Source organism: Dreissena polymorpha, chromosome 3 (genome assembly GCF_020536995.1).
Source record: "Dreissena polymorpha isolate Duluth1 chromosome 3, UMN_Dpol_1.0, whole genome shotgun sequence".
Classification (NCBI taxonomy): Eukaryota; Metazoa; Mollusca; class Bivalvia; order Myida; family Dreissenidae; genus Dreissena; species Dreissena polymorpha.
Window position 1 is genome coordinate 84,578,493 of NC_068357.1, and position 72,089 is coordinate 84,650,581.

At 35.0% G+C, this 72,089-nt stretch overlaps 1 protein-coding gene and 2 non-coding genes across 4 annotated transcripts; 2 read left to right on the top strand and 1 right to left on the bottom strand.

The window, feature by feature from the left end:
- Positions 1-2,998: 2,998 nt before the first annotated feature.
- LOC127875486 (U5 spliceosomal RNA) lies at positions 2,999-3,117 on the top strand. Its single transcript, XR_008047454.1, has one exon. It is a non-coding gene; the product is annotated as a U5 spliceosomal RNA (small nuclear RNA).
- Positions 3,118-11,274: 8,157 nt separating this feature from the next.
- LOC127873167 (carboxylic ester hydrolase LipN-like) lies at positions 11,275-15,228 on the top strand. Of its 2 annotated transcripts, XM_052416829.1 has the most exons (6): positions 11,275-11,297; positions 12,026-12,248; positions 12,653-12,744; positions 12,966-13,102; positions 13,722-13,808; positions 14,755-15,228. In XM_052416829.1, the coding sequence occupies exons 1-6, from the start codon at positions 11,278-11,280 to the stop codon at positions 14,943-14,945; spliced, it is 750 nt and encodes a 249-aa protein (XP_052272789.1). In that variant the 5' UTR covers positions 11,275-11,277; the 3' UTR covers positions 14,946-15,228. The 2 variants fall into 2 exon arrangements, with proteins under 2 accessions (XP_052272789.1, XP_052272788.1); XM_052416828.1 differs by lacking the exon at positions 11,275-11,297 and having other exon boundaries at positions 11,785-12,248.
- Positions 15,229-21,158: 5,930 nt separating this feature from the next.
- On the bottom strand, positions 21,159-21,249 carry Trnaf-aaa (transfer RNA phenylalanine (anticodon AAA)). The gene is given in 2 exon segments: positions 21,159-21,195; positions 21,213-21,249. It is a non-coding gene; the product is annotated as a tRNA-Phe (tRNA).
- Between the last annotated feature and the right edge of the window lie 50,840 nt (positions 21,250-72,089).

The window sequence follows — 72,089 nt, forward strand, 5'->3', positions numbered from 1 at the left end:
AATATTAAAAGCGAATTGATTGGCATTCATATTACCAAACGTTGTTGCGAATACACGGTAGTGCGTTGATAAGAATCATCTCAGTGAATATATAAGAACCATGTTCAAGTTGAATAAAAAAAATGCAGTTTGGTCAGCACGATAATGTACATGTCTGTATATTATAACATTGTGCGGATTATTTTCGTCAGAAACTATAATACTGTATTAATGTCGCCATACCGGACAGGTGCCCTCCCCGATACTCGTGTACCAGACCACAGACAGATTATATGTGTCAATGGTTTCCAAAGTTTGGAATTAAAACATCTCTGACGTACCAATGCCCCCACCCCAAAAAATATATGACTGTTTCAGTAACAGTAAGGATAATTTTTTCGTGCTACGGAACGGGGTTTGAATCCATTTATTTAGTAATTGTTGCGAAAAAAACTAAAATTTCCGTGTTCAAAGTGTCTGTGTTGCAAATAAGTCGAACGATTTTCGAAGAGAAATTTAGCCTTGTTCGCATTTTCACAAATACGGATATGTTGGACGCAAATTCAAAATTTAAAAGTATGTTCATAAGTTTCTACTTATCACGTTGCTGGGAACTTCTTCTTGCTATGTTAAAAATCGAATAAGTGCTAAACGCCACAAGCCAGCTTTGATTACATACGCACTTAGAATAACATGATTAAATTTAGTCAACTGCCGACGTTGGTATATATTATTTACAACAAAATTGTGACTCGTCGTTCCTCAGCGTGGCTTCGATGCTGATTTCAAGTTTTATAGAATAAACAAGAATATGTTTAAAAAAGACTTTCGGTGTATATCCTTACTTGAAATAAAGTTGGAAAATGTACGTTTATAAATATTTGAACTAAAAAGGACGGTTTTTATCACTTGTTTGTCCTATATCCACCGCATAAACGTGTGTTATTAAGTACACCCATATTCAAAAAACGCAATAATAGTGTTCGTAAATAAATATTATACTACAGTAGACCACATCAAATGTGTCATCACATTGCTTATTATGAATTTATTTCTTCGCCACCGAAATATATGGCATTTTAATATTTGATTATCACGCAGTTTTGTTAAGACACATTCAAATCACACTGTCAGAGCCGCTTCATGCGAAAGTGGGTTTTATGGCGTTTCGGTCAGCGTATAAATGACACGAGGCTTCGTGGTCTCATTAGGTATCTCAAGATAAGACTGCAAGATGCGCAGGCTGAGCACTATATATATCCCATGGCCTTTGGCAGGGATAACAAGGGGCATAAGTTATGTAACTTTCATATAGGATGATAAAAAAACACAAGGGGATTTGGTATTTTCCTCTCCTCATTTGTTACCATTAGCACGTGGATTGTGTGAATTTTTGGAATATCTTCTGTGATAAACATAGTTTGAGCGTGTTCTAGAAAAAAACCGGGCTTTATGCATGTACCTTTAGTGACGTCGCAGATTAGCCTTTGAAATTTGCACAGGCTGATCAAGGACGAACTGGCTAAACTGGATAATCGTGTAGAAGAGACTTCCTTTAAAGGAAAATTTCATAAAAACAAGTGTCGTCCCTAATCAGCCTGTGCCGACTCCACAGGCTTACCTGGGAGGACACTGTATGCACATGCATGGAGCCTAGGTTTTCCAGAATGAGTCAATTGTTCTTCCTTTCTGCTGTGTGTTGTGCTAGATCCTGGAAAGTATGCATTGATAGGAGCTGCAGCACAGCTAGGTATGAACTGCAGTGGTGATATGGGCTCAGGGAAATCTGGGCTCAATGCCTAATTGTAATTCAGTTATCGTCACAATTAGCCTGTTCAAATCGCATAGGATAATCAGGGACGCTAGTTTCCGCAGAAACAGGATTTTCTCTAAGAAAAGGCTTGTTTACTTTAAACAATACCATAAAAGCAGGATTTTTGTCTGTAAACTGCACAGGCTTATCTGGTACAACACATTGCACGCACGCATTATGTCCCATTTTCTCAAAAAGCACAGTGGTACATGAACACCCACACCTTCATCTATTGGCTTCCATCTAGAACATTTACATTTTATTTACTGCTATGCGGTAAATGAGTTAGGAGTTATCTGATTATTAAAACACTTCTTAGACAAACAAGGAAGAAAAATATATTAAGCAATCTTTATCTTGCTTTAAAGGGATCTTTTCACGCTTTGGTAAATTGACAAAATTGGAAAAAGTTGTTTCAGATTCGCAAATTTTCGTTTTGGTTATGATATTTGTGAGGAAACAGTAATACTGAACATTTACCATGCTCTAATATAGCCATTATATGCATCTTTTGACGATTTTAAAACCTAAAATTATAAAGCGTTGCAACGCGAAACGATTGAATAATTTGGAGAGTTCTGTTTTTGTCGTTAAATTTTGTGAACTACGAAGATTGCTTTATAAGGTATAAAATACGTTAAGTAGTGTAATCGGCGAATAGCTCAGTAGGCTAAAGCGTTTTTACTTCAGGACTCTGGCAGGACTCCAGGGGTCACTGGTTCGAAACCTGCTCCGGGCAATGTTCTTTTCCTTTTTCTAATTTTATCTTGAATTTTTACTGGAGCTTTTACGTGCCATGTTTACATTTATCAATATAAAGCATTTAATGAATAAGTTAAAAAATGCCAAAATCTGTGAAAAGGCCCCTTTAAAATTAAACCTCATGCTCGTATCTGTCAAGTGTTACAGTGATTTCCCTTGACAGGAAGAAGCAGAGTTGCTGCACATTTATTCTAAAAATAGATACTGACAAATTGATTAAATTTGTCTTTTTACTTATTTTCAAGTGTACATATTACCAATAATAAAAAAAGTAAGTAATTTATTTCTAAAATGATATTGAATTCATTTTTTTCCCTATTTTATGTGCAGTATATTTTCCTGAAGAATGAAATGATGAAAACATACTTCTTCTTTAAATAACCGTAATGTAAACTGTCTACTGAAATAAGAAGGCAATATAAAATCTGAACTACTTTAAAAAGTTAACTCTGGTTTCACTACAGTCACGAATAAATCTTTCGCCTTTTACTAAAGATTTCCGTGCAGTGGAACAATCAATGAGTCTATAGACTTATTTCTCTGCAGTCCCATCTCTATGGGATATTACAACACATATATAGAGCATAATAGGCGAGTGCTTTTTGTTTTTAAGCCTCGCATGATAAACCTGATCTATAATCAACACTAACCTATTATTGTCTATTTATATATTTTGTTTTCGTTGATTAGCATTAGATATGAAAGTTACATAATTTATGCCCATTGTTATCCCCTGCCAAAGGCCGAGAGATATAATATTGGCGTTGTTCGCAAACTACAGTGTGTGTGAATTTGAATAGACTTATAGAGCGCTGTCGCAATCCTTCGATTTTAGGTGGATCATCAGTGAATAAAGTAGCGGGCGTTTTACAACTCATTAACCATCATATAACATTCCTATGCAGACATACAATACAAACTTGTCCAAACGCGACACGTGAATCAAATAACCTGATATATATTATTGTTCATTGTAAACATTGTATTAAATCACTTTATAATATATTTTTTGAAATGATGAGGGTCATGAAACGATGATATGTTTACATAATGTGATGGTACGTGCCGTACCATCGGGGATTCTACATTCTATTAATACTTAAACGAACAAAACGTTCCACGTTAGCTGTTGTGTGTCATGCCTTTGCTAATTAGCACCAGTTTAATGATAAGTGTCAGAATGCACATTCTTAAGTATTAACTACAGAAACTAATTGACTTCGTTCGTTAATATACATCTGTGTGCTGCTAGCAATGCAAATTGTTCACGTATATTTTAATAGAAAACTTTTGTGGATTAAATATATAATTTATTGTACTTTTCTCACGTTTTAAACGTTTCTGATAAAATAAATTATTATGTTGTCATTGTTCGATAATCTTAAACAAATATATTGTTGTATGCATCGGAACCGTTTCGTTCATGTATGAACGTACAATATGATAATAACCAAACCCAATACTGGAGAACTACTAGCCATATATATATATATTAGCAAGTATAATCATACAGTGATTAATAATTATAAATTTAAATATTGTCCAATTTGCTGCTACACAATTAACGAATAAACGCATTTAACGAGTACCAGCAAATAAACTCAGCTGATTGTACATATGGATTTTTCAGAGAACAACAGCTGCCGAAGCGTAAATGAAATCCAGTCAGCCTAATGGAACCAGCTAGAGCGCCGTAACTTTGCATCCTGTAGTGATTTACTATAAGACCGAGCCGGATAAGTTACCACACAAGATGTAGTAATAGTTTCTGACGAAATTGGACATAACGCAAGTACAGTGGTTTCATTTATTGATAACATTGTACCTGAAGTGAAAAAACTGATCCAGCCAGTCAAGAAAATTCACTATTACACTGACAGTCCGACATCTCATGTGCAGGAATAAAACAAATTCAGAGTTGTGGCAAATCATGAAACATATTTGGATGCAAAGCCGTCTGGAATTACTTTGAAGCCGGCCACGGTAAAGGCCCATGCGACGAATTGGGCGGCTCAACAAAGCGTATGGCTGATGAAGCTGCCAATGCAGGAAAAGTTGCCATTCAAGATGCTGAAGACTTTTATAGTTGGACGCAGTCGCAAAAGTGTTCAATGAGAAACGTACAATTCTTATATGTTTCTTCTTCAGTTGAGTGCCAAACAAAAGCCAAAGAATTTAATCGTCAGGAATTAAGGCAGTAAAGGGTACAATGAAAGTTCATGCCGTGATCGGAAAAGGAAACAACACCATTTATGACATCATATGTAAGCTGTTATTGTGACACCTGCATGAAAGGTGAATGTTGTTCGTCAACTCAGTGCATCAAGGTGTCACTTGTAGTTCATGATAAAAAGATCAAGAGAACATGCATGTAGATCCGAATAAGATTCATGTAGATCACACCAATGAAAATGAACATGATGAGATCCTTGAAGGACCCAGCATGACTGAAAATGAAAATGAGATCCCCAAAGATAGACAGACACGTGATGTTTCAATTGGGACATTTGTTACTACAATGTATGAAAGAAAAGTGTATATAGGAAAAGTTGTACAAGTCGATGAAGATGACAACGAAGTTGAGATTACATTCATGAAAAACATGAGAAGTCTTTTTGCAGTGGCCATCGAGTGAGGACAGGATATGGTTGATAGAACAGAATCAAGCCAGTTTGCACAGTTGCAGACATATACCAGCCGGAGAATCCACATCAAAGCTGAGCTTTAAGCTTAGTTCGTCCGATCTCGTCATAATTGAAGGTTATAAAGAGATGCACAAGAAAGTATAATACTGTAGATTGTGTTACATTCGTCTGTAGACTACTACAAGTATACCGATATTGCATTTGTAAATACACTGTATTTTGCCTTGTATATGCGTATCTATGTGAAGTACAATGCGCAAATGATTGTATCGTTATATTGTAACGAACCATACATTGATAAAATCAATTAAGTAAACCTACGCATGATGTTCTTGATGAATTTTAAATCGCCCTACTACATGTTGCGGTTGTTTGTTATTTTGATGAACGTGTTCAATGAGCAATAATGAACAACGTGTGTGTTAAAATATGTTTTGAGTGTTCACGTATGTCTGAAATCGTAATCATAACTTGCATGTAACATTATTTATTGAATTCACTACTTAGTTAAAATTATCAAGTGCGTAGTGTTTTCGAGTTTACTTGATGTTAATAAAAGCATTTGAGAGTTTATTTTGCGTTAAAATTTATCATTATCTATTACACAAACTTGCTGAAATTTAATAAGGTTCGTTATTTAAGAAGCCCCTGTACTCGACAAGCATATGTGTGTAACCTGTGTGCCTGAGTAAGCACTTGAACTTTTTTTAGCTATCAATTCCCTCATGGGTCCAATCAAGGATGAATAAAAAGTAAACAAGAGTCACAGATATAAATGTAAGCGTCATAAATGATGCATAATAAACAAATCCGTTTTATTTTCGAAGTTAAAAACAGCAAAACATTTTGGCCTGGGGCGTAGTCCTAAGGCCATAGCAATGATACACATTTCTGAGACAGTCAGAATTGGCTGGCTGCCAAAACCCACGAATGAATGAATTCCCAAAAGTCCGATTTACCACTTGGCGGTAATTCATGCGCATTAAAGAAGTTTTCGCAGATCTCAATAACCCGCCTTGTAAATACAGAACATCACTATATAACATGACAGTGTCATAAAACGTGTAAAAAATAATATTGAAGCAAAATTGCTAAGGATTGGCTACGACAGTTTTTATTATTGTTTGCATATTCATGCGAGAATAAGTTCCTTATTTGACGCTCTAGGCCGAAAAGATACGAGTGTCTACGGCGACAGTAAGAAGAAGATTTTTTTTTCTGATACTTTTTGAAGACATTACTTATTTGGTATTTATAACATATATTTAAGATATTGTTTTATTTTATTTGGCGTTAACGAGACATTCAAGAAAAAAGAAATGAAAAAAAACCAACAATATTCATGATCATTCTCGAAAATATACGAAGTTACCGGATATGATATTTCACTGCGCAGATCGAGCGCGCAAATCGAGCGCAAAAAGTTCTACGTGAGACAACGTACACAATTTGTACACCGGCCGTTCTTTATCAGGGTAAAGGCCCAGTCACACCATGATACGGGCGGAGCCCCTTTGCGTGATCCTGGATCTACGGGATGAACCGGGGCTCTACCGGGATGAACCAGGGAAAACCGGGCTCCACCGGAAAAGTATTAAAATGTTTAATACCTCAGGGATGAATGGGAGTCCCGGAAGGACCGGCACACACCGGCGCGGCACCGGGACGGCACCTGGAACAACCGCGACGGCACCGTAGCTCCACCGGGGCCCATACAGACCCCGGCAGAGCTACGGCAACGCCCCGGTGAATGCCGTTAGAGTCCCGTATAGCTACGGTTTATAAAAAACAGGCGCTCTGCCGGAACGCCACCGGCATTCATCGGGGCTCCGCCGAGGCATTACCGGCGACGACCGGGGTAAAACCTGGCGTTGCCGTAGCTATGCCGGGGTCTGATGCCGGTATAGACACGGTGAGTGCCGGCGGTGTAACGATATAACGGGGCTCTGCCGTCTTTTACCGGGCTCCCGGGCTATACGGCGACAACCGGGGCTATGCCGGGACGCTGCCGGCTTTCACCTAGGCACTACCGGCGACAACCGGGGCTCTGCCGGGGCTTCACCGGAAAACCGTAGCCAGTCCGGGTTGACCGGGACTGCCGGGCTGTTGACCGGCTTCAACCGGTCAGCACCGGGAAATACTGTGATTGCGTTTAAAAAAATCTACGAATCATTCCGGCCCTCGCCGGTCGACCGGCGTTAGCAAACCGGGATGGCCGGGGATCTACCGGCAAAAGTGAGACTTGGGCTTAAGTGGATTTTCTTTTTGTATACACATTACAAAGGAAGTATGAGTGTTTTTCCTGATCTGTTAATTATGTAACAGAAGCTATTTTTTAGGCATTGAAAGTGATTTATTTGACGCAAACATAACAGTTTTTTTTACGGCCATGTTGTTGTTGTTGTATATCTTCACCGCCTATGTAGACGAACCTCTACCAGATCTGTAGAGTTGAGCAAAAGGTTATCGTTCCCACAACCGTATTTGTTGTCCTCCACCGTCTATGTACACTGTAGTATATACACAACTATTGTCTTGTCTTACAGTCTCTGAGCTTCAGCACTAAACCGCTAGGGTCAATCCGTATAAATTCGGACAAAGGGAGAAATTCGGACAAAACATCGTAATGCATTTTACGTCACACTAAATCTAGCTCCAGGCCTTCAGCGCCTACAGCGCTTTGATTTCAATTGCTACAGTAGCGTTTAAACAAGTGTACGATATTTACAATAACTCAATCATTTATAAAAACATATTTATAAACATCATTGGTGATATTATTTGTCTTATTTGATAATATGTTGGTTCTATTTCAATTTATAGTTTAGCATATCCTTTTTTATTCAATATAAAATGTATACATGTATATGATCATAAAACAAAGTGATACTATGTAGCAGCAATAATATTCAAACATGTAACACAATATATGCTAATATATACTTTTTTCACCTTGTGGTTTCCTTTTGATTAAAAATTATTTTTTTTCTTTAGATGTTTGTGATAGGTTTAAAAAAAAGAAAAACAACGACTCTTCTTATTGAAAATGCGTGTATTACGTGTTAAGATTGTACGTTACTCTAGTGTACGAAACGCCATCATGAAAACAAACAAACACAACACTGTAAAAAAACTTGGGTAAAATAAATTAAATATATAGATTTATTTATCATAAACTGCTTGATTTCTATCACTCCTTATAACTAGTAAAGAGATTTCAATACAACGCAAAGGCAGTTCGATTTGATAATATGAAGGTTTTTTCCTTTGTATGCTAAACTTTATTATTAATTGTCATTCAATGAAACGAAACGAACATTCATTCAATGGAACAAATGAGAAAATTATCACAACATTTAAAATTGTTTATTCCGCTTTTTAGGCTTTGTTTTAATAATTAGAGGGGCCTTTTCACAGATGTTGACATGTATTGAAGTTGCTATTAAAGCTTTATATTGATTAACATGGATCGTAAAATTCCAGTAACTAAACATACAATTAAAAAAAAAACAATACAATTAAAAAAAAGAGAGACAAAGTAAACTTCAACTGGGCTCGACCACTGACCCCTGGATTCCTGGAGTAAAAGTCTACCGCTTAGGCCACTCGGCCATCCGTGCTCATGCAATGAGTGATGTATTTATACTTTATATAAGTGATCCTCGAAGTATCACGAAATATAACGACAACAACAGAACTCTTCAAATTATTCAATCGTTTCGCGTTGCAACGCTTTATAATTTTCAGGTTTTTATATCGTCAAAAGATGCATATAATGATATTTCAGAGCATGATAATGTTCATTATTACTGTAAGCTCACAAATATCATAACTGAAACGAAAATTTGCGAATCTGAACAACTTTTTAAATGTGTTTCAATTTACCAAAACGTAGAAAAGGCCCCTTTAAAGGGACCGTCAACCGCAATTGACGAAAAAAGAAAAGTTTTAAAATACCGTATTTTTTACAATTATTAGTTTATATTGATTAAAATATCAGACTAGTATAACTACATACTTGAAAAAAGTTGTTAAGTTTTAATATTTTTCAGTATATCGTAGTAAATTTTACTTGGCACAGCTAGGTACCAGGTAACTACCAGTTTAACTATAAAAAAACGCAAGTAGATTGATCATCACCGTCACGGTGGTAAACACAGGAATGCAAATTGTGCATGCGTAGTTAATTGTATATATATTATATGGATAATGATCAATCTTCTTGCATTATTTATAGTGTGCATATCGTTATAGTCACCTATTTTCGCGAGCATTTTCGATTTCCATCGCGAAATTTTATTTCCGAATATACTGAAAATATGAGTTTTTTCAAGTAATGTAATATACCAGTCGTGATATTTAAATTAATATAAACTAATAATTGTAAAAAAAAATACGGTAGGATTTTAGAACTTTTCTTTTTCGTCAATCGCGGTTGACGTCCCTTTAATGCACCTCTTACAACTTTTCGATCGCTGACGAACAATAACCAATATCCACACCGCTTATAAATATAATCAAATTTATGTTTGTTTATTAATATCTGAAATATCATTTATAAAAATCTTATATCAGAAAAAACTACGGCTAATCTATTGTTTTGTTTTTGTGGGATTGTCAGTTTTTAGTCTTCCGACCACGTTTACTCTGTTGCTAATTCGTATAATTATAAAGATGAAATATATTAATTTATATACATGTATTTGTACAAAATATATTTCGGATTTTTTTTTAAATCGTTTTATTGACTGAACAAAAGACATAATTAATGCATGTTTTACGTCATTCTATACATAGATGGTGACGTCACTACGTTATTGTCAGTAAGACCGATGTGTTCACGAATGCTGTAACCAGTGTTTTGCAAACAGGTAAGGTGCGCATGCGCGGAAAATCCGAATGTAAACAATAAACATTAAACTGGCCATATACCTTTGCAAGGTACATGCTTATCTAGGGACAAGCGAAATTGTGTTATGAATTAGCACATAATATATCTAGTACTGCTATGTATGGCACACGACGTAGCCAATGTTAGTGTTCAAACTTAAAATAACACTTTCAAACAACAGCCTAAAAGCATTTAACAATCGAACTACGATGTCCGTTTACGTGGAGGAAGTTATTAACGTTATACAAACCTCACAAGGAAACTGTGGATTATTTGCGAGCTAAATACACGGGCGACTTTAAGCGTTCGGACGGAATGACGTTGAAGCAGCCAGGAACAAGCCGCTGTGGACACGGCTACGAAGTCATGGCAGGGGACGGCCAGTCTTGATGGGGAAGGGACGGAACTATTGTACCACACCCTCGGAACATGTGTCCGGGTATGCTTTGCACACATACGTCCATATGATGTTTTTTACATTAAATTTGTTGTTTGAAAAGTGTGTTGCGTTGAATTATTTTCTTTGTTAAATTGTCGATTTTGTAAATGGAAGAATTCTGGTTGATAATATTCTTTCAACTTCGATACTATTTTATATTCATTTTGCTATTTTGTAACAAGTTGCGCATCCGTAAAATACTGAAATACCATACTGTTTTCTATTTCTATTCTGCTATATGTATTAAATTTTCGTCCGTAAGTTATTGATTGCTTCGCTCCAATCTCGATAACCGCATGATGTAGTGAGCCGATAATTTACTTGTGATGTAGTACTTGTTGTATGCTGAGCAAAGCATTACACCAAACCCCTTTACCACTAAGATACGTATACTCACGCATTTGTACTCCCTTATAAAGTTATATTTAACATTTAATTTAATACCTTTCTTACTATATTCAAGTTTTTAAGGCCTTATTTCCAACCCCTTAGATACTCATGAACAGCAAACAGCATAAAACCTGAACAGCTTGCGAGTTACTCGCAGGCTGTTCTGGTTTTAAGCTGTTGCACATAGCAATTTTCACTGAGTGGAAAATGTTTAATACCGGTATCACAATTTTCAGATGGCATTCCAGTGACAGTATATACACCGGAAGTGTGTCGACAGCAAGGGGCGCCTCCTACAATCTTGGTTTACTTTCATGGAGGTGGGAACGTGACGAAAGACCGTAAAAAACAAGCAACCATGGCAATCCGACTGGCAACGTATCTTGCTCTTCAATTTGTTTCATTCACTAAGTTGTATTTTAATATATTTTATATAAATCAGTTCTCGTACTAGAACGCCTCGAAAATGTGGATAGAAACCGTTGACGCTTTTATTGATATTGAAGTACTGTTTAATTTATGTCCCGTGTCTGTTTGTCGTTGTTATTGTGTGTTTGTGTGTATGAATGCGTCTCACGAGGTTGTTGCAATGAGGGTTTCGGCTGTATGCAGTAATACATGTACATATGAGCGGTCCTCTGTGAAAAGGGGGTTTCGTGCATGTGCGTAAAGTGTCGTCCCTGATTAGCCTGCAGTCCACACAGGGACGACACTTTGCGCTTTTATGATATTCTTCGTTTCAAGAAAGTCTCTTCCTTGCTAAAAAATCCAGTTTAGGCGGAAAGTGTCGTCCCTGATTAGCCTGTTATGTGGGACGACACTTAACGCACATGCATTTAACCCCATTTTCACAGAGCGCGGCTCCTTGGTATATAACCATCGCTTTTTGTATTGTTTTATTGTTTCATTATTTATCTACATATTTAACATACAGCCGATGGTTGTTTTATCTTCTTTTTTCCTAATACATGCATGTTTGTATTTAACGAACGCTAGTTGCATTATCTTATTTTTTCCTAACATATGACCGCCATGAATATACATGTATATGCGAAAAACCCAAACGCGTTACCAACAGACACCGAATATATGTTCGTATATTCCAGAATGGTTCCATGTATACTTGTTGACGTGGAATACCGAAGGTCTCCGGAGCACAAATTTCCGGCCAGTAATGAAGATGCAAAGAGCGTAGTGGCGTGGGTGGCTGCAAATAAAGCATCGCTAGGTGGCGCTTCTTCCAGTAAAATCGGCGTTTCCGGCGATAGTAACGGCGGAAGGCTAGCTGCTGTCATGTGCTACGATCTTCCAGTAGTCGTTGATTTTGCAGTTAGACGTAAACTTTATTGTTCGATTTTAAAGGAAATTTTATTTTGTCTTAGTAGGTTTGTATTGAAACATGCAATAGCTTTCCCAATTGTACAAATTTATTTTGAGCTCACGACAGACAGACGAGCAGACGGACATACAGTTTTATTCCCACCGTAAAACAGCCAATACATATAGCCATGCAAACATGATGAACAAGATAATGTGATAAAATACAACAGGAGCGTATATTGCACCGTGTTTTCGTTCGCACTAATTCATTGATTACACGTATATTTATGTTATTTAATTAAATTAATTAATGAATATATGACCACATTAACGTTTATTTCTAAACACCGTGATTTCTAAAATTGACAGTCCACCGACGTGAATGATAATATTAATTGTCCGCTCGTTTCCAGGTACTTATCTACCCTAAAGTATCGTACCAAGACTACCCATCTTGCGATGAATTTAAAAACGGGCCTCTTCTGCCTAAAGTTCGCATGGATTGGTACGAGCATAATTGTGTATTTATTTTCTTTTTATATATGGTTTTCTTTTTTTCCTAAGTAATACTAGTACAATCTTGTAAACTATAGACCACAGAAGATTATTATCACGAATGATGACTCGATAACGTTTGGCATGCAAACATATAAAATGGTTTATGGATGTCTAAATTATATTCAAGAAAAAAACAATATATTTTTAAACAAATTAATTGTGTTCTAGGTTTTCCAGACTTACGCTTACTGAAGACGACTACCGAAACCCCCGGGCCTCTGTTGTTTTGCAGCCGGACCACAGCGTCATGCCCCCGACCCTGGTGCTTGTAGCGGAACTGGATCCCCTCAGGGACGGAGCGCTTGGTACACTTATACAAATAAACCTCGCTCTGAGAAAACAGGGCTGAATGCATGTGCGTAAAGTGTCGTTCGTGATAAGCCTGGTCGTCCGCACAGGCTAATCTGGTCGTCCGCACAGGCTAATCAGGTACAACACTTTCCGCCGGTATGGTATTTGCCGTTTAAAGGAAGTATCTTTTTTTCGCGAAAATACTGTTAAGGCGGAAATTGTCGCCCCTGATTAGCCTGTATGGACTGCACAGGCTTATCTGGAAGTACACTTTAAGTAAATGCTTTAAGCTCCATTTTCCAAGAGCGTGGCTCAAATAAATTGACTGACCCGTACTATACTATAATAGGCACATTGCTTTACATCCATAATGTTAAACAATCTGGTTGCTTTTTGAACATTAACTAACCGTCAGAGCTGCATTTTCTTAAAGTTTAAACTTTAGATGTAAGATAAAAATGGACGCATACACATTTATTACCCTTCCCCCCCCCCCCCCCCCCCTAATGCAACTTACTCTTTTGAAAGCCGATGCGTAACGTGCGCAGCGCAAATTATATTGTTTTGTAGATAAAAATTGTTCGAACGAACACGGTAATATTTGCATTATTTATATTTTGCTTATTGACACAGATTACGTGAAGATATTGACAGCCGCTGGTGTTGACGTCGAGATGGAGCTGATTAAAGGGGTACCACACACCTTCTGGACTTTACCAGGTGAGTGAATTCCTGACAGCATTGGGGCATCGTTATTGTTAATGCAATGCATCTTATTCAACCCCACTTTTTTTAACTGCATTTTGCTAATTATACTTCCAAATAGTCCGATTTAGAAGTTCTTGCTGGGTTGTTGTTCCGATTTTGAATGTTCGATCATTTATATATTATATTCACACACATTTACTTATACGTTTTACAGTATTCACTCATATGCGCTAAATTGAATTCAAATTAAGTAAATTATCTGAAGAAATGTTAAAAAGGTATTTTCAATAGGAAAGCATGACATTGCTTATTCTTTTTAAAGATGGAATCGTACTAAAGGTTGCAACAACGTTTAGCCGAGCTACGTACCTTATTGTTTGGCGATGTTTATAGTGGAAACAAACGACATTCTTGGAGTTATGTACATGCTATTGAATATTGACCAAACCACCGAAGCAGATTGAGTCCTTGGTTTATGTAAAATCGGTCTCTAAAGCAATTTTGTCTCACTTCATCTGTCAAATTTTCCTCTAAAATTTATCAATCTTCATACTCTTAACCCATTTATGCCTAGTGGACTCTCCCATCCTTCTATATTGGATCAATTTATTTCCAAAATTAGGGGTGTCTGGTATACTTTTTTCTATATTTAGAATATGTCTTACAGAAATTCCTTTAAGCAAACAGCGCAGACCCAGATGAGACGCCGCATTATGCGGCGTCTCACCTGGGTCTACGCTGTTTGCAATGTCCTTTTTTTCAGGACGCTAGGCATGAATGGGTTAATCTTAAGGGGTGTTGATTTCTTTTTGTTGTTAAAAAGCTTTTGTGCAATGTTTTCACATCTCATTGATCTTCTTGCGTTAGTGATTTTTGGCATACATTGTTTCTGTCAGATTTAAATAAATTATGTGAAAGTTGTAACGTGATGTTCAACAATAATCATTATTTTGTGCAGGAGCCTTCAAAGAGAACTGTCAGCGTTCATACGAGCGTGTAGCGGCATTCATCCGAAAACAATCCTTGTGGACCGGGTGGGACGATTTTTGTGTTGCTTTAACTCACTCTCATTTGTATATTTGTAAAAACATCTTCCTGATATTTGATACTGACTCATTTTTTCATCCTTACATGTACACATGTATTTGAACAAAAGTTACATACAATTTATTGCATAGAAATAATCACGCGACTTGATTAACTTAGATTGTGAAATGTTTTATTAAGATTTAAGAAATATAAGTATACTACGTTTCCAAACTCAAGCCTGCATCGCCTAAGTCAAAGAACGCCGGAAAAGGTGCTTTCAATGCTTGAACCCAAGACCTCTGGCTGAAGAAGCCAGCCATCAGACTTAAGGTGCCCAGAATATATTTTGATGAAAATAATTATTAGATTCGGAGAGAAATTTAATTTTGTTATGGCATTTCAATCGCTAGTTATTCATTAATTACACATTCTGGCAACACATACTGTTATTTCAATACTTGACAAACATACGCATTGAAGATGCCCATTTGAAATCAGTGATAAGTACGGATCTTGCCTTGTTTGTTCCGAGAGTAAGTAACTGCAATTGTTTGTGTCTTTGCATCATTGATCTTGTGTATGCATATTTAAGACAGAAGATCGAATGCAACTATGGTTGTTTCTATATATGAGGTAGAGCTTACCGCGATATGCAAATCCACGCAAACTCGAGAAGATGCTAGAAATTTCGAAAAAACGTATATTCGCCATTGTGTTATGTGTTTTTAACGTTTATCACTTTTCTTGAACAAATAATAAATGAAAAGCGTTGAATAGATATTTATTGTAAAATATGTATATATAACAAGCATCTCAAACACTAAAGATTTTCATTCTGCTTCTTCTATGTCGTCTGGTATTTTACTCCGCAAATATCTGCAGTTCTTCCCAATAGCTACCACCTCCTTCCGATCCGCTATCTTCATCGTGAGCTGCGTGGGTACATATCCGGTTTGGATCTCGTCCGAGATCGCCTTGATCTTCTCCTTCCGTTCAAGCTTTTTCTGAGCGGCGGACCGCGCCGTCTTCTTAGCATTGTGTCGATATGGATCAGTAATGTTCTTGTTGTCGTAATACGACGTCGAATACAGCGGGTTCTTTCGCTTCACCTCCAAACGACGCTCGATGGACTTGATCTGCGAGTCCCTAAGATGCGTTTTCAAGTGTGAAGTTTTCAGTAAATCCAGAAAGATCAGACTCTGGTTTGATTCAAGGTTGGTCTTTGTGTAGCTCATCTGCAGGTATCTCATCCCATACTTAATCGGTGTCAAGGAGGTGTTCGTCCTACTGAAGTTCTTGCCTCCTCCGTGAATAAAGGTCGTTGCTTTTTCCAACGCTGGGTCATAGGTTTCTGACTTCCGGTTCGCGCGCGAGACTCTTCTGCTATATCTGCTACCCGACTGTTCACCAGGGTCGTCACCTTTACATGATCTACCACTGTAAGCGCTTTCCTTGCGAAGTCTACAATCGGTCTCCGTCAAGTTATCCTCGAACACCGGCTTTTTGATTACACCAATTTTCCGCTGAACTTGCAGCCGACCATGTTTGGCGCTTTGATGCTCCGTAGTTGTCACACGTTGACAACTATTTTCAGTACCTCCAGGCTCACGTTTGACCTCAGCATATTTGACCTCACATGTTGTGTCAGCAGAACATGCTCGATCTCTTTCATGGCCACTATTCAATCTCTTATCACGGCTTAATGCGGCTTTTGCTAACTGTGGTTTAGTTCTAGATATTTGTAATTGTCCATCACCAACATCTTCAGTTGAATCCGCTCTATCAATATCTCGAGTATAATTTCCCTCGACAGTTGAACATCTTGCTGGAAATGTATCAAAGGTGTAAATATAGCTATTACTTCTATCTGTGTCATTCACAGCATACTGAAACTCATACTCCAAATCCACTTCACTGCACGTGCTCGCGCTGTCTGTGCACGTGGGCTGGACTCTCCCGTTCAAAACACTCGGATGTCCATTATTCGTGCGCATCCCATTCTTTATTTGAGCCTGTATTATAGCAATATTTCTAGCATTCATCACTGGGCGAACGTCTATTTCTTTTTTAGATGTCATGCTAAAGTTCTGTGTTTTATATTTATTATGGATGAAGAATGCACCAAAATGAAATGCTTCAAATGGTTGCGACCTGGTCGGTATAGGCTTTATTGACAGTCAATGGTTACTAATGGCATATACAGAGGTAAATGAGCTACTGTAAAGGGCTTTAAGAGATATAGCTCTGATTTATGACCCTCTTCTGAACGCTTTGTAAATATATTTATTGTAAAGATGAAGTGCGAAAATGCATTAGTTTCTGGCCAGGTTAAATGTGCTCCTGCCATAGTATACATTACGAATGAAATTCAAAATAGCGGACTCGTTTAACGGTTTGGTCTGTTCTTAATCGGGTTATATCCATTAAAACATTATCACCTAATACAGTAGACCGTTTATACATGTTGCATATAATTGCTATTCTAAAAATCGCTCGTGATTCCTGCACGCTGTTCGACCTGCACACCGTAAATATAGAGGCTTTAAACTTTGATTACGGCAAAGTTATACATTCTTTGTTTGTGATTTGCAACGTTAGTCGTTAAGACGTAACAAGAAGACATTCTTTTCCGTCAAGTAAGTTTATTTTAAGTATTTTAAAGCATGTACACGTCCATGCATGCAGACAAACATACGGTTCTGTCTCGCCGATTAAAAATCTTACCCACAAGCCCAATATGGTGATGTCGCTTTAAAGGGCAACCCATATAAATATACTGATAGTCCTGCATCAAGTGCTTATTCTGTCCACGTTTATGACGACCATAAATTTCGAGCTGATACTTCCAGTATTTACTTTCTCTCTTTTAAGTGATGATTAATAATCTTCGTATAAAATAACTTCAGGTTCAATTTTATAGCGGAGAGAAACCAAAGGAAGCGCTGCAACAAATCAAGATTCAATGTGAATCAATCGAGCTCTAACGCGACCAAACCAACCTTACAGGGCTCAATTAACAATAGTGCTCGGAGAAAAAACACACATGCTGCGTATAATTGAGTCGATCAATTTCTTTTGCCAAAGTTTGCCAGAAAATTGCATCACATATTAATGAATGGTTTGTTAAAATTATGTTTATTATATGTGCTGATATCAATAATGACAACAATGTATATACTCGATGTATATACTCTTTATAATTAAAACACACACTAAGATTAAAAACGTTGTAAAGATTGGTTAAATATTTATGTTTACAGAGCGCTTGTATTTGTTGAGACATTTGTGCTGGTTTGGCGTAATTGGGCTTTATTGGCCATTGCCGGCTCGGGTAGTACTTAAATGTAACCCGGGTACTCTTAAGTATACTTAAATGTACCCCGGGTACGTAAAACATACTAAAATATACACGGGAATTCAAACGCTAAATTGGTCGTTGTCGGCTTTTTCTCCAAATTAATGATGTTCATATTAATACCAAAATTTTGTTAAATAGCCAGTACAGTATCGAAACTTATACTCAAAAAGAATTTTAAGGCAGGATTTGTTCAAGGAGATTTGGTTTCGTATTCCGTATAGCGTTTTAGACGTCGGATTTTGTGCGGTAGTAAAACTCGGGTACAGTCTAAATTGGCCGGATACGTTTTAGTATATGTTCCGTACCAGGGCTACATTTAAGTGCACTTAAGAGTATCCGGGTTACATTCAGAGACGTAGGTGTTATTAACATCTCTGGTACATTTAAGTTATATCGGAGCCGACAATGACCAATCGAGCATTCGAGCCTCGATTGGGCTCAATGTTTCGTGCTGAGCCGACAATGACAAATCGAGCTCCAAGAACTTGCACTCTGTTCTTACCGAGCGTGTACGGGGACATGTTCACACATTTGGATATTATATTTTAAATCAACAGCTGTGTAACTTAAATTAACGAACACATCTAACACATTTGAAATTCTGCAAAATAATGAAAGGCAGAGAAGTTGATTAAATAGAATTGCACATACATGGATTGTTACAAACGCTGTATTTATTTTCTCGATTTCGATTTCTGACTATTCATTAACAACGCGATCTCTAAAAATATCATAAAATTCAAAGCCAGTAGTAGTTATTTGCTAGTTTGAATATAATGTCAAGATTCTTTTTTCATTCCATGATATTTTAACGTAATTTTGCCAATCTGTTAAAAAGTCCATAAATGATGCTTAGTAAATTATACAGGCGCGGTTGTACCGGAGGGCACGAGGGGCACGTCTCTCGCCCCCCCCCATCTAAAACCTTATTTTGTGTGTGTTTTGTGCAACAAACATAGCCAGGTGTTCTGATATCCCCGATTTCCGACAGAGAAAGCGGCCTCTGCTATAAACATTTACAACCTTACGCTCTACTATTCACCTATTTGACGTTAACACTCGATTATCACCGTATCAACTATCTCTCTTGTGCCATGGGCACTTGTATGTTTTGAGACGCTTGTTATGTTAACCAAATTTATAATGAAGCATGTACTTTGTGCTTTTCAATAACCGTATTTGTAGTCTAGATAATAGTGAGGTGATTACGTTTTAGTAAGCACGTTTTAGTATATTTACTGTATCCTGTGTACATTTAAGTAGACTTAAGAGTACCCGGGGTACATTTAAGTAGTACCCGAGCCGACAATGACCAATCGAGCGATAATAACCTGTTTCAAGTTTAAACAGAGTGATAAGTTTGTAAATCACACTTTGAAAATTATGATTTTATTTATATTGTTTACTTGTTGAAATGTCGAATGTCATCACAATCTAAACAAGATAAGTATTGATGCAAAGCATCAAAGGGCGTCGGGAATTTCAGTGTACAAGGCACTCAATGAAGTTACATGGAACGATTTTTTCTACTGTAAATATTAATATATTGGCCGATTATTTTAAACAAAATAGAAAAAGATACTGGTATAACCATTATCTATGATTTTGTGTTATAACCCCCAAATAACCCTTATTAATGATGTTGTGTTATAACCCCTAAATAATCATTATCTATGATTTTGTGTTGTCACTCCAAATATTTCATAGTTCATTTTATTTACATTGGTTTCCTTTTTTTACTGGTATCCGTGTGCAGTTTTCATAAATGGAACAGAACTGTGTAGGTTTTAAAAAAATCTGCTTCATCTTGTAAGCGTAATTTAATATTTTTCTCAACTTCAAGGGGAGATGATTCTGAACTTATTCTTACGTTGCTCATTTACGATAGGGGTTGAGTACTCATTGATATGAAAACACTGTAAAAGTTTGAAAAAAATTGAATGAAAACTGTAAATTGTATAAAGAAGCTGCATTTCACAATACTTTGAAATTCAGTAAAAGATCATAATAGATTTATTGCTCCGATGTTCATCATTTTCAATAGGGTTCGAGTAATACTGATATAAAAACACTTAACAAGTTTGGAAAGATTCAGACGAAAGTTGTGAAATCTTTTAAACAAGTGGAAATTGTTTATTTTGTCAAATTTAATAGAAACAATTCTGGATGTTTTGTCCCGATGTTTCTCATTTTAAATGAGGTAAAAATGCTCATTGATATGAACACACTGTACGTTTGGAAAGAATCTATGAGAAAAATGTTGACATAATCACCTAACCAAGCAGTTTTTCACTTTTATTTTTAAATTCAAAGAGACATAATTCTAGACTTATGGTCCGATATTGTTCATATAGAGTTTTGGTTGGGTTCTCATTGATAAAAAAACCTGTTAAAGTTTGGGAACAATCGGATGAAAATTTTGGACTTCGAACAAGGTTTTCAAAATTTCTCAACTTCTAAGGAAGATAACTATGGACGTAATGGTCGGATAATGCTAAAGGGCCCATACCACCTGGATAATAATACGTGTCGCGCTTCGCGCTCTATATGTGGTTCTTAAAAAAAGAACTCCGAGGAGTGCTTGACTCTAGGGAAACGGGTTGCTGGGACACAGCTCCTCCTTGATAAGCGACTGCTTCCTTTATCGCAACTCATTGTTACAATCAATAATACGTGTCGCGCTTCGCGCTCTATATGTGGTAGGGATAGGCCTATGATAGACGAACATACAAATACATCGATAATAGATGTGTTGTTTGCATTTATTTGTTAATATAAAATCACGTGTATTTTTTATAAGATATTTAAGTGATGTAAGAAATTTTAATTAACGTTGTCACCACGTTGCATCCATTAATTTAAATAAAAATGTCAATTGTAGTAAAATGGATTTTAAAATGTCTACATAAAATAAAGCTTTATTATATTTATTAACCTGACTGAAAAAATTGTCAGCCGCCGATGTGTTCCGTTCGTGCCGGAACCCGGGATTGAACCGGGGGGCCTTTAGATGACTGTTGCGTAAACAAATTTAGTCTAACGCTCTCCCAACTGAGCTATTCCGGCTGACATTCACTTATGTACTGCTATTTGGTGAAGCTGTGTATAGCGATCGTTATTTTATGTCTATTAATAAACAAATACATTGTACGTTTTCGTACCACTACGCCTTCCAATAAACTTGCTTGCGCGATAGGTCGTCAAATATCGTACTACATTGATTCTCCACTAAATAAGCAAATTAGAAAAACACAAAATAAATATATTTTGATTATGTTTTGTTTTTATACAAAATATCATTTGTTTTTATACAAAACCAGAAAGATTCGCGTATTTGCCCAGTCCCTGTGATCTTTCCCCTGTGATCAGCTGTGGATCAGTTATTAATTAAAACAATTAGCTTTGCATATTTGGCAATAAATGTTGTAATAAATGTAATAGGCATAAATGCAGTACTTATTTACATTAATTTAGACAAAAAATCACCACTATGCAAGATATTCTTAAAACAAAAATATATACATTGATCCGTAAAATAACTTTTCCTCCCATAAGCCAAAAAAAAGCATTACATACTAGTCGCCGCCCTTCAGGGCGACGCCAATAAAGACTAAACATATTTAAACGGGCATGTTCACAGATTTGTGGATGTATTAAAGTTTATCAGATAGTGTCTTATTTTACTTATTTATGTTGAAAGCTCCATTATTAAGTATCAACATATTAATATATGATCTTTCATTGAACACTTCTCGCCGCCCCTCCCCCGTTTGTACAGTTGAACAAATATTGTTCCCTCCATGATTTTTTTTTATATTCGTCCCTGTCACGTTATTGTTATATCGATCCGTTAGACTTTTTAGACACTGCAAATACAACTCAAGCTCAAAACATGGTAAATATAGGCCTATCTACTACTTTAGGTATAAATTTAGCCTTTAAAATAATGTAAGAGAAACATAAACAATGGTTTCGTTTTTCCAATAAAAATCTATTAATTGTGAAATAACATGCGCATATTAACAAACTTTATCAACCAATCAGAAGGGCCGATACTATGAGAAACGATGTACATCATACTGATTACTATATGGGGCTTACTGAATACTCACCCAGTATTTTGGAAAAACATTACCGATTTGTATGCAGTTTTTGTTGTTATGTTCAAGAATACACATTAAAATATAGATTTAAGTATTGAACATGTATGTTTTTTAAATATTTTCACTTAAAATATTTAGATGTTTTCATTAAAAGGACAGACGTCTGAACTGAGTTGGTTCCTTAAATATATATGTTTACATCTTTTTTATAGAACGTGTGTATATTCTGTATAGATTTGGGTTTACGTTATTACGTTGAAAATCAAAATCAAAAAGGAAAACCATAAACCAAATTCAAGTCATGTGATGATATATTTGTTATACGACTGTTAAACCTTATATCGTACACTGGCCTCACTTTACAATGATTATTTAATACACACCCATACAATTTTTTTCTTTATAAAGTTAGTAGCATGTGCATCGCATGTTGTTAGTAAAATGAGTGAAAATGTCCTCACTTTACCGCATTTTACCCCCATAACTTTTGACCCAGGGGTCAGATCAAAATTCCAAATAGTGCACCGTCGAACATATGCTCATTGCTACCATGTGTGTAAGTTTCAAGGTTCTAATGCTAATAGTGTAGAAGGAGATAGTGGCCTGGACGGACGGACATAATGCGGAGTTAAAAACAATATACCCACGCTTTTAAAAGTGTGGGGATAATAATAAAGAAAAAAAAACACTATGAGAACCATGCATTTTGATTGAGTTCGATTTTGTAAGTGTGAGCTTCAAAACGTTTATTACAAATTGGAAATTCCCTCAAGATTAGAGTGTGAGGGACGATGACAAGGAAGGATGCTGTCAGATTGGTAATAAATTTAGCGAATCTCTTCCGCATGTGTAAAATATTGTCGATTCATGATCAATTTAGTTCCGTTCCACGTATGTTCTTTCTTATATCAGCAATGAAGATTCACTTTATTGGGTAATCCCACACGATTCCACAGGCGCCACTTAGAAAGAATAATTATAACTGACTGGTAAAATACCCCAGCTATATTGTTTCATTTAAGCATTAGGATTGTCTCTTTACAAAAGCACCGAGTTTATTCACCTCCGTCTATTTTACCGCTGTCATCGAATGGGGTTTAACTAGATTAATTGTTAAGGCACTGCGTGCTTTAGAAACCACTTTCGAGTGAAAAGGCGAGAAGAATACTTCGAGCGTATCAGTTTTTCATAATTATGGTTTTTATTTGTTGATTATTTTCATTGAAAAGGTAGTTGAAAATTGATTTGAATGCTTAAGGCTAACGATAAAGTGGTCCGTGGTTGGTTTCGGGGGATTATCGATTTAAAACCTTGAGATATAACTGACATAGAAATCACCAAGAGTGGATAATCTACCGAAACCAATACGTTGTCTTCAATTCAATACTTTTTCTTTTTGTTGACATCTAAAAAGGATCTATGAGTAGAATTTACCGAGAATACTGCATTGTTACGTCAATGTAAAAACGACATTTTACTTTTTTTTAAAATGATAATTCGGAACAAATGAAAAGTATAAGTGAAACATAGAAAAATATAGAAAAGTCTAGTTATTATTCTTTATTTCTATTATGGTTGATATATTTTGATAATATATGTTTAATTTCCATTGTCAGTTTTCATTGATTAAAGTATTCTAAAAGCACAATCAAATAATATATTTTTTAATGTTTCCCTCTTATTCCTTCGGAAAGCATGACTAAATAATACGTGCTAAATTAATAATCAGTTCGCAAAGTTTATGAATGTTTCAACCGATTAAGTTTAACAAGATTTAGGAATCAAAGCGCTAAAGTCACTGGAGTTGTTCGCTATTGCATAATTTAAGACGCAACTCATTTTTCAAAATTAATCGCAAGTTTGAAATGAACACAAGCCATTCAAATTTATAAAGAGTGCGTCTTAACGCACGGGTCGAGATGTGTGTGCACTTTTTATCATCCTATTCATTTTATAGTGATAACTTAGACAAACAAACAACAATATGGCCCTTTTTGACGTTCTGAAAGCATAGAAAATATGATGAACATGGTAATGTGAACTGAATATGAAGACAATTTGCCATCAAATTAAATGAATATTGTTGGAATATCCAATACCTATCTCACTTAGAATATAATTTCATGATGGAAATTCCCTGTACAAAACTTTTTGATTTTTGACGCAAAATACAAATTCATAATATACAATAAGATAATTGATGAATACTGCGAGCAATACTTTTACTCACGAATTAGGTAGTCATAAAGACAGCCCTGTTGATCCGTACTTTGTTGTTTATGCATAACTTTTTACCCTAGCAGTTCACACGGTGTCAACAACTCTGACCAAAACATGGGTTAGAGCACTAATGCGCTTTTTCGGCATAGCTGTATTACACAGCCTTTCACCTTAAATGACTTTTACATAACGCCAGCAGACACGCATGAATATATTCGAATATTTCATAGGCTGATTCGAGATAGAACCTCTGAACTTTGGCTACATCACTGTGTCTGTGCTCAGCGCAAAGGATGTAGCACTGTTCAGTGTAAGGAGTTCCGGACTTCTCTCTGTATGTTTAAACGGCACAAATTGTGGCCCATTTAAAATCACGCGTTAAAATCCATCTCGCAGAATTTCAGGGTCAGTACTCGTTTACTAAATCGTCCGGGTAATACATAATTGACTATCGATAAGCACAGTTTTGCTTTCAATGTGAAAAACACACACAAATATTACCGAAATAGTATAGTGTTACGATAAGAGGAAAATCGTTTAATTATCCACCCACAAATGTTTGCCGTACTCGGTCAGCACGTCTGGAAATCGTTCCTGAACGCCTGGATAGGCTGCCCTTATTTACAAGCTTGCTATTTTGAATTCAATTTTGTATCGAAAAGAATTGTGCTAAAATGTGCCATTTGCAATTCGCAATGGGATTTTTAATGACCCTCGTCATTCGAAAATGGGTCAGATTCCATATGCGCCCTACATATGTATAGCCCATTTAGAAAGTATCCATCAGTCTGGTCAGGAGATACATAATAAGACCATCACACACATTGAGTGATGTTATAGCGAATAGCATCGCCTCTGACCAGACTGCGCAAATGCACCGGTCGGGCTTAAGATATGCTGAAACCTATAGACCCATTTTCGTATGAAGCGGTTATGAAAGTGTGATTTAAATGTGTCGAAGGAAAACTGCTTGTAATTTATATTTCGATTTTGAAGAAATACACTCATCGTAAAGCTTGTGAAGACACATATGATGTGCTGTCCCGTATATGAGGGCACATATGATGTGCACTCCCGTAGTAATTTTTTATCTAATTACACTAATGTGTGGTTTGACAATTATAACACACATTTCATGCGGTGAATATGCGACTAACAAATGAAAAAACAAACAATAGTTAAACTTTTGTTTTCAATTTAATTATTTAGAAACGTAAAATTCAAACTTTGTTTCAAAGTCAGCATTTACGCCGACTACCATTTTAAAAGATATTTCTTGTTATAATTAGTTTTTTATATTCGGTTTTAGCGATTATACAGCATTTTTGTTGTTGTCTATAGTATACATGTACCTGTAGTAATTGGTGAACTCATGTTCAACGTTTTATAAGTTGAGAACTGTGAATATAAACAAATTTAACCTTCTACTATTGCGTTGTTAGCATCCGTGAATACAAAAGAAAAAGATCGCCGCTATATGTTGATAACAAAAGAACGTTTCTCAGACATATAAAATTTAACCCCGCTGTAGTAGCATGCATTATGAACGAGGATACACAACATCCCACTATACTTGTTTATCAGCAGAAGTTTTATTTTCCCGCATCTATTAAAAGCCTCAGAAAATAATTGACCTGTGCAGAGCAAAAATACTACGTCATTAAGACGCAGAAGATAGTGGACTATTTTAATAATTCATAAACATTCTCTTCCGCGACACTTATATAAATACAAACATTGTTTATTGATTTTTTTCTATATACGCTCCGTTAAAAAATATTCCATTTAACACGATATTCACATTATGTTTTTATTTGTGAATGAATATAGTTGAAGAACTCAAACGTTTTGCATAAATTATACAACTCTTTCTCGCGCGGATGCGGCAAATGCGGCAGATGCGGCAGTTATCGTAGTTAAAAGCGGATTGACTTAAAATTGTTGGTACTGACATTAGTTTTTCGCAAGCGAACAACTAATAAATCAAGACATCATTGGTTGATATAATGGACCGGCGTTGTTTGTACCGGGGTGATAAGTGGGGTTTTCTAAACTCGAGCGAATTCCGGGATCAGTCTATTGCGAACCTCCGAACATTTCCCAGCCATACCAGATCCCCCCTCTCGCTGTACGGTGACGCAAAAATCGTCTATTAAAAGCCTCAGATTTGGAATGAACTGTGCTGCGGAAAAAATACCACTTGCCTGACGCAGCACGAAGTGGACTATTTTAATCATTCATAAACTTACTCTTCCGCGACACGTATAGCTAAAAAATGTTTTTTGACTTTTTATATAAATGACCCTTTCAAAATTATTTCATGTAACACAATATTCATATAATGTTTCAATTTGTAAATGATTGTAGTTCAAGAACTGAAACATCGCCGCGAATTATTTCTCCGCGCGTATGCAGGCTGCAAGCAGTGGTTAGGTTAAGGGTAATTATCAAAACTCGCTTGCAAAACTTGCTCTTAACCTTAGTTGTTCGAAAGCGAACAACTAACAAAACTAAATATGAATTTAAACACGAGTCGTGACTGTGTGGATCTGGATTCCTTTAAAACTTACACACTTAACATGGTATTGTCTTAAAGAAACAAATGCCATTGAATGCCTTCTCAAAATGCCAAACGAATGCTTAAACTGAACTTTGAAAACGTTATTTTACTCTTTTCTTCTGTAAATTATGTGCACTTATGCATTACAGATACATAACATCGTTTCCAAAAAATGTGTTGGCATTTCTTCAGCGTATTTAATTGGGACTATTTAGATAAGCTCATGTCAATATAATTATGATCTCATGTCGTTTATTGCGCCAGTACATAACTGCGCGTCTGTTCGACAACTTATATAAGTAAAACCACTGGCACTCGGCATTAGCTACTACCCCCCTCCCTCCCCCAGCTGCTATCCCCCCTCCCAAACTCTCAAAAATGTCCATTAGTAATAGCAAATAACATGACGAAAAAGTTCGTCGAAAAAAAAATCCATTTAAATTTGATTGTATGAAGTAAAAATAATAATTTTCGACGAACCATTTGTCATGTTATTTTTGTATTACTATAAATGGACAATTTTGAAAGTTTAGGAGGGGGTAGCAGCTTGGAAAGGGGGGTGGTAGTAGCTAATGCCGAGTGCCTGTGAGTAAAACGAACAATACGTAAGGTTATGAGAGAGTGGGGTGTACATAATTGTATGCGGAGTATTCTTTAATAACGTAATAATCTAAACTATTCAGATGAAATTCTAAGTGTGCTTTTGTGTAAATGTCATCAGAGACGTAGATAACAGAGATTGGCAACTTATTCTTATGATATATCCCGGTTGGCCGAGTTCTCACACGTTACGGGATTTCGCGAGCCCTGAAGAAAAATTAAGACGACGCCATTTTGATTCCAAAGCGGGTGAAAGCAACAAACTTAAGAGCGAATTTAGAGCGAGTACCTTGTTGACATTGACTGAATATATTATTTTATAATTGCTGGGTAGTGTTTTCACCAGGCCAGTTCAGTAACCAAGCGACATCACTCGAGGTTACGATAAGAATCGTTACAAACATTACTGCATTTTTACGCAATTCTCGGAAGCGACACGTTTTGCTCCAATGTCAGTAAACTTGTGACAAATTAAACGAAGAAAATATACCATTGATATTATTAAATTTGACATTTTTATTTAAGTGCTGATTCAGTATAATGGCTGCCCACTTTTTATAGTGATATTCTTTAGATAATAAAATTACAACAGAGTTTATTTACCCCATTTCGCCGATGCATTTGATTTTCCATTTAAACTTTCATAGTTGTAGCGAATAAAACTTCAAATATAAACTATGGATCACATCATATGTGGTATCATTTTAAAGTGCAGATTGAGTTTTATATCTGCCCATATTTTCATTGTGATATTCCTTTAAATAATGAAGTTGTTCAAGTTGAAATTTTACCCTATTTTTCACATACTTGCTTTCAGCCATTTTGGTTTTTTATAAAAAAATATGCATATTTCGAGTGACATAAGCTAAAAAAGGGTGCGTTGCATCACATCATAACTGATACTTTTCTAAAGTGCTGATTTTATTGTATTTTTGCACATATTTCATAGCAATATCCTTTACATAAGAAAATTACACCAGATTTTATTTACCCCATTTTGTGGGTGCATGCTTTAAGCCAAAATTTGTTTCCCTCCAAAATCTTCATAGTTTTAGCGAGTAAAACTGATCACATGTACTATAGATCATATCATCAATGGTGTCATTTTAAAGTGCCGACTGAGTTTTAAGGCTGTCCATCTTTTCATTTTGATATTCCTTTCAACAATGAAATTATTCAAGTTTTAATTGATCCTGTTTTTCAGATATTTGCATTCAGTCGTTTTGATTTTCCGCAAAAACCTTGCATATATTGAGTGACCAAAGCTAAAAAAGAGTGCAATGCATCATATCATAACTTATATTTGTCTAAAGTGCTGATTGTACTTTATTAAGCTCCAAAGGTTCATAGTGATATTCCTTTGCTAAAGAAAATTACACCAGATTTTCAAGTTGTAATTTATCCTGTTTTCAGATACTTGCATACAGTCACTTTGATTTTCCGCAAAACCTTGCATATTTTGAGTGACCAAAGCTAAAAAAGGGTGCATGGCATCATATCATAACTTATATTTTTTAAAGTTCTAATTGTAAATTATTTAGTCCCACATTTTCATTGTGATATTTCATTTGCATAAAAAATTACACCAGATTGTATTTACCCCCTTTTGCAGGTGCATTCTTTAAGCAAAAAATTGTTTCAATCCAAACTGTTCATACTTGTAGCGACTTAAACTTCAAATATAAACTATAGATCACATCACATATGGTGGAATTCAAAGTGCCAATTGAGTTTAATGGCTGCCCATATTTTAATGTTGATTTTCCTTTAAATAATGAAAGTATGCAAGTTTGAGTTTATCCTGTATTTCAGATATTTGCATTCAGCCGTTTTGATTTTCCACAAAAACCTTGCATATTTTGAGAGACCAAAGCTAAAGAAGGATGCATTACATCATATAATAACTGATATTTTTCTAAAGTGATGATTGTACTGCAAAGTTTCATAGTGATATTCTTTTTCTTAAGAAAATTACACCAGATTTTATACACCCCATTTTCCACTCTAGAGGCCACATTAATTGTCCAATCTTCATGAAATTTGGTCAGAACATTTGTCCAATGATATCTTGGGCAAGTTCAAAAAATGGTTCCGGTTGGTTAAACAACAGGGTCACCAGGGGGCGGGGCATTTTTCCTTATATGTCTATATATGGCTATAGAAAAACCTTTTTAACACTCTAGAGGCCACATTTATTGTCCAGTCTTCATGAAACTTGGTCAAACAATGGGTCCCAATGATATCTCGGACAAGTTCGAAAATGATTCCGGTTGGTTTAAAAACATGGCCACCAGGAGCGGGGCATTTTTCCTTATATGGTTATAGTAAAAACATGTTAACAATCTTAGTCACATTTTAGTCCAATCTCCATTATGAAAAATTCTAATGTGATTATGATTTTTCTTCAGCAACATTAATACCCTGCCTCATACGATAATGACTCTTATGCTTACATGTTTGTTGTCTGCATAACTGCAGAATATTAGCTGTTTTCTTTCAATATGTTATTTTTAATATCAACAACTTGCTTAATGTATGTAATGTTTGATAAATTGCTTAATTTTTGTTATGCCTGTTGTATTGATATTTGTTCATGAATTATGAAGTTTTGATGAAATGTCATTAAACTGTAAAAAAACTATGTTCATGCATTATTTTATTGCACAGACTAAAATTGTTACTTCAGAGGTTTATTAAGAGACTGTATAACATAAATGGTTGCAAAGGCAGGATCCTTTGTAGAAGCCGCGACACATTTCATTTAGTTCATCATTATGTATACATAAGTGGACATACTTTTCAAGTTTAGATTATATATATGCTTTTTACAACATACGGAATCCATATGTTCTTTTCATTACCTTTTTTGCATTCTGGGCACTCATACACAACTGACTGAGGAATGTCCTGAACAAATTCACTATCACAATGTTCATCATAATTGGTATACCAAGAAGTAAATCCAAATATAAATCCTCGTCATACCATGACACAAAATCCGTCTAAGACATGGTGAAGAGACACAGAAAAGTGACGAAATAAGTGGATCGATATGCTAAATATTGGAGAATGGCACAGTATACGGGTCTGAAGATTTCTATACATATACTATAGGTGGTAATGTTATAATTGTTAAAATCGTGCATTGAATTTAGCGGTATTTAAAGAGAACAATGCACACAAACAGTCGATTTGAGCAGACCAAGAAAAGGTGCTCTCCATTAGAAGAAAAATGTGTTCATTGCTTTTTCAAGTTATCCTACAGGTAAATGGCATTCGGATTAATCCAATTTAAACACTCTCCTTTATTTGAATACTTTACCGTATTTCAAAGGCAATCTTTAAAAACCGGTAATCATTGGGTTTTTTTCAAACTGGAGCAGAATATAATCGCTAAATTTAAAAAAAAAATGGCGTTTGATTTATTTGAATTGACACATTACAATTGTGTGATAATACCGCATACATTCTCATTTTAATAATACGCAACAAAGCGTGTTTTAGAAATGTTGATAAGCGCGTTAACTACCGTGGCAATCGACAAACAGTTGCGCGCTTAGACTTATCTCGCCAAAACCACGCGACGTGCGAGAGTTTGCCGATATTTGGCGAGCTGCCTATCTCTGTTATCTACGTCTCTGATGCCATACTTACTTATTTTGCACTCAAATACATATGTTAATATTTCAAGCTGAATTTAACGATACTTACCTGAAACGATCTAATTTTCTCCTAGGTCATCCCGCGTAATTCTTAAGGAATGTAATGTTTACATTAAATGGTCGATAACATATTATCGGAAAAAGTTGTAAATTGCTTTTGGGTAGGATTGCATAGTGGTGTGATAAAGTTAAACACATAACTTTTCTTATAAACTTTTTATGGTGATTTTTATTTTCTGCCATCATTTTAAGTGTTATTTTCTAAAACGAGCACATTCGGGTCTGACAACATTGGAAACCACATAGTTATGTACCGGTATTGAAATTTAATTGACCATTGTTAAGGGCAACCTTTGCTGAAGAAATATATCTGTACCCTTTATAATAGGAATGGGACCGAATATTCGAAAATCGGCCGAATATTCGAATTTAAATTTTATAGCCTTCACAACTCATATAACCAAACATATGATTAAATATAATGTGTAAGAAAAGAGTCACAGCAATCTTATCGATTATGTCTAGTTTTATTACTTTAATTGCTTATATATATATTGTCTAAATAACCGTAATTTTAAATATCAGAAAACGATAGTTATGTTGCTCTTTTGGATACTCTACCATTGGGAATTGCATCGGGGTTATATTGAATTTCTTACCTTGTTATAATGTTTATGTTTTAAAGAACCTTTTCACTGATTTTTGCATGTATTGAAGTTTGTCATTAAATGCTTAATATTGATAAATGTAAACATTGGATCTAAAAAGCTTCAGTACAAAAAAACAAAACAAGAATACAATTAAAGAAAGAAACAAATGTTACCCTCAACTGGGTTCGAACCACTGACCCTTGGAGTAAAATTCTACCGCTGAAACCACTCGGCCATCCGTGCTCATACAATGTGAGACGTAGTTTATACTTTATATAAGAAATCATTGTAGTATCACATAATATAACGACAACTACAGAACTCTCCAAATTATTCAATCGTTTCGCGTTGCAACGCTTTATACATTTCATGTTTTGAAATCGTCAAAAGATGCATATAATGGATATTTTAGAGCATGGTAAATGTTCAGTATTACTGTTTCCTTACAAATATCATAACTACAACGAAAATTTGCGAACCTGAAACATTTTTTTATAATTTTGTCAAATTACCAAAACGTGAAAAGGCCCCTTTAAAACGTGTTTGTTTTATGATTAACTATGGGCTAAGTGTTAGGTTCGGAATGCCTTTAAAACGTTTTAACAAAATAGATTTTTGAAGTGACCATCTCAGTGCGTTGATCCCTTTTAAACGGACCTTTTCACAGATTTTGGCATGTTTTGAAGTTTGTCATTAAATGCTTGACATTGATAAATGTTAACATTGGATATAAAAAGTTCCATTAAAAAAACAAGAATAACATTTAAAAAAAGTAGGTAATCCTCAGCAAGGCTCGACCCACTGACCCCTGGAGTCCTGGAGTAAAAAGTCTCCCAATTAGACCACTCGGCCATCCTTCCGGATACAATGACAGGTGTATTTTATACTTCATATAACAAATCCTCGTAGTTTCACAAAATATAACGACAACAACAGAACTCTCCAAATTATTAATTCGTTTCGCGTTGCAACGCTTTATAATTGTTGAAGGGTTTTAAATCGTCAAAAGATGCACATAATGGCTATTTTAGAGCATGGTAAATGTTCAGTATTACTGTTTCCTCACAAATATCAAAATTAAAACGAAAATTTGCGAATCTGAAACAACTTTTTTAAATTTTGTCAATTTACCAAAACGTGAAAAGGTCCCTTTAAATCTTATTTTTATATATTAAAGGGGCGGTCAACAAGATTGACGAAAAAAGAAAGTTCTAAAATACCGTGTTTTTTTTACAATTATTAGTTTATATTGATTAAAATATCACGACTGGTATATTACATTACTTGAAAAAAAATTGTTAAATTATTATATTTTCAGTATATTCGGTAATACAATTTTATTGCGTATGTCTACCAGGTAATTTGAAAAGTTCTGTTGTTGTCGTTATATTTTGTGAAACTACGAGGATTGCTTATATAAAGTATAAAATACAACGCTCATTGTATGAGCATGGATGGCCGAGTGGTCTAACTGGTAGACTTTTTACTCTTTTTACTCCAGGACTCCAGGGGTCAGTGGTTCGAGACCTGTTCAGGGTTACTATTTTTCTTTTTATGCTCCCCCCCAAAAAATAGGGGGGAGCATTTAGTCGCCGCTTTGTCTGTCCGTCCGTCCGTGTGTCCGTCCGTCCGTGCACAATTTTTGTCCGGGCTATTTCTCAGCAATTTATGACCGAAATTCAATGAAACTTTATGGGAAGCTTCACTACCAAGAGGAGATGTGCATATTATCAGCCGGTTCTGGTCGGATGATTTTTCACAGAGTTATGGCCCTTTGAAATTTTCCATTAACTGTACATATAGTGCAATTCTTGTCCGGGCTATTTCTCAGCAACTAATGACCGGAATTCAATGAAACTTTATGGGAAGCTTCACTACCAAGATGAGATGTGCATATTATCAGCGGGTTCTGGTCGGATGATTTTTCACAGAGTTATGGCCCTTTGAAATTTTCTACAAAAAAAATCGTTTCCCCCCAACTACTGTGCCCTCAAGACGTTTCCTTTTATCTGAATATATAGTGCAATATTGTGACAAAAAAACAACTTTGGGGAGCATCACCCGTCTCCGACGGTTTCTTGTTTTTATTTAATTCTTGATTTTTTTACTGGAGATTTTAAGATCCAATGTTAAAATTTATCAATATAAAGCATTTATTATTGCATAAACTCTATCTATAATGTCCTCTGGTGGGGTGCAGAAACTTGACAAAAGGAGGGCTTGAACGGAAGAAATCGTGCATTAACAAGGCGATTCACGTGCCGTTCAAGCCCTGTTATGTGTTTTTCATATCCATAATCTGGTCCACACGCAGTTACTGCCCTTCTCCAGCCTTCGACGACGGCGTTCGACGACTTTCCAAGCATAAATGGGGAACTGAATAAGCACCAGTTTCCTCATGCATGCAGGGATAATGGCAATGACTATTTCAATCCACTTTTCAACTTATACCATCTGCACTTTCTTGACAACAGCTTTATTGTATTGACAACGTCAATGAAGTTAAGGTTATTTACTCAACACTTTCAAAAGACTATGCTGTAAATTTAAGTGATTATGAACCTTAAACGATCCTGCTGTAAATTTCAAAATAATTCCTCATTTCTTAATTCGCGCGGCTGCATTTCAACTTTGCATTAATCCACTGCTTAAACACATTTTAGATCGTAAACTGCCTATCCGAAGGTAAAGCCTCGTCATTTCGGATGATGACCGAGTGAGGCATATGTAAAACACAACCTTGAACTGTATTGAAATAATCGAATTATTTTGTCGATGTCGAATGAACAAAGCATTGTTTTCAATGATATTTTAATGTATTTTGGTATGTGTGATTTGTTTATGCAATAATAGCGAAAAGACACATTTTCTCGGACATGATCATCTGCGGGTGCTCTCAAAATCCGTTCCTGCCCTCGTGCGCAGGAACGGATTTTTCAAGCGCCCGCAGATGATCATGCCCTCGAAAACGTGTATTATCCCTATATTGACGGTTTTTTAGAACTTTGATTTGTTTTCGTCAATCTGATTGACCTCCCCTTAAAGTGTTCTGTTGTGTGTATTCTTCTGTATTGTTTAAGCAATATATCATGTTCCTGAAATGAAAGACCAGCGCATGGTATGAATTTTCGTATGCTGATATTTTTTCTTGAGTTTCATTGTTATATATCAGTTGAAAGCATGTAATTTTAAAGCTTTTTATTTGATAAATAAAATGGTTAATAAAATATACTTAAACATATCTGTACATACATGTGTACATGATTTTAGACAGTGTTTATCATTATAAAGTCAGTTTTGTTTATTGCATTGAATATTGTGTATCCTTTAACACAGTTTTTTTTTCTTAAGTATACACTTGATAATCTATTACCGTGTACTTTTTCTTTTCTCATAAGCAAATCAACGCGAACTGTTAAGTAACCCATTAGTAACGATTCAGCACGTTGATAGAATAAAAAACTGACACCATGGTCTGTTCTGGCATTCATGCACAGTGCATATTTTAAGACGGCTATCCCACCAAAAAATTGATCCAACACTTGCTCCTCTCCGCCAATGAGCCTAAATGGGTACCTGTGAGGGAAATAAGCCAATGCGCCGTGGCTGCATACTGCGCCGAATGTAAACGGACGACTTAAATCCCAGTGAGCGGGGGTAAATGTCAAAGAAGGTTGTAGCTGTGTCGAGTATCATAATCGGACTATTAACCCATGCCTTAGCATTCACTTTTATTGCTCCGTTAATGAGCCACGCTCATCATACAATGTGCAGATATCTTGCATTCTTCAGAAGGTATGGACAGATTGATTAATGGAACTGGCGGAGGACCGTAAGGAAAGAGCTCTTCGTACGGAGGCGGCGGTTCTTGGTTTGAAATGAGTTCTGTATAATCACCTGATGGCCTCGCTAGGTTACTGCACAAGACGGTACACACGTGATGGTGAAAGAACGCGTCAATCCCGTCAGATCCTAGGTCAGTGTCGCCATAGGTACCGTCTTTTGAATGAATGACCGGATTGGTAAGTGTGTACACACATTGATCCTCGACTCCTTGCAAGTTACACACCACGAATTCCCCACCTGATTCATGGTAGGTAAAATGTGCGAACGCTGCTAGAACTGCAATCTCTCGCTTGATTCCTGAGCCACAGTCAGTAACGAAAGTTACAAACTTCCCATGCAGACGTTCCTCGATAAGTAACGCTTCGTCTTTACCTAGTTTGAATTTCAGAAAACGAGCTACAATGGCTGTGACAGATGACCATTCGTCTATAATTGCTTCGATAGGCTTGACAAAACGAACCTACAAAATTGAAAACAAAGGTGCATAACAAGTCAGAGCATAATGTAATTGCATTCACAATATAGAATTTTTTTCTTTATAAAGATTTTTTACATGGAATTAAATATGTATTTTTTTCCATTTCTATCATTTTATTAATTTTTAAAAATAAAGAAGGCTCACAAATAACGAACCGTGTATTGGTTAATGTTGTGGTTGTTTTGTAAGTACGGTATGAATTTGGATGCCAAACGTTGTCCTGTCGTGCATCTGTTTATGTAAAGCTTCCAGTCACCAGGTTTTGCAACTCCCTGTTGTTTCTTTACCACCACGTCTGTCTTTGTAAAGAAGTTCCGTTTGTGGTAAACTACACCCTGTATAAGGATATTCAGGTTACTCCACACATGTTATCTTTATAATTATTTCGCCGTTATTATGATTTTTTAAGTGTAGTTTCAAATTTAAATAGACGTTCGAAGTGCGTATGTGTTAAAATACCTCTGATTTAAAGTAGTGTTTTATCAAGAGTTTCTATTCGGATAATTTTTTTGGCGGAACAAATAAACAAATAAAGCATTGCATTATGTCAACTTAGATTATGTCTTTAGACACAAATGATACACATTGTTTGTGATCACAAAAAAGCTATTCTTAAAGCCAGTAGTTTGCATTGTACCTAGGAAGAAGTTTTATTTGTTGGCAAATACACGCAAATATAGTATATGGGAAAACCATAATCGCTTTCGACCCGCTTGAGTAGTTAAATACAGTAAGACCAACGTCTCTACGAAAGTGTTATATAGAGTAAAAGCTGACGTAAAAAAGTCCGTTATTTAGAAATACCCCGAATGATAGTTCAATCCGGTGATTATCAACTGATATGATAATAACATGGCATTTTAAATAAGGTAAATAATCTTTATAACGTAAATGTAATTATGAATTCTACACATAAAATTACGTTACTTTTGACATTGGCAAGCGCTCCCCGGCCTCATTATAGAGTGAAGTTTAATTCAATTTTGAATATTAGAATTTGATCCGAATGATTATGTCCCGGATCCTTATTTTGTTCATTGTATGTTCATTTGGATATTTCGCAATTTCTAACGGCATTCTAACGATATTTTTAACAACTCTTTATTTAAGGGTCTTGTTCATAAAAAGGCGAAATTACAAATTTAAAAAATATTGTCATAGATTCCGAAAAAGGAAATAGTTTAATCACAGGTCACTTGTAACTATGACCTATATTTAAAATGTTCGATGACGTCTATTTTTTTGACAATTTTGAAAAAAAACAACTCTTGTAGTCACAGCTTTAAGAATACGCACGTAAGTCTGAATGGCCCGTTGGTAGCGTCAGAGACGTAGATACGTCTCTGGTAGTGTTTTTTTATAATGAAGAATATATGCTGCATCAAATATTTAATCCATTCCGCCGCCTATTTAAAACAAATACTTGTATTCAACATACATTTATATATTATATATGTTCAATATATTGCTCACCTTGAAAACATGCGTGCATCCTCGTGAATTATTGCATTGTGGGTTAAACTCAAACGAAGCCCACACCGTTTTGAATCCGCCCCAGGGACCAGCTGCCAGTGTAGAGTTTACGGTTCCCATCTTTAGATTGCAATTTTCTATATTTGTTCATTTAGTTAATATATGTGTTTACATTTCATATAATCTGTAATATTGTCATCTTTACGCACGTTTTTTTATAATTCTGCTGTATTCTTCTCATGACCGTAAATAAAATACGATTTTAACCTTTAAGCTCAATTCCAACGTGGAGAAAAATGAATAACTTTGTTGTATTATTTGCCAACAAAGATTATCAATAGTATGCTTTCAGCTTTATTCTGCTTCGTTTTTATAACAACCTAACTGGGAATCCAGATGATGGTGAGACATGCAGTATTTTTGCGTCCTAATCATTGCACACGGTTAGCTGTTTTTATTTTTTATGAAATGATAAAATGTGTTCATTTTTACTTATTGTTGAGGCATCCGACTTTTCTACATATAATGTAAACACAATGAATTCTATGTTATCAGATCGGCTGACAAACAACTCGTGATATTTACCTTGTGTTTGAATTGGTACCCGTAAAGAGTAATGCCTAAGTAGAAGTATATGTGAATAAATACATAAAAATGTATGCGCTATTAATAATAAGTCGCATTTGCATCGAAAGAAAACAACCAATGAGTTTTGGTTGAAATAAGGCATTAATTTGTATTTTAATTATCATACAATATACCAATACATTACAATCACACAATAATCTGCAATGTATAATAAAAAACAGAGTAAATAGAGGACCACGGATGAATAATGCTTTGCACCTGTCGGTGGAATGGTCGGTCGTTAGACCATTTCGTTTCTGAGAACGCTGAAAAGCTACCGTCATAAAAATTGATAGACTTGTTGCTTTGAAGATGAAAGCGCTTAAGGCACTGAAGTTGTTCGCTATTAAATAACTAAGACGCAACTCATTTTTCAAAATTAGGTTACAGCTTTTCTATCGCAAGTTTGAAATAAACAAAACCAATTGAAATGTATACAGAGTGTTTATTAGCGCACAGCTAGATATGTGTGCGTGCATTGTTTATCACCATATTTATGTTATAGAGATAACTTGAAAGAAATAACATCAGGATGTCCTTTTAAGACGTTCTGAAAGCATAGAAAATATGATAAAAATGGGATGATGAGAACCCAGTTAATATAAAGTTAAATTTGCATTCACCATCATATTTAATGAATATTGTTGGAATATCGAATACCTATCACACTAAGAATATAATTTCATGATGGAAATTCCCTTTACAAAACTTTTTGACACCATATACAAATGCAAAATTTACAGACCTTAAATGACCTTTACATAACGCCAGCAGACACGAAAGCATACATTCGAATATTTCATAAGGAAATTCGAGAGAAATTCTATGAGCTTTGGCTACATCACTGTGTCTGTGCACAGTGTAAAGGATGTAACACTGTTCAGTGTAAGGAAATTCGGACTAGTCTCTACATGTTCAAATTCCAATGATTTCTAATAGATTTTACGTAAATAACGATATGAAATCCCAAAATTTCACTTCCTGGTTGCTGTCCGGGTTAAATACCATCCTCAAGAAAATAACATGCTTTCGACTAAAACCAGACTAATTAATCGAATAATGGATTCTTAATGTGGGTAAAACATTAGGGATGATTTTTAGTGTTTTTCTAAATATCACTTTATTGCACACCGATTCTTTTGCGCGTTTCCATAAAGCAAGTTCGGGTCCAATTAAGCTTTTAACAAAAGTAAATCTACGATCTGTGGTACAAAACATGAAACTGTTACTTTATAAAAAACAAAGTCATATTAACAGTATACTTTAATTTTAGTTGTATATATATTAGTTGTGTCTTCTTTTTTGTGAAAAAAGAAAAGTATTTCTAAATGCATGTTTCATAACGTGTCAATATTCAAAGTTGTAAGCACATTGTTATACTTGTCATAATGTACGTTCATGGGTTACAGTACATCCGTACCGACGAACTTGCCTCATAACTGGGATATAATCGACTGAACAGAGAAATGTCCGGATGTTTCAACATATGATTCAAATATAGATCCCTCAGTCGTTGAGTATCGTTGCAACCCTCGAACCTAAAATCATAATAGGTCTGGATATAGGAAAGTATATAACTTTCATTTTGCAAGTGTACTGAAAGAGAAAATGAAAACGGTTATCATTCAAACTGTGTAAATGGTAATACATCACGACAATAAAGCAATCGAAATGCTCTAGAAAATGTGTGCAAAATTCAATCGTGATAACATGACTTACAATCGCAATCGTTGCGTTGGGAAGACCATCGTCCGTCATCTCCGCAGATCATCCAAGTTCCCAGTCTCCCGGGAGGACTCGGGGAGTAAGTCTTCTCGCAGGCAAGCAGGCAAAACTGACCGTAATCTGGACTCCAGTCATTGCAGAGAATTGTTCCGTGTTTTGGTACAGGAAGCGAATCGCATGGTGTTGCTAAAGTTATATTTACAACACTGTAACTTATTATGCGATAAAAAACAAATGACGATCAAAAATAACAAAATAAATAAAATTATAAAAGTGCGGCGATTATATATATCATTGTATTTTATACAGAAAAATAAAGAGAAAAAATACGTTAACAGACACTATCTTAAAGGGCTTACGTCTCACAGTGATGTTGAAGACACATTCTGTCCTTAACCCGTTCGTAAGTTTTGTGGCCGAGTACTGGACCGTGAAGTCGCCCCAGGGAAACGTGTAGCTGGGGACCTCATAGTTAGAGGTGAGTTGTAATTCTGTGTTCATTGGGTCACTAAAAACCGGTTGTAACCAGGTAACCTTGTGCGTTCTTTCTGTTGCATTCACTCGAATGCTTTTTGAGCAATTTGCTACCTGTGGTGGTTGAACGTCTAAGAGAAAGCAAACATAATATTAAAATACGCACTGTGACGTGCAAGGATTCAATAACAGAGCGCATGCAATTCAACGACATAAGACATGCAGTTTTAATAAACTACCTAGATTGCATGTTTTCCCAGCCCAGCCATACCCACAGGCGCATTTAAAGTCTTCTATGAGATTTGTACACGTAGCTTTATTCATGCATGGGGAACTGTTACAGCTTTCTGCGACTGAAATAGAATACAATTGCAATAAACTACAAAAAAATCAGGAGGGCGGTATCTTAAACGTAACGCAGTAAACTGTTTCATTTGAATTTTACTCAGAAACAGTAAGAATTTATTAAAGATATCAAAGCGTAATGACTTACATTTGCAGACAATGGGTTCGCCACTCCATGTGCCGTCACTTTGACATACTCGCTCTTTACTTCCTTTAGTGGCATTGTATCCACGATCGCATGCATATTTAGCTACGTTCCCGAGGGTTAAACCTGGGACTGTCACAATAGCATTAACATTGGGACCTGGATCGCCACAACTGACAGCTTCAAAATAGACATATATATGCATCTTATAACATCATATTTGAACATAAGTTTGCTAACTACAACATTTATTTAGCGTACAGTAAATTAACAAAAGCCTATATTGTAACTGTATTTATTATTAAAAAAGATCTGTCTGTCTGTCTGTCTGCCTGCCTGCCTGCCTGCCTGCCTGCCTGCCTGCCTGCCTGTCTGTCTGTCTGTCTGTCTGTCTGTCTGTCTGTCTGTCTGTCTGTCTGTCTGTCTGTCTGTCTGTCTGTCTGTCTGTCTGTCTGTCTGTCTGTCTGTCTGTCTGTCTGTCTGTCTGTCTGTCTGTCTGTCCGTCCGTCCGTCCGTCCGTCCGTCCGTCCGTCCGTCCGTACGTCCGTCCGTCCGTACGTCCGTACGTCTTTTTTTATTAAAGTGACCAAGACAAACTAACTTACGGATGTCGCACGTCTGACCAGACCTACCAGGTTGACATATACACGTGTAAATTGTAGATCCGTCTTCACAGCGCACGTGGTTCACACATGGATTGCGAGCGCAAACTAAGGCAACTGTAAACAAGAAAGTATTCAATGACAATCTTATTGTTTTTATACTCTCCAACAGTAATAAACTAGAATTCTTTAGTTTGCATTCCGTAATTCAAAGTAAAGATAATGTATTGTTAACCTTGCTCGCAATTTGTGCCTTTCCAAATTTCAGGACAAGAGCAAGTGTAACTCTCAGGAATGTTTGTACACGATCCCCCATTCAAGCACGGGAATTTACTACACGAGTCCACATCTAACAGAAAAAGGAGATCAAATACACCATTTCGTATGTAAAATGCCAGCAAAGCGACTTTGCCTGAAATCAACCTGTTCATTTCAATTTTTAAAATAATACAAAATGAATAAATACATCATTAAGCTATGTTTATTTTTTTTCCTTTTGTTTTCCTGTTATATTTGAAAGAAAACAATTTAGGGCTACTATGGTCAGAACGTTGGTCGATGTTTTTTTAACAATGTCGAATTTAATTGGACTTGATTATCTCTTTGGTATTATTTATTTATAACATATTGCAATACAATGCAAAGAATAAACTTGTAAACAAAAATGTATAAACTAACATGTGCATGCTGGTTCCGTTCCGCTCCATTGCGCAGAGGACAGACACGTGCGAATCAAATCACCTCCCGCGTATTGGTAACCGGAAGTACAAGCGTAAGTTGCTGTTCCGCCTTGCTGGGTTGACGTGACGCTCACAGTGGCACCACGAACATACCCAGGCAGTCCACAATTGGCTGCAATGTATAAACAGTACCGTGATTATGGCGTGAACGAAATAGGGAAACATCAATATTTGAGTAAGTCCTCTTAAGTATTTGACTCGATACGGCATTTGTTCTTTTGTCCTTTTGTCCTTAATTGTATAATCAATTGGACATTTACCTTAAATAAAATAAAAATTAAATACTGTTATCAACATTTTGTCGCCTGGTAATGAATCTGGAGTGTCACTAATAAATTACATAAAATATTCCTCACTACAGAACTGAATAAAAATGAAAAGAAATATTATTTGTGTTGCGTTTGTTACAATATAACTTCAACTTAATATCGCTAACGTGGAGGTGGTGGCGGAGGTGGTGGTGATCGACGGCCCCATAACCTCTTCACGCGTTTCTGTTTCACCATCATCAATGGCGTCTCCACACCTAAAGAAACATCATTGGTGTTTTGTCGGATATACAAAAGGTGTCAAGAGAAAGATCTGTTCATACAAATTACAACACTAAAGCACGATCTTGCATAAATGCAACTTGTTCTTTAGCAATAAGATTTGCTGACGTGGCCTCATTTCAAATTGGCGGTCTCATTTCTCCAAATAAAGCCATCCGATTTATAATCAAAGGAAATCATATTTATATGAAATGTTACCATGTTAATGAACACGGACAATTAGCATTAAATAGTGACACTACTCACAAACAGGTAAATCTGTATCAGTTAATTCGAATAATTTATTGTCTGAAATCCATCTTCCATCATCACATTCTACATGCCGTAGGGTGTTACATCTTCTATAAATACAAATTGTGGCATGCGTAGCCTCCAAAGTCGAAAAGTCTTTGATGGCTTCACCCCTTTCGTCCAAACACGATTCAAGTCTTGAACTGTCCAGTGTTGAGAAGTAACAGCCACGTTGGCACACGGATACCTAGCATCAACATGTTCTTGATCAAACGCAACATGTTTTACTGTTTTGAAGCAGTTCAATAAAAAAACATACTTGTCAAATTTTATATTTTTAATAATCATTGCCAATTAAAGATAACATACAGTTTTATAGCTCATATAATGAATAATAATATGAAATATGCAATGCGAATGCAAATGCAAATGCTACGCTAAGATATAATATGCTATGCTGTGCTGTATAATATAATATAATATAATATAATATAATATAATATAATACCTTCAAAAATACCGCAAATGTTAAATACCGCGCAAATAAAGCGAGTTCCATATTGTGGGTTAAACTCTGTCACTGATTTCAAGCCTTTACCTCGGGTCTAGTTTACGAAATGGGATGTTATTTCGACCTACGGTTACAACGAATGCACCGAGCGGTATTTAAGACACACTGAAGTCTTGAAGTAGCCATAGATCTTAGCTTATGCTTATGAATTACAACGAGATGATAGGGTAATCTTCGTAACATAACTCTTACAATTCAAAAATATACTTCTCTTTTTGTTGATTTGCGAAAATGTGTTCTGATAATTTGTCTACCGAATGAAACTGTTTTTTTTAATTATAATTATTATTATTATTATTATTATTACTATTATTATTATTATAATTATTATTAGTATTGTATCATCATCATCATGATCATAATCATGATCATCATCATGATCATGATCATCATCATCATCATCATCATCATCATCATCATCATCATCATCATCATCATCATCATCATCATCATCATCATCAGGTATTAACATCAAACGTTCCTTCTAATTAAATGATTATGAAATTTAGCCAGCGCATCCATTTGATAGAGATTCCACTCAAGAGTACGTGTCCATGTTAAGAGGGATGTGCGCCTTGAATGACCTTGTGAAGGTCACCAGTGGTGAAATCACCTACTGTGACAACAGTGATAGCGCTACTGTGCCTCATAGTCACTGGTGTGACGTAACGAACGTTACGGGCCAGACGGAGAGCGGACACAATACTCGTCTGACATACCAATGTGACGGGGGAGTTTGGAGGAGAGAGTTCGGCACTAGCACGGAAATATTTACCGGTATTTTTTTTTTAATTCCAACACAAAAATGATTTAATAATGATACATATTTTATTTATTTAATAGATTCACATGTATTGCAAATATATATGTGGTAAGTCATATAATAAAAACAAGTACAATTTTTAATTGAATAATGGAATAAAAAGATATGTTTTACTGTTTTTTGCAAAAACCAAAATCGACAATAATATTATTAGCAACCATCATAAGACATACAACAGCAACGCATAGTGTGACATATCTTTTTATTTATAGAATTACACAAATATTTACGCGTAATAAGTATTCAAATTGTGTTTTATTTAGGAAACAATCGCCACAGGAGTTGGTTTTGGGCTGGGGTAGCAATTGAAATCGCGGCCTTCTATTTTATGTGTCAACGTCAAAAAGAAGGTAAGTTAAATTCATCTACGTCTGTGTTAAAGTGTTTATTGTTATAATACTTAACACACACATTTATGTAAATGTGTCTGTGTTCAAAGGAACGTTCACGGTTATAATACTGTGACTTTGATAATAAAATGTTCGATGTTTTGGTAGGGTATTTTACATATAATGACCCGGCTATACTGGCTACTGCATAAAAGACTGTTGCTCTACTACGGTAAATAATAGCATGGTGATTATTTAGTAACACATTAAAATCGAAACAGCGTTAAGTAACTTCAATTAACACTGTTTAATAAAACTTGTATGTAATTACTCGCGAGTAACGTGTCGCTCGTCTTCTCTTTGATATCGTTTTCGACATAGAACTTAAACGATTGACTTTTAGCAGGTAGGAACAGCAATAAACAAAGTTTATTCCAAAACATATATGTTAATACTCATTGTTTTCATTTGCTTTTGTCAATGATATGTTGGAGCTTTATTCCAGCGCGTAATTTTATTCAACCTCGTAATTGCGGCATTTGCAGTTTAATAACGAAGGACAGTTAATAATTTCGGTTTTGCCTGTTTGTGAATATAAGACAGCTTATGTTTACAATGAAGGTTCAAATGGGGACAGAGAACCTCCCCCGACTAACGTGTATTGTCCAACCGAGATAAAGACCAATAATGTATACTACTCCGCTCGTGGAGAGAAATTGGCGACTGTGGTCTGGACAAAACCTCCATATACAGGGATGGAAGAATCAAGGTAACGCTTAAACTATTTTAAATCAAACAATCGACCAATAAAATTAGCAACGTTCGTTGGAGGAACACTCGTGCTATTGTAACAATCTTAAACTGTAAATTGAAAGACAAAAGCTACCAAAAACTAATAACATTAAGCTCATTTTTGATATATAAACACACACGTTGTGCGGTTGGCATTTAAGCGTACAAAGAATGTTTTTTATCCTATAACCAGATGAAAATCGATAGAATAACAACGATCGTATAAACATGAGCTTTATACTATCGCTATTTTTAGATCAGATTTGGGTTTTTCCAAAAATTGGAGAATCTGTTTTTGTCAAGTATGGAAAGACAAAATCGTCAAAAAATGCCATATTTGACAGTTATTAATGGAAAATTGTGAAGAAATAATAGGATAAATAGAGAATATTATGTGAGTTTTGGATAAAGATCAAGTTTATCATGCTCGGCACGAACCATGTTAGCGCTCGGCAAGCCTCGCGCTACATTGGTTCTAAGTCTCGCATGATAAACTTTATCTTTATCCAAAACTCACATAATATTCTCTATTTATCATATTACCAGATGAATATCGATAGAATAACAACGATCGTATAAACATGACCTTTATACTATCGCTTTTTTTAGATTGGGGTATTTTCAGATTGCTATTTATAGACGGAACTACTTTTTTTGACCTCATTCATAAAGATAAAAGTTCATGTGAAATTAATACTTTCAACGATCTAATAGGCATAAATAAGTAAATGGATTTATAATTATTATCAATTCAGAATGTTATTAAATAATATAAAATAAAAAAATAAATAATAAAACAAAACATTTGTTTTCTTGTTATATATTTATTTTCATTTATTTATGCTGTAAATATTCTGCACTAAAATTGCTGTCTGCAACAAAACAAAATTCAACAAAATGTCTGATTATATTGAATATCCAAATTTTAATTTAATACTAGAGGATAGTGACTTTGAAACTGAAGTTAATGAGCTAATTGCAAATACACAAGATGTTGTTGAACTTTCATATGAAGACTTTCAGGCTAAGTCTGGGTTTGATGCCAGAGTGTTGTTTGATTTTGACAATGAACTGGAACAACCTGCTACTGACATGCTACTGACAATCTAGTGTCTTAGAACATTCCCATAAATGATCAAAATAAGGATTCCTTCAGGCAAGAAACTTCAAAAAGCAATGAGTTTAAGGATGTTAACATTGAACATGTCAATAAATTTATCACTGACCAAGAAAATAAAAACACAGCAAAAAACATTTGCTGATATCAACAAATTTCGCAGATATCTTGCACAACAAGGCGAAACAAAGCAAATACATGAAATTCCCGTTGATCAGTTAGACCACTATGTGGCAAGATTCATCCTGTCTCTAACTAAACCGGAATGGTCGGACTATGAACCAAGTTCTGCTTTTTAAGTTCGTTGGAGCGGTACTTCCGTCGGCATCTTTTTCCACACATCATTATGTCCGGTAACGGAACAGACTTTGCGTTGACTCGTGGAACCTTCAATGCAAAAAAGAAGAGCCTAAAGAAACAGGTTTATTTCTGTTCTTATTAAATATATAAAAAAAATAAAAAGAAGTCTATCCAAATAAATGCATAGTCTATCCAAATAAATGCATAAATTATTGAAATTATTCATAGCATTTCTAATAACTAGCATATAAACTGCACTTGTAGTTGTGTTTTTGTTTTAATGTAAAAATTAATTACACCAATAAGTACATTTTAATGGATTGTTCAATTGAAATGTTAAAGCGATATTTTACGATTTTGTCAAATATTTATGAATTTATATAAAATGTGTAAAAAAGTTAAGAAGAACATATGTCGAAAAATGCGAAATAAGCCAGATATTTAATTCTGAAATCGAAAATGTCTGTACAGTCAAATTCGCCAGCATGTTTATCATGCATATACGATGTGAATCTAAATTAAGTTTAACAATTCATTTGAAATTCCTGCAACGATATATATTCATACGACACACGAACACTAACTCTGATCCTTATAAAAAGACGAATGCTTCGGTTATTGTTGGAAAATATGTACGGTATATCTTCGTCCCAATCGGCTCGGGACGCTAATTTGTATTTGCTGCATTTTATAAAATTCGTCTTCAACGGATAATTTGTCTTGCCTATTTTGTGTTATTGTAACATATTTTATCAAAAATATTACAATTAAACACATGAAAAATCGTATAATCTCGCTTTAATACAAACAATTTAAGCTATTTGAGTTGTCCGATGGATGTCTGTAATGTTAGGCAGAACACCACCTCTAAAATGCATACCTTGACATTATCGAATAGTTGAACATTGCTCTATACAGGGCCAAGGCAACCGGCCAAGGGACGCTGAACCTCTAACTAATGAGGACATAGACCAGATGTGGGAAACTGCTGACCTTGGTCCACACACTCCATGTTCCCTGTTAAATACAATGTTGCTGAATAACAGTCTCAACTTTGGCTTAAGAGGGACAACTGAACAACGCAAATTGAGGTGGTTAAGTCTATTTTATCAAAATGAATTTTTTCAATCATTAGTGATAGCTCAAATAACATGTGTTTGTTTTTTAAGAAAAGCAACTTAAACAATTTTGTTTGAAACTAATAAAAATTTGGAAACCGTATTCAATGCAGAAAAGCTTATTTCAAATAAAATTATTGATGAATGATACTGTTAGTGTGACAAATGATTTACAGGGGTGTCGCTGTCCACTGACAGAGTTTAAAAATTGTTGAAGTGCCAACAATTTTTTAATTCAATTTTGAAGAAAACATCTAAATTTATTTACAAATATTATCAATATAGCATTAAAATGGTAGCTTAAAGACCTCTAGCAAACAGTTGATATAGTACTGACAGACCGGTTTAAAAAACACCATTTTAAGTTATGAAAGCCATAACTATTCAAATGGCATTGTTCAGGGCTTTTTTCCGTCAGTAACAATGGCCGTTTTTCACAAATTTTGGAAAATCGATACTCAAATATTCACAATTACAAGAAGTTCGCAACTCAAATTTTCACAATTATAGAAAGTTTGCGACTAAAATTTTCACAATTTTAGAAAGTTCTCGACTCGTTTTTTCACAATTTGAACAATTCGCGACTCATTTATCAAAAAATGGGGTATCCATGACTGTATTTTTGTGAATTTATTTATTTTTTGGTGTACAAAAATAGCAATAGTAGAAAAAAAAAATTATCATAAAAAACAAACAAAACAAAAAGCATTGCATACCTTTTATTTAGATGGGGAGATGTGAAGCTGCGAACCACTGCTAAGGGTGATGAATTCTTAGAGTTTCATGAGAGGCAGACAAAAACACGCACTGGTGAGAATCTAGGCGACTACAGGAAGGTCAGCCCCAAGATGTTTGGGGTAAATACTCCTCGTGACCCAATCGCCATGTACAAGGCTTATTCAGCGAAGCGACTAGATGGATTTTCAAACGATGATGATCCATTTTACCTAGCGCCGCGCACCAGAGAGGGTTGCTCCAGTCAGTGGTTTTTGAGACAAAGCCTTGGAGAGGTCAAATTAGGAAAGATGCTCAAAACCATGGCGGTGGCAGCAAATCTTCCAGAGGGCAAACGTTACACAAACCACTCTGCGCGAAAACATCTTGTCCAGAAGCTGCGAGGACATAATGTTGCTCCTACAGAAATTATGGCTATTACTGGTCATAAGAATGTTCAGTCCATCTTGAACTAGTTTCAGTGACTGAAAAGCAACTTCAAAGATGTTCAGTTATATTGTCAACTTCCACAAAAGCACAGTCGAAGTCTGAACACACCATCAGGAAAACAAACACAACATGTACAGCAACACTAACCTCACAAACAAATCTCGTTTCTGTCACAATTCCTGAATACACTTTGAATTCAGATTTCATGTTCCCCACCAACAACACAACTTCCACTGTAAACATGGAATTCAATGTTTCAACTGCAAGGCTGTAAACATCACAGTTTTTTGGGGCAACCTTTAACATCCAAATCTTCAATGTCATTAACTCCTCGAGTACAGGATCACTCACAGATGTCAATAAATAAGTCTTGAATTTCAAATACTCTCGCGAGCACATGTCAAATTTTCGCTAACCGACTACGACGAGCCTTGCGCGTGAATTCCAGTGCCCCGAAAATAATATAGAGCTATCGTTATTGAATTATTTTTATTGATATAAATGAGCGTTGTCTCGTTTTCAACACAATATTATGAGTGGTACATGTTACAAGGTTGTTTGTTCAATAAAACGTTTGTTATCTCAGGGACTACTTTGTTATAAAATCTACGCAGAATGACTCACTCGGGTTTGCTAACTACGGAAGAACAAAATTGTCAAAAACTGCGATATTTAATGTTTTTTATTAATGAAAAAATGGGAGGAAATAATAGGATAAATAGAATATTATGTTAGTTTTGGATAAAGATCAAGTTTATCATGCTCGGCCCGAACCATGGTAGCGCGAGGTTCTAAGCCTCGCATGATAAACTTGATCTTTATCCAAAACTAACATAATATTCTATATAAATGGTCAACGAATCATTGAACAAGGCAGATATCTAAATCTGTAAGGAAATATAATCTTTGTGAACCTTGTACACAAAATTAATATCATTTCACTAATATATGTCCTTCCTATGCATATATTCGTGAAGAGTATATAAATACCACCCTATAGCCCCCGCCCCCCCCCCCCCAAAAAAAAAATAAATAAATATTAATATATATATATATATATATATATATATATATATATATATTGCAAAAGAAATCGGAAAAATATATAAAGCCATATACATTTGTATATTTACTATGCCTTTGAAGGCCGAACATTTTTCTTAATATGAACGGTTGTTTGGCAGTACCACTAAGTAGTTTTATATTGTCCCCAAACAATGCTTACTTTGATATTGTGTTCAGTATTATGTGTGTATTTTTACATTTATATGTAAAGGTCTAATGGTCAAATGTTAAATAAACATATTGAATTAAATTAAGACGAGTGTCCGTTTCAGTTCATTGACATGCTGCGGTGGCCTTACAAGCGGCAAACAGTTCCGGGGATCCGTGGACGGAATCATGTATTACATGACATACACCGTTAAAGACTCGTACGGGCGGACAGCCTCGTGCATGTTTGATTTCACAGTTATGTGTAAGTTATATGTATAAAAGAAACTGAATATTTTAGAAGTATTGATGTTAAAATGTATGATCATTATAATACACAAACTTCTGAACAACATGGTATTTTTTTTTACAAAACCGCAGATGCATAATTTCGTCTAATCCACAGGTGGTTAGCGTGTGATTATGATATTAAGTAGTAGTAAAAACATCATTTGCATGAAAAATAATCGAATTATAACGAAAGTCAACTTCTCTGGAAAAAAAACATTACTATCAGAGAAGTTGATTTTTCGTTCTAATGTGATTATTTTTTCATTCAAAATTATGTTTTTACCAATTAATATCATAGCCATACGCTTGTCACCTGTGGCCTAATCGTGTCTGCATTTATTAATTTGAGAACTGCCAAAACTTTGTGGGAAGTTTGTTATATTTATGTCTTTTTCGAAATCATTTAAGCATCTTCATCTTTATTAAATGGGATTGTTTTTTATTCGAAGACAGACTTTTCCTGCGATGAGCCTACGCCTTCTCATACTCGAGTCAAATATGGTTGCACAAACGGTATTTTGTACGGAAGTGAGTGCACCTTTCAGTGCGCAGATGGTAACATCATGCCAGAGGGCGAAACAAGACAACATGTGAGAATTATTATTATTATTATTATTATTATTATTATTATTATTATTATTATTATTATTATAATTATTATGTAATGCTTTGTACCACAATATCTCGTCAAGTGTATTACGAAACTGTTTTAAATGTATAAATGTAGACTAGTATATCTGTGTGTTATCTTAACGTAAAGATGGTTGAATAATGCCATATAGCTCTGTCGAATTAAAAAGCGTAATAACGCCGACACGCCATTTAACAATATGACAATCCGGTATTTGTTGTGTTTGAAGAAAAGAGATGTCCATTACCTTCTTCGCCCAAGAACGGAATTATCACATGCTCAAGTCTATTAAATTTTATTATACTTGCTCTACTTAAAAATCATATGTGATTTATACTTGTATACATGTTTTTAATGTATTTCCAACTTTTTGTTAATTTGGAAATCAAAATTAAAATGAAACACAGTCTACCGAAATTATGTTTGTTTTACATTGTACGCATGACAATTTTCTAATTTTCTCAACCCTTGCATTTTTTATTATCCCGTGCAATACTGATATGCAAACATGTATATACTTGTTATGATATTTCAAAGGTCTGCATATTTTTCTCATTATGATACTCAAAATCCTAATTATTTACCTAACCCCCTTAAAATTTACAGATCCTGTTCCCTCTCTTTGGGTTTGAACAATTTATGGGCTTTCGATGTGCAATTTTGAATACAACCACTAAACTTTGTAACACCTGATGTAGTGTTTTCAATGACATAGCACAAAATGATTTGAAAGTTCAATCTGAAAATGTACTTTTAATAAACGCAGACGACGAACCTCCAGTAATCATGTGTTCAAGTCACGTGTTTTACAGCGGCACGTCAACAGCAATGGTTCATTGGCCGGAGCCTGTGGTTAAAGACAATGTCGATCTTAACATAAAGGCAGAGAAACTCTCTAACATCAACCAAGGCGATACACTAGAAGAAGGAACGTACCTGATTCCATACCGTGCGACCGATTCAGCGTGATATTCTCACACGATGTTGTCAGAATGCAACGTTACCATTCAGGTCCAATGTACAATCGTATGTTCTACAATTGTCTGAATTAAACAAATCACATATTATTATTGATTTTAAACATGTTAATGTCGACCTTACAAGATGTGCATTGTTCATGAACGTATTTTACCGCTTGTCTCTGATTCGAGTGAGGCAGCTGTAAATGGCATGATATGTACACTCACTACTTTGAAAAGTAACTTACCCAGGAACATTTTTATAGGTCATTTACCACCATAATCTAACTTATATAATAATATTTTGCATTTTTAAAAATAACGGAATGTGTCAGAATGTATTAATTGTAATCAAAGCAATAATACAATATATAAAAAATAACAGGTTACTGCCCCATCGTTTTGTAATATATCAGGCGAGGCTTAGAATAATATAACGGCGAGGTTTGCCTGTTTTTCTGTTAATTATACCACATTTTCCTAAAAATCTGCAAAACAATCCATTTTTTATATTTAAAATGTACGGATCCCTGCTGATTTTGCTGATCCGTCTTTTACACGTTGACATACATGTAGCAACGGCGTTCAAAAAGACGACACGAATAATCGCTTATTTTAGAGCTTCTTTTCATATGCAGCTACATTTGCTCATATTGCCCATTTAAAAGGTAGCTCCAAAATAACGCAAACCATACTGATTTTGCAAGTAAAATATGCCAATTTGTCATCACTTAATAATTATTCAATATAAAAGATATTAAGATCTATTTCATGTTTACAATTTATCAAGTACTAATTTCTCCGGTAGAAATAATAATATAACCAAAATTAACCAGAAGTTATGCTGAAACACAGACAAATCCACTACCTATTTTACAGAAAACGAATAGACCAAGGCCCAAAACTGGTCTCAGTCTAAATTACCTCCATAATGAAAAAAGAGACAAAGGGACAGAATTGTGCCATTTTTTTGTACGATCATCTATACATTCAGTTTATTCAACTGTATACGTTTAATTGATATTCATCCAGCAGTAAAAGGTAAATTAAAAACGCAAAATACTTTTTTATTAAAGGCCTTAATCCTCATCAATCCTCATTTGGTATTTGCATACTGGGAAATAGCTGAACACGTGATTGGAAACACGTATTTCCGCAAAACAAAATGTATAGATTATATCAAGCTCAAACCAAAGATATTTATATGCGAAATCGGATAAGTAATTCAGACATATTTTAGTTTAAAAGTGTAATAACAGCTACATCACGTTCTGTATCGCTGTCGCCAGTGGAATGCCTCATTATACAAGACGACCAAGATGGTCACAGAACCCTCACTTCTGAATAAATCGAACCGGAATTTGAGATAACATTTTTTTTATTGTTTTCGTTTTATTAAAGCGGGTATATACGATCTTGTCAAATATTTATTAATTAATATAAAATGTATAAAAAACTTATTATACATATATTTCAATATAAACTAAAATAAAAGTTAAGAAGAACATGTGTCGAAAAATGCTAAATAAGCCAGATCTTTAATTCTGAAATCGAAAAAGGCTGTACAGCCGAATTCGCCAGCATGTATATCATGCATGTACGATGTGAATCTAAATTTAGTTTAACGGTTCATCTGAAATTCCTGCAGCGATATCGATTCATACGACACACGAACACTTACTAAAAAGACGAATGCATCGGTTATTGTAGGAAAATAATTACGAATTATCTTCGTCAAAATCGGCTCGGGGCGCTAATTTGTATTTGCTGCATTTTATGAAATTCGTCTTAAATGTATCATTTTTCTTACATATTGTGTGTTATTATAACATATTTGTACCAATATTTTACAATTCAGCACATATAAAAATCGTATATACCCGCTTTAAAAATAACGTTTATGGCCTATGAATCCCGGAGCATGGCCAACAACAACCTAAGTGACATAATTGGAAAACACTTGTAGATGACAAGTTCACTAGGTTTCATACCATTCGTGCTCAGAAAATCTAAAAACTTTCATTCAAACTCTTATTCCCTCTCTATGTCTGTGTCTCAAATCCTGGTAACATTTCATCATGCTGTCTGTATTAGGCGTACAAGACACATGCTTAATGGCCGAGAAAAAAGAACATGTATTTGTTGACACACTATAATGTGACTCATTGGAGAAACAATGTGGGATATTTAAACAATCCATCCTAAATCACCAGAAATTTGTAACAATTCTGACTATACCTATGCATGCTTTGTCACCTATAAACCAGAGCAAATAAAATAATGCGTGAATCATTGAAAAAGAAAGACGTTTCTTACACGTCTACACTTCATGGGTACGACATACTTGATCTTTAATTAATCTCCTTTAATCTATAGCATTTAATGAATACCTACCGATCAACCATCAGAATTACTTCAATATACCTTTTCCTTACACGGCGACACTAATATACTTAGTATTATTATTATTAGAACAAGTAGCAACTATAGCTTTGAAATTGAATAATCGGCATATATTTACCATTTGAAAATATAAATATGAAAACGAACTCAAAAATCTAATACTTTGACTACAAAAGTAGTTCTTAGTACCATCCATGCAGAACATGCTTTTGTTTAGTTGCATATCCATTATATCGCACGGGACAGTTACCCCAGAGAAAACAAAAAAACAACATTATCGTTTACCAATGGCCTCGACTGGAGTTGACCTTCTCAGCCTTGCTCCTCGCAACCTAGGCAAGAGATATCTCCCATTTGTCCAAATACAGGTAATGAAGATACATAATAATGATATTATTCTACCGAAGGCTGACACGATACACTCACAGTTTAGGATCTGTTTCCAGATTTCGCGAAGGAGGATGGAGCAGCTTATGATCGACATCATTGAAGTGTTCGTTGCTATAGTGGTTGGCAACTCTCAATCTGCACGCAGATATATAACTAGCTTCGCGCAAGAACTTTGTCGACAAAAGTAACTTCCCTTGTCAAGGAGTGAGATACAATATTCCTGTGCGATAGAAAAAAAATACGCATTACATTCCAAATAGCGAACATGCAAACTGACCCTCGATAACACTCAACTGTAGTTTGAAGAAAAACATACCTACTGGGGGTCACATTCGACAAGATAAAGACATGACACTAATTATTTCAAAGCTTAGAGGAAAAAGCAAGATCACTTGAAATAATTAGGAAACTGGCAGCAATACAGTGCTTAGCCAATGAAAAGATCATCAAGACGGTGTACTAAGGAACATGCAGATTCCACCTGGAATACGATTCCAACTCCTGGATAATTGCTTTCTAGTCCTATTTAGGTCGCCGTGGTGTAATGGATATGGTGTCCGCCTAGCGACCGGGAGGTCACGGGTTCGATCCCCACCGTGGCAGCGTTCTTTAGATCTCCCCCAAAGACACCAAGTACTGGTTCTAGGCCCAGGAAACGGACTCGAGAGCGTTTATATAAGCCTTAGGCTTTCGATGCAATCGAGCTAAAATAAATAGGTTTAAACTTAGCCCTATCAACAGACTCAAGACAGAACATATTACAGTGCGATCCATGCCAATGAAAGATATTGAACAGATCACGGGTAATCATACACCTAACAAAAGAAGGGCATGTAAGTCATGCAGCAGGTCAAGAAGGCGACTTTTTGTACATCAGAGTTAACAGTCTTGATGTAGGAAGAATAAAGAGATCTAGCTTTGTCTTAGAATGCAAAGCAAATCTGGTTTAAGCACCAGGATCAGCTTTTTAACGCGTGCACAAGAGATTTGGTTTCGTGCTATTCCCAAAGTGCCCCCCTAAGAAATGAAGCAATTGCTGAACACTTGGAGATCCATGTTATTTGTTTCATGATTACATGCCTTGTATTCCTAGTTTTGGTGGTATGTTATGGCAAGTTTCTTTATGCCGTTAAATGTAGAAAATATCAATATTTCAATATTCTCTAAATTTCTCTGAAGTAACTTTGAGGTCACATGAACATTATTTCTTAAAAGAAAAACAAAAACTTCGCAAACATTTTCATTTAATGAAGTGAATCTTAAATAAGGCCTGCAGTACACAAAAATGTATGCTTCAAGGTCCGACTTTCTGCAGATTTATGTATCGAATATGTAAGTGTTTATTGTTCACGTTGGTTTCAACAATCATTGTGTCAAAAGACAAGTAGCAAGCAAAACGTTTTATTTGAGTGCGCATTATATGATTGCAAAATTGCAGATAATTTTCTCTCCGTTTGTAAACTTAATCAATATCTATATAAGTTGAACATGTATCAATCAACAGATAATATTTCATTCAAAATAATATACCTGTGAATGATGGGGATCTTTACGGACTTGACTTTAGGTAATTTGAACATTGTAATGTTTATTCTTTCATATCTTCTATTAAACTCTTTGTAAGACATGTTGCTGTAACACATCGCAGTAAGACGTAAAGATGAAATCTGTGTGTACACAAAAACATGTGTTTATAGAATAATTAAATGATATTACTGTAGTAAAAATTCTGCCTCAATATTTCAAGTCCATAATGCTATTATAAACTTTGTAAATTTGTTCTTACGAAGCATTAGGCAATACATTGATTATTTCAGTTTGGTTTTATATTATTTGCTTATTTTGTTTATTCTGCTTTTAAAATATGGTGCTTTATAAATGGTATACAGTTTTTATTTTTTTGCACAAAGACGTGTGATTATGAACCAGAGTTTTGTTAAATGTGGTTTGCTTATTTGTCGCATTGTTTTTTATGTTTTCTATTTAATTGTACAGAACGATTCATTTGGACATTTGGTAACATCATTTACGAACTATTCAGGAATTGTTTTTATGCGGTAATTAATAACAATGTTTCTGATTAGCAGTTTACCTACTTCTTAAATGAATGTTTCAGGTGTATACATATACTAATGTCTTGATATTTACAAAAATGGTCTTTGACTTTTTGTACAAATATTCCAAATTTATAATACAGTTTTGGCATTTCATAATTACTATAAATATCTATAGAATATAAAAAAAAGATAGGATGAATTGGATATATATTATTTTGGTCGTAGAGCAATGATTCGGACAAACAATGACAATTGTGCCTGGTATACAGTAATTTATTATTATTATTATATTTTTATTAGTATATTTATCATCGCAAATCTTTGCCAAAGAACGAATCCATTACATATGCCAAGAAAGTTTCCACTGGTGCCAACCTTCGATCGATCGTCAAAACTGAATTCATATTAGCGATGGGAAAAGTGTAACAACATTTATGTAAATACTCATAAAATGACAACAGTTGTACTATAAGCATTAGTGTTTCAGAAGGTACTTGGAAACCACCAGGTTGGCATGAACTTATTCATAAATACATATTTAAAGGGAGATTATACGATTTTGTCAATATTTTATGAATTTATATAAAATGTGTAAAAAAACTAATTATACATATATTTCAATATAAATTAAAATAAAAGTTAAGAAGAACACGTGTCGAAAAATTCGACATAAGCCAGATATTTATTCTGAAATCGAAAATGTCTGTACAGTCGAATTCGCCAGCATGAATATCATGCATGTACGATGTGAATTTGTCTTTGCTGCATTTTATGAAATTCGTCTTCAATGTATACTTTTTCTTGCCTATTTTGTGTTATTGGAACATATTTTTATCAATATATTACAATTTAATACATATAAAAATCGTATAATCTCCCGTAAAATATCTGCGTTTTAATAACTACATTATAATCACAAACTGAAAAATGTCTACATAATTATATGCACATATCAATGTTTTTCTTCGTGCATTTTAAACATCCTTGTTTTTTATACACACTGGACGATGTCTTTTTGTCTTTTATATTCCTTTAAAGTTTTTCAACACACAATTACATGCATTTGATAGCTAACCTTAATTGTGTTATTTTGTTTATAACTGAGTGACCACGATTAATAATTGTTTAAAAATACAATAGTTGTTCACCAAAGCGGCGTAAAAGCACGGCATGAAACATGTTTGAATAGGGAAAAAGTGGTCGTTGTTTAGTCGTATATATATATATCTATATATATATATATATATTATATATATATATATATATATATATATATATATATATATTATATATATTATATATATCTATATATATATATATATATATATATATATATATCTATATATATATATATATCTATATATATATATCTATATATATATATATATATATATAATATATATATATAACTTAAACTGATTAAACACACTTTAACTGTTTTATTCCTGAATCTTACCTTTTAGCGAGTGACGATCGTTTGTATTCGGGATGCATCAAGTGCATCAACAGTGGTGTTTATAATAGCAATAGCCCTTTTACCTGATATCGTTCATATCATTCTAGAGAGGATAGTTACACATGTGAATCTGTTTCATATCGTTAATAAAAATACCTTTCATGATTATTACTATCGTTATGTAGTCATTTTAACAAAATATAACACACATGGCAACAACACATCCATTAAGTATTCAATATAAATGAAAAGCCTTCTTTGTAATAGTAGAAGGATGGGACACGTTTCATCGATAATCTGGGTCACCTGAGCGCCACCTCGTAAGTAGCATTGGCTCATTTATTAATACATCTCAAAAAGAGGTGGCGTCCGTGATTAAAAGCCGTGAATAGACAGAAAACATGAGTGTATTGAACCACAATCAACAGTCGGCATTTGTGTACAAAATACAACTTTTGTATTTAAACTTATCTTTAGACCGAAACTGTTCTAGTTAGGATTTATTGAATTCAACAGACACATTTATATTCAGTGATTCTTTTAACAAAGCCTTTGTACACCTCGTATGATTTTATCATTTAAGATTACACGTAGCACGTATAGGTTATTAAAGGACGGTCCCAGTAGCGTAATGCAAATTAATTGATGCAATAACATGGACAAATTTCACAACAAAAGACAAAGTTAATTCAAAGTTTCGTGTTTTAATTTTCGTTTGGTGGTAACAAAAGCATGGCTAAAGGTATGTTAAAATTACAGTTATTTTTAAATGTAGAAAGTGCCATGTATTGAACAGTTGTTTCATATAATTAACATGCATGTATGTACTTAATATAATTCTATAAAAACTGAACATAGTTCGAATATTAAGACTTCAGATAAATATTTTCAGATTGCAATACAAATGTCGAAAATCATAGTGTTGAACTCTTTCGAGTGCAAATTTATGAAAAATTACGATATTCAACTGACTGTCAACAAGATAAAAGTATTGTTAACTATTCAACGTTATGTTAATGCCCATAATTCATACACGTTTACAGACCGTTTCGTACATTAATGCACTATTCATACATGTGTGTAAGTTCTAAATACACCGATTAACAGATACAGGCGGTAATTTTATCCACGCCACTATTGCTTCTTCGACGTCTCTTTTTTATGGCAAAATAAAAACAAATAAAAATACAAAGTAGTTTAAAAGAAAAAGTACAATTCCAGATGACTTATAAGTGATAATGCAATTGCAGATACTCAATATCATTAAGGACGGTGGTCGTTGGTAAACATATCTACCAATTTGTCTGTGAGAATTCCTCATAAGGAGGAGGAGGAGGATGTGGTTTGCAGACGAAAGCACTATGTCGAACGTACTGGACATTGGATGTCTGTTCAGTTTTTCTTGACATCATGTCGAAATGCTCAGCTGGCGTTGCAAACGTTTGGATATACCATATTGATACTTGCTAGGCTCCTGCTACGAGAGGTCCGCGAGTGCTTTCTTTAAAACAGAGATAATATTATGTTAGTGTTTATTTTCGCAACGGTCGCAAATCAGATTTGTGTTCCGAACTTATTACATGTTCTGCATTCGACATGTACATGGTAGTTCATCTGTTTAAAATATACCATTTATTAATATTTATTTCGAAAATAAATGTATTAACTTGACCAAAACAACATCATATAACATAATACAAATAAACAAAATTGCATCTGTTTTCATTAATGTTTGTTATCCGATCTGGTGTTACTTTGATAATGCAGATATAATGCTGGCAAAAAAGAATGTAACCACACACTTAAAACACACATTGAATTAGTTAAAAAAGGGACATATTCCAAATTCAACTTTGTTCTAACAAAAAACCTACACGGGAAAATTGCAATTTATAAGCAATTAGTACATACTAACATTTGTGTTCTGAATATACTATACACCATTTTTGCTTATTTGTATCATACCTGTAGATTTTAAAGCACACGACAGCAGTTATGACGGCAATGAAAGCAACAGCAACAATCACACCAGAAATGATTATCGGAATCGCTGAAAAACAAGACAAAAATGTTGAGTGAAATCGCCAATTACATTAAAACAAAAGAATACTTTAATAGTAATTAATAGGTAAAAATCCAATCATGTGTACTGTAGATTTCGCTTCTTTGTTTTGACTTTTACCCAAGCAAAAGTATGATGGTGGTCATTTGTTCAACGTGACGTCAACGAAAAGCTTCGTGAAATGTTGTGATCCGTATAAAGAAATTATCTTATACGCCTTATTGTATGCTATTGCAAGGGAATCTGTTTTGAGCAAATATTTATGACAAAGTTAATTCGATATATTGGGCATTTTAAACGTGTTAAAGTTAATAATAATTATAAAAATATTTTACATTTGTTTGTAAACTTACATGGAGACGAGTGATGCTGCCCTTTAATCAATGTTATAAATGATCTAGGTACGAGGGACAACTTAGTTAAAGGTAAACCCATTAATAAGACGATTTATTTCATACGACAATAGTATCGAATGATTTTTACAAGGTTGTTTTGTAAACGTGCATTACCCAATATTTTCTTTTAGCGTCAATAACGTTAGTTACGTCAGGGTTAATTACTAACGTCTACACACACTCTCATTCTCCTAACTAAATTAAATTTCTTCAAGAGTTGTGTAACAGTAAGGCATTATCAATCGTAACACGTTTTAATACACGTACACCATATATATTACTTTACACCAGATATATGAATACGTATTTCAAATTCAAACTCCATTTGATTGTTATCTTAGCTCTTACTATAATGATTGTCTAGCGCATGTTCAGCATCAATCGTGCCTGCCGTCTTGTCACTGACGATTGATTTCTGTGTAGTCAATGTTACCGGTGGTCGCGTGGTAAGCACTGAAAAACAAACATGAATAATAAGACAATGTCTTCAATGAACTGTATATACTTACCAATTGAAAGGTTTACATATCACATAATATTAATGCAAATCTTTAGACACTAAAGAATAGCTTTGTAAATGTAACAATACATGATTTGTAATCATCGTAAAGTTTTATTCATTAATATGCGTATGTGTGTATCATTAAATCATTTTTTCCAAGTTATGGTTAATCTTAAAATGGAAAAGGTCAACATTTCTTACGTAAATTACGATATGCACTGTAAGTCTTATTTAAACCAGAATAACTCCACTAATGATAAGCGATATAATGTTACATTACTTAGAAATTATCCAAACACATGTGCACAGATTCATCTAAATATTTGTATTCAAAAGTATTTTACCGTTGCATTCAGCAATGCTAGTTGCCATATATGCAGCAGTGGTATAGCCGTTCGGACAGGGCTCACATGTTGTTTGACCTGTGGACGGTTGGTAGGTTCCTACGTCACAGCTACGACACACCGCGTTGTCTTGGTACGTACCCGCAGAACATTCCACTACATATGGTTAATAATTTAGCGTACTAATCACATATATTATTTAAAATAATGACTATAAAGGAATACCAATACGTGTTGAACGGAAAACAGTGAGTGTTTTTTTCGATTTTCTATCCACAATATTATAATTATACTTTTATTGTTCGACAATTCCCCAGAGACATATCTTAATTATATAACACTAAGGAACAAGTAATAATAATAATAGTACTTTAATCTTGATACACGAAGAGGAAGAAGAATATTCTCCGATCGGTTAATTATATCCGAAAAAGTTTCTACAAGATGCATACCACACATGCCGTCTCTGCCAGAAAACCCCGGTTTGCAATAGGCGCCAAGGAATGATTCGATTGAGGCTGGATCAACAGTGTAATTGACTCCACCAGCCACAACACTGAAGATAGTTGGCGCGTTGTTCTCCAGAAACGTTAAAATCTCCTGAATCGCCTTGAATGCTTCTTGAAGAGTGTGTAGGTCGGGAGAAACTTTGATCAGGAAAAATATATTTTATTCTTATTTTACTCTCCACATCCACGTTACTGTCTTATCTAAATTTAGTGATATATAGTATATAGGTAGAATATCCACTATGGCGTGTACCATAAAGTATACATGTTATTGATATTATATGTATCATTATTCTAATGATACTGTTTGAATGTTTGTTACTGAATAATGAAACCATACCTGTTCCATTCTCGATATAGCCAGCGATGTTTAGCGAATTTAAATTAGGTATTGAATTTGTAAAAAAAATCGTGATCGATGTTGTGGTACTGCGCTTCCCTCGCTGTTGGGAGTCATCTATTGAAGCATTTCCTTCACAAGTCTTAGTGGCGACGCAATGCACGCCTTTAAACTTGTCCAAAACGGCTTCTTTAACAGCTGTCTTCGATGCTGAGGGAATGATGTCGCTGAACACAGCATTACTCTGCATTTCAATCTTGAAGGGGGAACTAAAGTCTGATAAAAATAACGATTATATTTCCGATGTATGTACTTAATTGTCCGATTTGTTTTTTCGCTAAAAAAGTTTGTCTCGCTATAAAACATTTTTAACGCACATATCATTGGGTTATGCTATGTTACATTTACTTCAGTGACTACTTCAAAAATAACATAATCTTTATCAACAGCAGTGTTAAAATTGTATTTGTGTCATTTAAACAATAAACAATTTAATGCTTATAACCATACATACGTAAAAATGGACACGAACTCATACGCTATTGTTATGTATGTAATGTTCCAAAGACTGTAAGCTTTTGAATGACAACGCATATTCTGTGAAAATTCCGATCTATGAAATAACCATGCGCACGTAAACATAAAATTAATACGAATTCATATATATATGATGTTCCAAATGCTGTATTCTTTTTAATAAGAGCAAAACTGCTGTGCGTAAGGTCTAAACAGCTGTATTAAGTACCCATGCAGTCTGGAATTTGCGGAAATGGACTCCATGTATATCCGGTTGATCGACCGCACTCGTAAACAGGATATGGCTCCTGCCCGTTTGGAAAAGTGGTGCCAGCAAGACAAGAAACGTTGCACCGCTGGTCTCCGGACTTTGGATCAGTTTCACATTTAAGTGTTGTCCCAAAACCTCGCTTCAGAGTCGGACAAACTGCATAATAACAAAAAAGCAAATACCTACATTTGAACAATAGTACATTTCAGTACATGTTTAAATGGAATGTACATTAATTACATTTTCTGAATATAAGATAACGTTTGGCGATGATGAATGTCAAAAGTATTATATTAAAGATAATATAAAACGAGTAGTTAAGTATATCAGAATCGCAAAAAAGCCAACAAGAACATATTATAAAAATTTAGGTAATTTTGGTTTTCTTTGTGCAAATCTATTCCTACAACACGAATTGTTGGAGTTAACATTTGACGTTAAACTTTTATTCTTTCCGCATGATTTTCACATTTATTTCAATAAAAAGTTCAAAAATAAAATCACCATTAATTGTTTAAATAGCAGAAGTGGTGTCGTGTAGATACAGTTTCATTACATTAAAACTTTTAAATAATTGAACGAGTGTAAATGTTTGAGTCTTACAAATCATTAAATTAAAGACACAAATATTTGGTTTCTTTGAAACCATTTATGTGTGGTATGGTACTGTAACGTTGTTGTTATTTAATTAATTATCTGATTATCGATTATTATATAGTATATACTATTATATATATATATAGAGAGCGAGAGAGAGAGAGAGAGAGAACGAGATCGAGAGTAGAGAGGACTAGAGCTCTCGATCTCTCTCAGCGCGCGCGATCCTATCGCTCGTAGCAGCTCTCGAGATGAGCGCTCTACTCTCGCTCTCTCTCTCTCGCTCTCTTCTCTCTCTCTGCCTCTCTCTCGCTCTCTCGCTCTCCTCAATAGCGGCGATAGTAGATCCTTCTGTTTCCTGTTTCTTTTTGTTTTTTTATAGTTTTTACAGACAAGAATTGTTTTTTAATGTGATTTACTTTTAGTTATTGCTTCCTATAGTCTGAAATGGAATCAAATACAATAATAACAATTGTTATGTGTTTTAGCGAACAGAATTATTGTTAATCGAGTGTTTCATTCCTTTGAAATTCCATACTATTTATAAATATCCATTTGTAACCCATTGTGTCATGGGTTTAATTTAACGCGTTCAATTACTTTTTTCTCCCAACCTTCAACACAATACTTTGTTATACCAGATTTGAACACAAAACGGTCACGTCTAATTAAAACACATGCTCAGAGGGTGGTCGTGAAATTTGGTGATCTTGTCCGTTGGAAGATCAACACGAAATGTGAGAATATCGTCTTTTGGAAAAACGCAAAGGATTCCAAAACAATTTTCTTCAAAGCATTTACCCCATATGTAAGAGATTCAATAGTACTTCCCAAATGTCTATCCAAGTATTTTGTTCAGCACAGAATCCAAAGCATTTACCTCTATATCATATGACGCGTCTATTTAACCAGAGTAGTATTATATTTTTAAGATATCTAAAGACATCAGTCATTTTAAAACCACTATTTTCATATTCTTTAAGAAGAACTTATTTTTCATGTAATGTGTCTATGTCACTAGAGTAGTTTAAACTTGTTAACATACGTAAAGACATCAACCAAAAAACATTACAATCTTTAATAAGAATTTCATTATTTATTTACTGGTCTTGACTGCAACATTCATAAAGATATTTAAAATAATATTAAATATTTGTTTATTTGTGGTATATAGTTTTAATACGTTATTGTAATACATGTATTTGATACTATTGTTACAAATCCATTTTAATACTGGAACATGCAATCTGGTGCTTTATAATCACAGCTTCTTTAAACGACACACATGTCTTTTACTTTTTGAAATCCCCGGCGTTATTTTTGTTTCGATGTAATTGACTTCACAGTATATATTGTTTCTATTGCTCAAACGGGTACTCGAAAAAAAAGAATCCGGGTCAAAGTTTGCTAGTTACGAAGCGTTGGATGATATGTTTTAAGTATGAAGAGATTAAACAAGTGAATTAAGATAATCTTCTTCATCATGTTATTCATTGCTAATATTTCAAATATTCATAAATAAATATAAGTAACGCACCAAAAGCATTAAATATTTGTTAAAACGAAACGTGAATATTAAAATACATAGACTTCAAATTTGAAAAGGCAATTAAAGCTTACGTTGTTTATATTATTTTTTATTATACCTAATAAATAATTATATGTTGTTGAGTACTGCATTCATAATTAAATAAATCAAACTAAACGAATTACATTCTATTAAATCTTACTTAACGAAAAACTTAAATTTATAAGCGCTTTAACATGTTTTGACAATGTTTGTTGTTATATTTAAATTACCGTTATAAAATACATATCCTCATTTAACGTTTTTTTCCCCGAGTATTTAAATTTTGACTCGCAGAACATACCCGAATAATATACTTTACCCGTTTTAGTTTAAATGTTTGCTGTTACGAGTATATGCCATCTACATGCAGTGAACGTACCAGGGCAGTCCATTACATTGCACTGTTGCGTTCCTTCCTTGGAACCCGTGCAGTCAAGACCTCCCGGTCCTGGTCCCGGCTCTACACAAAATCTCTGACGTGTTTGGGTACTGCCTCCACAGGTGACGCCACATCCTGACCAGTCGCTCCATGAAGACCAGCCGCCATTTACTGTAAAGGTATTGGATTGGACATTTCTATCAATTTATTTTAAAGCATAAAGTACAAGTATATGTCTCATTTACAGTGCCCATGGTTTATCGACATCATATACAAAATTGATGCTAAGCTTTTGGTTACATCGAAGTTTATTCGGTCCTTCCGCGCCTAAGACCACAGTATGTTCTACCTTATGCTTAATAGACTCACGAAAGTTGGGACGAATTATGCAGTGTACCTTCAATGTCCTGCTCTTAAGCTTTTACTGAACTATATTTTCTTTCAATGTGTTCTTGTGTTGAGTCTAGAAATCGGAGTACCTGTAGGAAATCCCTACCTGTCCGGTATGGTTACAATAAAACTCACATGCTTCCGGGAACTAGGATTCAACCCGACTCGCTAAGATGAGAGGCACGTGTACCAACCACTTCGCCTACCGGACAGACACGGTGCTAAGCTTAAAAATCATTTGGTATAAATAAAGCCAATGCGTCTGGCAAATGGTTTTGGTAATACGAATATCGCTCTGAATATAGTTAGCTCATTAGTTAAACATTTATGGGGCGGTATGCATACCAGGTGGAATAGAACAGTCGCCGCCAGTGTAGAAGTCAGTACAGTTGCACGTGTATTTTCCGCTTCCTGGAACGCAGATCCCGTGTTTGCAGTCATGATTGAGACAGAAGTCAGGTGGAACCTCGCATCTAGTTCCACTCCATCCCCCACTGCACACACACGTGAACGTTCCCATGCCGTTCACACAGGTGTGATTACCACAAGGCGCTGTTGCACACTCATCGAAGGCTATATCAAAATGAGTGTGTTTGTTTTTTTACACATTTGATAAATGATTCTCAGTGAAACAAAAATTATTTCGTCCCTGTCATACATTTTGAAAAAAAATGACGCATAGTTAAAACAGGGTACAATCCCAAACATGCACATTTAACTTTGGAATGAGTGCTGCTAATTGGAAATAAGGTAGTGCTTGTTTTAAAGCAATTTAAGTAAAACAACAAAGTTTTGGAATTGCTCTTACGGTCACAAGATGATGGACTGATGATTACAAGACCGTCTACAATGTTTTGTACTACATCGACCATTGAATAAAGCGTGTCTGACGAATTGCTGAGGCACGAGGTGGTATACATGGCCACTTCTTCAGCAGACAGCTTCCGTGGATAAAACGTCAAACCAGATAAGGTTACACCTTTTAGGAGAAACAATACACGCGTCTAACATATGAAAATTTATCACAACGTGTCGTATTTTGATGCAAGACTTATATATAAACGACTAGTGCGTGTATGTTTTACAGTTCGAAGATTATTTATTTAAGTGACAACAATTTAACTAAATTAAAGTAGCAAATTATCTTTTCAGGTATACGGTTCAATACTTTTAGCTCCCATAACAGTAACAGCTCAATGCTAGGCAATTTAGAACATTTCAAGTGATTGTTGAGCAACGTTCAGTAACACCAAATCCATAAACATTAACATTGACTGACAAAAATTCGACAACGTCCACAATCCGTACCTGTATCTTTGGTAGACGACATGTGGACACTTCCAGACGCTATAGACAAGGGCGTGAGACCGACCTTTCTGAGTTTTTGAAGATTGTCTATGAACACTGTTAGCGCGTACGATGTGAAATCTAGCTCCACAACATAATGCGTCCACCTTGTGCTTGACAGAATGAACGCCGTAGATGCTTCAATATTTCTGAAAAAAAAACAACATTTAAGTTGGAGAATTATTCTATTATTACACTTTGAAAGAATTATATTACATATTTTTGTCATTGTCCAGCTCCTTACTGGGGCTAAAACGTTTACGTGTTATCTTCGAGTTTTGGTCCGTCGTATACTAAATTGATAAAGGAATAAATCAATTTCATAAACAAATTACTTAAAATACGGTTCTGATTTAGAAGGATTGAAATCGTATCCGAAAAGGGATAAAACAAAGATGTTTCATGAAAGCACTCTCTTCAAGTGAGGTCATTTCTTACCCGCTTTTAACTGTCACTAACTCAGAAAGCCTTATAGACATAATGTCACTGGAATTGCCTCGAACTGAGATCGTTAATTCCCCTGTGCCGTCACTGTCTCTCTTTATCCAGACTGACATTGACATGACCGAAGTAGGGACGCTGCTTGTGAACAATCCTAACAGCTTGTTTCCGTTAAGGCTGTTCACCTTAAATGACAAAATCAAATTTACATAGATTTGATTACTTTCTGATTTTATGTGATTTAGCGCCTTTTTTTTGATTAACCCAATTTATGCGACATGTAATAAACGAATCGACTCAAAAATGACAGTCTTATTTATGTCTTTATCATATAAACATGATAATCAAGTAAGTCTCATAAAACGAATGCCTTATGATTCAGAAAAATTACGAATCATAGCTGAATCAAAACGCAACAACTTTACATAACTATGTAATATGTGCTTATCAAATCGTAACCTTGAGTTATCGGACAATTGTAAATGCACTATTTTCATAGAGAAAAGTCTAAAAAGAAAATTGCAGCTTTATTTATCAATGCATTACCTTGATATCAAACAATATGCAATGGTTAATCGACGTGCTGTTGGTTGAAGGCGTTGTATGCATTGCCGGGCAGGGTATACAAACTGAGGCACCTCTACTTGGCTGATAGCTACCCAATGGACACGCGGAACAAGGGACCATAGTTGTACGTGAGATGAAACCGGGATCACATAATCCTGACAAATGGAGACTTAAACTATTACTACTACTCATTCAAATTAGAATAATAATAGTACAACGATGGTTATTGTTACACAATTACAAGTTTGATAATTATTTTGAATATTTGAGCGTTGTCGATTCTTTAATATAGGAATGTTATATTAAATGTATGCGCATTTAACTACTGGTAGTAATATTAACATTATAACACTCTAAGCAAATACGTTTACTTGTGCAATTGTCCATGTATTTAGAACCCTCTTTAAGCGTGCTGTAGTCTGCCGGGCATAAATTACATGCGGCTTTACCATCATGTTCATTGTATTCGCCGATTCTGCACAATTCACAGTTACCCGTTGTCGAGTTTAGGTAGGTTCCTTTAGGACAGGGCTCTGCAGCAAAGGTCATTCTCATTTAAAAAGAACTGTTTTAATGTTTAAACCCTGTATCAGTGTCATGTATAAAACCAATGTACGTATCTACCAATCCGGTTATTATACCTTTTTTAAAATATACCTTTAAACAAAAGCTGGTATACGTTTTTTTTTAAACTGCTGTACACTGTCTCTGGAGTTTAAATATTACTATATTAACATTATATGTGAAAATACGTACTGCATTTATATCCGTCTTTTTTAAGATCAGCAGGGCACTTTATGTTCGGTTTAGAACTGGTCCCGAAGGCATCGACTGGTAGAGTGAAACCAGCAATATCAAATGTGCCGTTAGCAACAGCGGCTGCTATCAAGCCTTTCATGGATGTTAGTAACGGAAATAACTCGTTATATGCGCCTGTTACTGAAGAGTTTGACAAGTCGAAAGGGGTCGCAAAGTCAAAGGTGACCCGAACATACGAGGTTTGTCTCTTGGCTATTATATGTTTCTTCCGGCCGTTGTCTGTGGCTCGCCTTGTTCGAGAACCACACACGACTACTAAATTGTCCACTCTGCAATCTTTACCAGGACAAATTGAGTTATCAATGTCATCTTTTATGGTTCCAAGGTATTTCAGCACCTGTTCTCTGATAGTTTGTTTTGTTTCCTCATCTTCACAGTTGCCCTCGTAAATAAGCTCAGCTGGCAGAACCATATCGCTCCAGAGTGAAACTGAACACATATTTTGATTTAACTGTTCACGACGATTAATGGTTAATCATACGTTAAATTACAAAAATTATGAAGAAAAGCAGTTTTACAAAACTTAACAAGAATAAACAACAGTTTGAAAGTCCCTACTACTACTACTACTGCTTCTATTTCTACTTCTACTTCTACTACTACTACTACTACAACTACTACTACTACTACTACTACTACTACTACTACTACTACTACTACTACTACTACTACTACTACTACTACTAGTACTACTACTACTACTACTACTACTACTACTACTACTACTACTACTACTACTACTACTACTACTACTACTACTGCTATTACTACTACTACTACTACTACTACTACTTCTACTACTACTACTACTACTACTACTACTACTACTTCTACTACTACTACTACTACTACTACTACTACTACTACTACTACTACTACTCCTCCTCCTCCTCCTCTTCCTCCTCCTCCTCCTCCTCCTCCTCCTACTACTACTACTACTACTACTACTACTACTACTACTACTTCTACTGCTACTACTACTACTACTACCACTACTACTATAACTACTACTACTACTACTACTACTACTACTACTACTACTACTACTACTACTACTACTACTACTACTACTACTACTACTACTTCTACTACTATGGCTACTACTACTACTACAACTACTACAACAACTTCAACAACAACAACAACAACAACTACTACTACTACTACTACTACTACTACTACTACTACTACTACTACTACTACTACTACTACCACTACTACTACTACTACTACTACTACTACTACTACTACTACTACTTCTATTACTTCTACTTCTACTTCTACTACCTCTACTACTACAACTAATTTTACTTTACTTCTATTACTTCTACTGTAACTTTCATTTTTACAATTACAAATACTACTCCTTCTTCTACGAATAATACTTATAATAATCATAATAAGAATTAGAATAATAATATACGTTATAAAAAATGAAATAATCATTATTTAGTACAGGCTCCACGCATACAATACTAATTTGTAAGATTAGTCTTAGTAATATTAGTATTGTGCTTATATGAACAATAAGCACGTTTGCTTATAAATCCGTTTAGTTCAGAACAATTATTAACCTTGGCATTGGCTACGTACTAATACAGTCGAGGAACGCATCCAAAGGGTACCACGTTCCACTGTCCTGGCAGCTGAGTCTACCGGTGAAGTGAGAACCCACGACCGGACTGTCATATGGAGATTGACACAGCATGACGTAAAGTGGTCTGGCATTGATGCTGTCGTAACTCATGGCGCCGTTGGCTGGTGGTGTCAATGGCGGACATTGTACCACTGTAACATTAATACAAGACTCAAGAAAGAACAATAGAAACATCAAGAAAGAACTCCTTGCCGCAAGCTCGTATCATACGATGCAGTGTAATACACAATGTACATTAAAGAAAACAATAAACGTAAACATGGTCGCAGCTGAAAAATATGTTAACGTAGCTTAAAGTATTTGATATTTTGACAACACGTCCTATTTTTTATTACAAAGATATAATGATAAAACAAGTCCACGTTCAAATCACTTAAATCGTCCCTTTTCACTCAAAACTAATAACATACTTAACATTGAGTTCGTCATTAACTTAATATTGGTTTAAACATATTTATTCACGAATGTGTATAACAACATAGGTTACAAGTATCTAAAGTTTATAGGATTGGAACGTTAGCTAGGCTAGTAGGGTTCTTTCATACTAAATATATG

Bases quoted from the DNA above. Each gene is read 5' to 3' on its own strand.
- LOC127873167 (XM_052416828.1), top strand. From the start codon at position 11,943: ATGACCGCCATGAATATACATGTATATGCGAAAAACCCAAACGCGTTA. The intron at 12,249-12,652 runs GTTAGACGTAAA...GCTCGTTTCCAG, and splicing joins CAGTAGTCGTTGATTTTGCA to GTACTTATCTACCCTAAAGT. The intron at 13,809-14,754 runs GTGAGTGAATTC...TATTTTGTGCAG, and splicing joins CACCTTCTGGACTTTACCAG to GAGCCTTCAAAGAGAACTGT.